The sequence below is a fragment of the Acanthochromis polyacanthus genome, chromosome 14 (genome assembly GCF_021347895.1).
Source record: "Acanthochromis polyacanthus isolate Apoly-LR-REF ecotype Palm Island chromosome 14, KAUST_Apoly_ChrSc, whole genome shotgun sequence".
NCBI lineage: Eukaryota > Metazoa > Chordata > Actinopteri > Pomacentridae > Acanthochromis > Acanthochromis polyacanthus.
Window position 1 is genome coordinate 18135931 of NC_067126.1, and position 64360 is coordinate 18200290.

A 64360-nucleotide genomic window follows, 5' to 3' on the forward strand; every position below is an offset into this window, starting at 1 on the left:
CATTTGGTTTTCCAATTTTCAAAGTCACTCTAATTTCATCACCTTTTCTACCAACTTTCACCTAGGCGAAATCAAAATTCTAATTCTGCCTAGGCGGATTTAAAATCTGCCTGAATTCTAATTTGGCCTGTGACATATATGTATATATCTATTTTTGGTTTCACCATATGAGACTAATTTCTGCAACAGTTTTTTGCTACATATCTTTTGTGGTTTCCATGCAAGACATTTTCTACACTTTCCACTACACTACTTTAACTTAGAAATCAAAGCACATTTTCTTGAGTAAGCTCCGAACTATAGCAGCCTCATTTAATAAAACCCATATTTCCATTTGCTCAGTTGCTGTAAAGTGGCAAATGCATTACAGTTGACTTCATAGAAGCCTATTGGCTTTAGGTTTAACAGTCTCCGACTGCTCTGTGAGCTCCAACTTTGAACTTGTGTATCTCTCTGTAGGTTTTTCTGGTGAACAACATTTAATTCAAAACAAGAAAGAAATGAATCAGTTGCTCATGTTTATTAGAAAGTCTAATTCATTTTTATTTCCGTTACCCAGATGAAACAGAAATTTCAGCAAATCCAAATAAAACAAAAAATAACAACTTGACAAGTACATTCCCTTTTAATAGCTGGAAATCATGTGTTCGAGGCAATGGATCCAAAAGTGCACTTAACATTACATTAATGTTTGCTTCTGAGCAGTTGGTCGCTGTCATTTAAATACACACACTGCCTTACATGACCTGTGTAAACATTGCTGTGGATTCTGTGACTGTGAAATAGTGACGTGATGATTCCACAGGGATCAAGTGAGTTTAAAACATGATAAACCAATGTTACTATGTGAATGTGGAATGTAAAAAATACAAAAAAAAAAAGTTAAAAAACAACAACAACAACAACAACTGATTACTGCATTGTGTAATGCCAGTCCTGCATGTACTGATTTATAACTGATCTCTGTCCAAGATATTCATATATGTTTCTTGTTTATTTAGAAAAAAAATGCATTTTAAGAATTATGAAAACTCATATGATGTCATTGTTCCAGAAAAGTTGACTTACAAAACTGAATGCACTTGACAGGTCCATCTATAAAACAAACTTACTATGTAGCACCAGTAGGTTAAAACAAATCATGCAGCAAATCGTGTTGCCTTCTTTCTTGTTGTTAAAAAGACTACTTCAAGAACGTTGGGGATAAAGTTCATGTTTGTGGAATCCAGTGCAGCCACCGTTGCTTTGGTATTGCATCTTTACAGTATGGCCATTTTGGATGGTTCTCCTCAGTATCCCCCACACAGAGGTCAAAGCTGGCCATGTCTGTCACCTTTGTTCTATGTTCTTATTGAAGCAATGACGCCTTGGTTGACAGGTGCTGGGGATGAATATGGGGAGAAAAAAAACATGGTTAGCTCTTTGTTAGTTTATACAATAAAAGTAACTTTAGTAGTGCATACTTAGATACTGTCTCATGCATAATGTCAAAAGGCCATTTTGTAGTTGTATTTCTTGAAGCCGATTGCAATCGTACTGAGCAGAGCTAAGCAATTGATGTGGCAAAGTGTCCCCTCAAAACAATCAGAGAGGGAATTGTTTGGAGGAACATCTGCATATAGACAGGTCAGTGTTGTCATTCAAAACTGATAATTTACTGAAAAACTAGCAGTGCAGCCATTTTGAACTTCATTGGAAGGGAAAAGGGCACATTTTACACTGTTCATTTCTTTTTGTTGATCATACTTGATCGAAAAATATACTTGATTGAAAAATGTGTTAATATAACATCTTTTTGCTTGCTACTTTGTAATTATGATATGTAAGTTGAAGAATGACGACGCACACATTTTTACCATATGATCTGAAAACTGTATGGAACTGCACTGTATTCAATGACAGATACATTATTTTTTTCAAAATTACTGTCTTACAGTTGCCACTTTTATTCTTTCGCAATTATTCCTATTATTACTACATACTATCCTAATTTTTACAAAACCTATATTATCTAATAGTGAAGCCACAGAAGCGACAGTACTCTTGCAGGATTTTGTGGCGGTCTTATCAGTTAAGACAAGGTACATTACAAGTCTACTGCATAGGGATGGGTACCAGGCCTGGTATTAAATGAGCCTAGAGTGAAATTTTTTTAAACTGGAGGATCAATAAGCTCTGACGTTAACGGTTCTGCTAACGGTACTTTGGGAAATCAGAAAATTGCTGTGTTGCACATTTCATTTCATCACCGTAAGACGTGTCTGATGTATATACACTACTGTTCAAAAGTTTGGGGTCACTTAGAAATGTCCTGATGTTTGAAAGAAAAGCAGATTTTTTTCAATGAAGTTAACATTGAATTAATCAGAAATACAGTCTATACATTGTTAATGTAGTAAATGACTATTCCAGCTGGAAACGGCTGATTTTTAATGGAATATCTCCATAGGGGTACAGAGGAGCATTTCCAGCAACCATCACTCCTGTGTTCTAATGCCACATTGTCTTACCTAGTCGTGTTGAAAGGCTAATTGATGATTCGAAATTATGTTAGCACATGAATAAAAGTGTGCGTTTTCATAGAAAGCATGAAATCATCTGGGTGATCCCAAACTTTTGAACAGTAGTGTATGTCTATAACTGGCTGCAAACAAGTTGCAGAAGATCCTTTGAGAGGTTCGTAAATCAAAGACTCTCCACAATTAATTTCCAGCTGCAGTTACTGGAACTCTTGCAGCAACATCCACAGGGTGGATTTCATTCAGCTGTTTACCTTCATTTGGCAGTTTCCTATGCTTTAAAAATAAGAATAGGAACAAGACATGTACCTGGTTTTCCACAAGCTTTCACACATTTCTCATGTGTGTCGAAGCGATTCTGGTTTCCACCGCAGCCTCCATACCAGAAGCGAGTGCAGCTCTTGCTGAGGGTGTCATAGTGCCACTTGAGGACAAATTTGGCACAGGTACCTTCTTCTTTAGGAAGCTGGCAAATATCCACAGCTGTAGAGGCCGCTGTTAAGGAAGTAACAAAGAATCCTAATCAATAAAAGCATGAAAACATGCGACTAGAGAGCACCCAAAATGTGCTAAATTTGAATTTCTTTGTGTGCATTACTGAGTGGTGTGATCAGCAGTCAATCCATTATTACCATTATAAATAATGACTAGTAATGAAGAAATAATGATGTTGCCATTGAACTGTTTGTGTAGTGGAACTTTGGGGAAAATCATTTTAGTGGAATTAAATAATTCAAGGATAAACCAAATCACTTCCAGCTCAACAGACTTTTCTACAATCATGAGATGCAGTACATTTGGCTTAAAGTAGATTTTGTATAGCTATGAGTATCATGAGACAGTTTACGCCAACATTGACGAGGTACTGACAAACTGAACTTGCTCTGTATGAGGACCGCTGCCAAAAAAACAATGAAGCAGTAAACAAGGATTTCCATTCATTTTCTTCGTGGTTATGACTTGGCTCGCTACTGCGACAAAAGCATAACCTTTTCATTTTTCCATCCTTTGCTTTTAACTTGTTCCGTCAGTCATTTAGATGATCTGAGGGAGAACAGAAGAGGAGGAGGGCGCATTTGCAGCTGAATACAAAGGGATTGTTGTTTTCAAAAATGCACTGTTTGTGGAAATTGAATTATGCAACTAAAAATATGCAAGACCAGTGACGTGATGTCCGCCTGTATGCCCACAATTAATGGTGGTCAAAACAGTTTAATTGAAATCATGTTTTGATGTGAATCTGGATTTGCTCTGATGGTTAGCATTTTCATACCAAACACATGCACCCACATCAAAGCCAGTTATATCCTCATATATAACTTACTTTGATGCTAGTTACAGTTCCTTCCCTTCCTGTAGAAGGGACAGACTTGTAGGACAGTTTGTTTAGAGAAAAAATATTCATGCTATTTAAAGGGGAACCAGGGTTTTTTTCAACCTGGGGTCTGTTTTCATATGTCATTTCATACATGTGAGTGATGGAGAAATTAATTTTCGACATAGCTCCAGTATTTAGCCAGGCAGGCAGCTTCACAGCTCAGCTAGCGAAAAGTATGGGGCAACTGGCCCCCCCGCGTCAAAGTCCACCCTAACGATACAGACCACAACAAATAGTGATCGCCAAGTAATGTGGAGGTTTTTGTTCACTTCTCATCTCTAGTATGTTGTGGGACACTTATTGAGACTATCCGAGTCGGTCAGTGTGGGAAAAAAAGCACGTTAGGGCGGACTTTGACGCGGGGGTGCAAGTTGCCCCATACTTTTCGCTAGCTGAGCTGCGAAGCTGCATGCCTGGCTAAATACTGGAACTATGTCGAAAATTAATTTCTCCATCACTCACATGTATGAAATGACATATGAAAACAGACCCCAGGTTGAAAAAAACCGAAGTTCCCCTTTAAGGCTTCATATAATCAGTGAGTGTATATTGGATCTTACCGGGAGCTGGGAGGATCTCCTTCTGTTCAACCAGTTCAACCTTTGGCTGAGGCTCTGGCACTGTGGAAACAAAATATACATGTTTTTCACCTTAAAGGAACTGATCTGTCATTGTTAAAAAAGGATGTTTTTTCTGTCAAATTGATTTTCCTTTACTACTTATCATATATGCATTTAATCCACATATAATCACAGCCTCATTAGAGACAGAATTTGAATCAATTTAATTATTAGTCTTAGTAAAATTCATTGTCCAAATGATGCATCTTTAACTTTGCCCCACACTTATTACTAGCTCCGTAACTGTAATCATATCGGAAGCATATTTATGAAATTTCACTGCAATTATTGACACAATGTGCTCTTTATTTTCACACACAAATAACAAGGCATGTGTCTCATTTCAACTGTATTTGTCAGTTGAAATTATGGCTGTGGCTGGTTTCAGTTGGTTACAACTAGCAGGTTACAGATGAAACTTAGTGAATTAGTCAAAAACTCAATTTTCATCTATTTTTTTAATGTTTCTAGCTAATTTGTTTTAAAACAACAATATAATTTTTAAACATTTACATATATGCTTATTGACTACATACATGATGTTTACTTTAAAAACCAAAGGAGAAAAGCTGTGATTTTTTTGAAAACCAGTTTTCACTTAATATGGTTGATTTGCTCTTATTAGTTGGAATGAAATATGTGAATCTTGCATGTTTCATTGTTGAACAGAAAGCCACATTTGATAGTGGATAGTTGTATGATGTTTTTTTTTTTTTGTCATAATTTCATTGTGTGTGAGAAACAATGTTTAAATTACCAGCAACCTCATTTGCTAAATGGTCAGCTTCAGTGGCGTCTGGATGCCGACAGAAACATTGATGTAAGCATTGTTTACCTGTGGTGTTCTCACAGCCTTAGTCCTTGATCACACTCTGGTGCAGTCGCACACACATACAAGTTTTGGCTGTTTTGACATGTTGGGGAGTTCAAAGGTAGGCTTGTCTTGCCTGGATATAATTACTAATAATGATTGGACAATCACTGAGGGCAGAGTTTAGCAAAGAGTCGATTTGTATCTTGAGTTGAAGCGTGTAATACGTTGCATTATACGAGACGCTGGCAAATCCCCACAGAAATCCTGGCAGCAACACCACTTACCTGACCTCATGCAGTTTTTCAAGCAGAGGGTCTCAGTGTCGAACCTATTCTCATTGCCTCCACAACCTCCATACCAGAACTGTGTACAGAACCCGTTCTTTCTGTCAAAGAACCACTTAGCCTGATAGTCTTTGCATGGTATTCCAGGGTCATAGTCAAGTGAGCATGGGTCTGCAAATTCATTAACTAGAACATGCAAAAAACAAACAACAAACAAAAAAAACAAAACAACAGCAGTGATGGAGGACAGACAGGGAGAAAGGGTCTGTGTTAAGTTTAAATGTACAACTGCAGGAGACAAAGCAGATAGTGTGCTGTTAAAAGGTGCAGGTAATAAAATCATATTAGAAGCTTAGGGGTGTTTATGTGATCAAATGAGTCTTTCTACTGACAGAGGAAAAGAAAAGGCATTCATCATGACACTACATTCTATAAACAGTAATTGCATTATTAGGATTTGTTTGCATTTGAATTGAAAGTTGTCAGTAAAATAAAAGAAGATTAATTCCAAGTTTTTACAGTGAAAAGTTAGTTAAAATTACGATAACTGTTAAATGTTAGTTAATTTCAATAAACTACAATGTGCATGACTGTTTGGTCCAGGTTCGCTTCATGTTACCAATGCCCAGAAATATTTTGTAGCTATCTATGACAAAAATCAACTGCGCTTTTGCTTGTATTTTTGGATAATTTCTTTCTGGAACAACACTGTAAACTGCAGAGCCCTAGCAAAAAATTGCATTCTGGCTTATACTAAAATTTAAAAGTACATCACTTATTACCTTCTTTTAAAATTAGGACAGTGCTGTTATTTTAAAAATTACAACAGCGTTAGTTAGCTAGTACGGCAGTAGGAGAAGTCTGAGTCTTAAAAGACCCTGGTGAAATTATAACAAGTAAAGACGTTCTCATGTTTAAATTATGCGTTACAATATGAAAATATGAACCAGCAGCTGTAAGACGTCATCATCTTCAATGATTCTATTTTCTTACTAAATAAAATGTTCTCTAAGTCCTGCATATTTCAGTCCCAACTGCCATGTTTGTCAAAACACGCTAAGGAAAATATTTAATCTACAAACCAAGACACCTAGAGAGTTTGAGCTGTAGATTTTGGAAGTTTTCCTGAATGACCAACAGCCTATTTTGGCATGCATTCATGAATTAATAAATTGCACATTTGTGTAGTGGTCCTGTACAGCATAGCATGTTAGATTATTTGAGTTGAAGCTTAGGGTTTAATTTATGTGACTAACATACTGCCTAGTCAAACACGATATTATACAAACTAGTTCAAGGACAATACATTGTTAGACCTATTTGGTTTGTCCAGTGTATTGCTTTTCCAATACGTGGATGCTGAAATGGTCAAAATAAACTTTTATAAAGATAAATGATGTTCCCTAACACAAAACACAGACAGGCATGCACATGCACAGTCACTTACCAGTTTCTGGTTTGTCCAGTGGTGTGGTATTTACAGGACTGCCACCTTGGCTGACAGGCTTGTGCTCTGCTACTTCTGTGAAGTGAAACAAGGAGTCAAGGATTGACCAAAACAATCAAGAGAAAATAGTGAGCCACTTAAAGCCAGACAACTGCCTGAGGTCTGATATTTATATGAAAATTTTCTTTAAAAGGGCCTATAGAGACCTGTCACAAAAAATAAATTATATTAAATTTCAATGGATCTAATAGTGTTATGGCCTATTCTAATTTTTTTTTTTACATTTTTACAATTTTTTATACATTTATTAAAAATCTGAATCCTTAACTCTCTCAGTTAAAAAAATAGTCAGATCCTTTACTGTGGCACTCCCAGTAGTGGTCAGGTCCGTCCTATTTGCTTTAATTGTCAATGACATGTCTACACCTTGACTGGAGTCCACCTGTGATAGATTGAGCCAATCTGGGTAAAGTTTAGAGAGGCACATACCTGTGTATATCATGTCTGACATTTTACCTTGCATGGCGGGGCAAAAACAGGGAACTCTGTCTAGACAACCATAATCAAACTGTGATGAAGCATAGATCAGGGCAAGAGTATAAAACTATTTCTAAAGCTTTGACTGTTTCCATTGGCATGGTGACTTCAGTAACTATGGCATGGAAAAAAAAATGGAACCACCAGGGCTCTTAAAACACAAATGGCAGCCTGCTTGGAGTTTGTAACACTGCATTTAACAAATTCTAAGAGAAGCATCATGTCTGGTAAACACCAGGCACTGCTAATACAATCCCTACAGTGAAGCATGGCAGAGGCAGCATCATACTATGGTAATTCTAAACAATAGGGTCAAAACTGAGGAAAAGATGAAAGCAGACACATACAGAGAAGTCCTTTCAGAAAACCTGCTGGGGCAACAGTGCCCCTTTCCACAGCCTGCAGAGACCTAATCAAGAAGCCTCAAAGTTGTAAGAGTTGCCAAACTGGCTTCTGCGAAATAATGAAATAAAGATCTGAAAATTGTGCGAAGGAGATGCTTCAGTTCTTTAATTTTATGTTTTCTATTTGTCATTATAGGTTATTAAATGTCAACTAATGGGCAATTTTTTAAAATCAGTTTATAATACAATCTACTGCACTAAGTTAGCAAAAAAGGAAGGGGTCTAAAAAATTCAAGAGCAACTGTAGGTGTCTAGAAACTTACTGGTAGTGATGATGCCTTTGCGGGTGGAGACAATTTGACCCTCTGCTGTATAAGCAGTCACCACAGCATGATATGTTTGAGCGCTTTCCAAGTTGTCCACAGAAAGATCTGTGCCTGACACATTGGTCTTCAGCACCAACACATGGTCGTGCAAGCGTGTCACAGCTACCTCAAAGTAGACAAAGAGTTTGGGGTCTGGGCTGCTCCAGCGCAATTTCAAGCTGTTGGAGGTGACATTTGAGACATGTAGCTCCTCGGTATCTGAGGGATGAAGACATACAGTAGAGGTATCAAAAAGTGCAGTAAAATCACCAAAACAAGAGTTGTGTTAATTGAATCTAAGTGTAAGAAATAATGTTGCATTGCATGTCAAATATATTTTGCGTTTGTATATCTTTTGTGAAGAGTTCAATGAATCTGAAAGAAGTGTTAACAATGCATACTAGTCACTAATTCTTGTGTCACCGGTGTTAGTAGTAGATTATACTATGCATGGCTCACAGTAAGCAAAGTGGCAATAACCAGTCCAAACAGCACTTTCGGCTGAAATTTCCTGCCGAAGACACTAAAGTTTACCTTAGTACTCACACAATCTTACCTTTATGCTTTCTTTGATGAACTGCTTGGTGAAGTTCATGATGCTTCTGATTCTTCCTATAAATGTACGAATAGATTGTGTATTAAACCACTACTGTGCTTAAGAAATTGATAGTAAAATAGTGTAAAGGAAAATCCGCCCACTTACTCATGTTGCTGTGATGATGTGAAGGGGGTTTTTAGTGGCTGGTCACTCTGAAACCACTTGCAGTTTTTGGAGACTTCAGGAGACATGTAGAAAGCATTTTCAACTGAAAAACAAAGTAACACAAAACAAACCAACAAAAGACGTTATTAGATAGATAGAATTATTTGCATTGATTCTAAAATATTACATATAGAAGAACAAAAATAGATTGAAAATTGATGACTGGAATTTATATCTATCATGAACTTACTGCTAATATACTTGGGCAGCAATTGGCCAAAGGTCTGGATGTGTCTGTCATAAAAGTGTGAGATGCTGTCCAGCCGCTTCAAGAAGACATCTGAAGGCTCACTGACCATTCGTGACAAGACGCGGGCATCTGTGGCACTCAGAGTTTCACCCACAGCAAAAATGATCAGGAAGTAGCCTCTGCACTTAACCTCAGTGGCAATACGCACCAGTTGCTCCTCCTCTTCTTCCACACTTCCTGTAACAAAGAGCATGAGGACCTTCTTGTCACGTTGCAGAGGTGCTTTCTCAAACACATGCTCCACCGTTGATTCGATCGCTGCTCCGAGTGCACGGCCACCCTCTAATTGTGGCGTCTTCTCCAGCAGGAATTTGACAATATCTTGAGATGAGTGGTGCTCAGTCAGGCCAATGTCCACGTGGATAGGAGAGCCGGTCTTGTTGTACAGGAACTCATAAGGTGCTTGTTGAATCACAGATACTCTAGCATGGTGAACAGAAGATGTGGGATTTGAAGACACATGAAGCCGCTCCACTATGTGAGCTATGTAGTGTTTAATCTCAGCAAAGACTGTTGGGTAGGTAGACTCAGAGCTGTCCATGACAAAAGCCATGTCGATGTCCACGTCTGAGGTGGAAGACCTTCTATCTCGGGTGCCCGATGGGGGGACATAGTCACACATTTGGTCTGGAGCACATATATCTAAAAAAAAAAAAAGAAAAACACCAAATAAAATAATGTCACATCAGCGAAAGATTCACTGAGATGCATCAGCTTGTTTGCTGTTCAAACTTATGATTAAATCCCATTTTAATTATGTTTTCACCAAAAATTAAAAGTCTGACAGTGCATATGAAGCCATGCTTAAGAAATGCATAAAGAATAAATAACATAAAAGTCCCCACGTTCTCAATTTGCAGAATTTTCTTAACAGAAGCCAAATCATGTCACAAAAGGAAATAAATAACTTTGGGGTCTTTGAGACAACAAATCTGGATAAAACTCAAAAAAGGAAAAACAATAATTTTTACATATGACTTCAAAATGACTGTAAACAAACTGATCTCTTACCTAGGCAGACATGGCAGTTCATAACTTTTTGGATGACTGAATTGTACTGTGAATTTCCAGGGCTGGGAATGACAATTACTTGGGCCAGTGCTGTGTTGTTGACCTGGTGCAAAAGCGCAAGCGAAAAATTGTTGGAAATACATTATATGTTTTTGACTGAAGGATCGAACTATGCCTGTGCGATCAAGATGAAGTTTCATTTTTGGATGTCTATTTTGTATTGTTTTACCTGCACTGCTCTGGTGAGTGCTCTGTCCTCACGGGTGACCAGCAATAGAGTGGCGATTCCAGCATCATGGAGGCGGAGAGCTGCATTAGTAATTCCTTGTGCTTGACCAACTTGACCGCCAACAAAGAAGATGGCCACCTTCCTCATGAGGAAACCACTCCGCACTCTTTTGAAGGTGTTCTGGGCCACAAAGCTCATGGCTGTTTCCAAGTTGCGTTGCTTTGTTGTCTGTGGGATCTGCAGTCCTTCAATGCGATCGACCAGGGCACGTTTCTTCATTGCATCTGCAAAGCGGACCTCTGTGGTCACTTCACTGTTGTATAAGGTCAAAGCAACACGAGCTCCTCTTGGACAGTTACTTTCTGCAATGGTAATGTCTTTGACTAGGCGCAGGACGGTGTCACGCATGTTGTTGAAGGCTTGACGGTTAACCCCCTGAGAGGCGTCCAAGGCAAAGGCCAACTCAGTGGGGTAAAGCGGGCATTCCTGCTGACCTAATGGTGTGCACATAGAAGATTTATTTTCTATACAGTAGTAGATATCGTACATATACAGTCGTTCAAGAGGTATTATTCAATGCAAACTAATTTGGTACTTACCATAACAGCAAGCTGGCAAAGAAAATTAAACAAAACATGGTAAGACATTTTCGTAGCACACAATACATGAACATCATCACTTATAAAAATTATTAACTGACATTAAAAGACATGAGCGTTATTAATTATACTTACGGCAGTTGTCTCTGATCTTCTTGACCAGGTCACATTGCTGAGGGGACAAAGAGACATTGACATTTTTTTCACCCACTTAACATGTCCATATGATGTATTTTTATGCTAAACATTTCCACATAGAGTACATAGATTGATGACAATCTTAAAAACATAGATGCAGGCAGCCAGGGTTTCATACATAACAAATCTAAGGAACCAAACCTGCCAAATTGCTGGTTGTATCTTTATGCTTCCTTAAAATGTGTTTCTTGTTTTCAGTGTTGTACCCGAACGCGTTCAAAGAACGTTCGTTCATGAACTAACTCATATTTTGGGTGAACGAGAACGGGACGTTCATGCTTGCTTGATGAACGCTAAATTGTGAACGCACTCATTCTGTTGTTTCTCGAACGGAGCTCGGATTTCGTTCAGATTACGTTCGTGCCAGATTGCATGAGCCTTCCAGGCGAAAAACACAGCTACAACAGTAAAAGCACATGGTAAACGATCATTAAAATGTCGCGGATATCCACCCGATCTGGCAACCGCAAGTCCTGCCTGTTGCTCTACCAACGTCATCAGCGGTCGCCAGTCTTGTCACAATTTACATGTGTGCAAGGAAGGGGGATGCATTTACTATCACACAAACAAACAGTCAGACAGCATGGACGAGGAAGCCAGCACGAGCAGCAACTCGGACCACTCGCGCTCAGATCCATTTGACCATTTGAAGGACTTCTACATAAAAGTCAGTACTGACACTGATGCTAAAAATCTTACCTACCATTGTAAACTCTGTCCGCCCGGATTAAAAAAACAAGTCCGTACATCATCGACGTCGGCAGCCAATCTTAAACGGCACATAGCAATAAAGCACGCGAGTAGCTTTGCACGGTATGAACGAGTAGTTTGTACATATAAAAAGGACACAACGTCAACAACGGTGAGCCAAACAAACAGCTCGTCTACCATCCAGACCCAAGTAACATCATACCGGAGTGCCCTCGGTCTCTCCATCTCCCAACCACAGGTAGAAAACCTGGTTTGGAATTACATCATTGCACACCTGCAGCCTTTAAGTAAAGTTGAAAGGCCAGCGTTTATAAACCTAATTAAGGGGTTGCAGCCATCCAAAAAGGTGCCATCAAGAAAAAAAGTACAGTCACTGCTAAACAAGAAGTTTAAGGAAAACACATGTGAACTTAAGACTGCACTCTCTGAGGTGGATGCTGTGTGCACAACAGCAGATTGCTGGTCAGCTGTGAATAAGTCATTTATAGGCATCACTATCCACTGGCTAAACAAAAATGATGTTTCTGAGAGACACTGCAGTACTGGCATGCAGGCGGATTAAAGGAGCACATACACATGATGTATTAGCAAAAGTATTGTCTGATATTAACAAAGAACTCAAAATCCACAACAAGGTTGTGTGCACAGTAACAGACAACGCTTCAAACTTTATCAAGGAGCAACATAAAAAAAGGACTAAAAAAGAACAAAAAGTTGATTTTGGGGAAGCATGAACTTTAGTTCAAAATATTGAATTGTGAATGATGAACTGAACTAGTTCATTTTAAAAGGTTTGAACTGAACTTTGAACTAGTTCATATAGAAAGTGAACTTTCCCAACACTGCTTGTTTTAACATACATGGCTGAATTACTCAAATGTTACGCATTGCCTTGTGCGGTGCTGAGACGTTTTACAGTGTTTGAGCAGAGTTGTGGGTGAGCAGCTATGCCTGGACTACAGCAAGAGAGGAGGGGTGGGTGAAGATTGAGGCAGGGCACCAATTTGCATATTTGATGACTGGCCCATAGTAAGGTGTCAAACTTGAGTAGTTAGACATAATCCATGTTGAGGTATGAAGGAAATATTTTGATGGAAGAAACTTGTAAATGTGTACTTTTGATTATCACAGTTGAGCTTTTAGGGGTTTAAACAGTGGCAGGAGAGGGACCTTAAAAATGTAGTGTTGTTACACTGAGACATCATTCAGTACAATTTATTCTCGTAAAGGAACACATACCACGACACCTGGTCCCCTTGGTCCTTTGACACCCTATGGCAGCAAAAACAGTTCCATTAACAGCTATAAACAGATGGAGGAACATCTTTCTGTACAAAACACTTTATTTTGTACTGCTTATCTTATACAGCATACGTATTTTCTTAGATCATGTGACAAATTTAAAAATAATCCAGTTTGCAGTCTCAAAACTTTCAAATTATCACAAGACACAATCAATCAGACCAGTCAAGACACTATATATTATGAATCATAAAGAGATTTTTTTTTTCTGTTGTGGTGTCTTTGGGATGAGGTTTAAAGAACTTGTAAGCCAAGTTTTGAATTTTGTGCTTACATATTGTCCAGGATATCCAACTTCTCCCTTCTGTCCGGGTGTACCGATAGTCCCAGAGACACCCTGGAAAGAATTAGGAGTGAGCTAAAAGAATTCACTTTGAAAGCAATTCAGCTATCAGTAGTTTGAAACAGAGCTCTCTCTTCAAAGACAGAAATGACACTAATGTGCATGAAACTCATTCACTGCCAAGAATGCAAGCTATATATTAGAACCAAAACTTCAAAACCAGTCTTCTAGTGTATCATACCAAACATATGTGTGCAACAATGTTCTGGAACAAGCTTTGTTTTCTATTTTTGTGTAGCATATTATGTGTGTATAGCAATTTTACTCAATCTGACTGCAGACTTAAAACTTACTCTCTGTCCACGATTTCCTCTGGGTCCAGGTCCACCCTGGGTGCCACGATCCCCAGCTGCTCCCTGAAATGATGGATCATGAAATGATCATCATCAAAAAGTAGGCCTAATCAGTTGAGCATTTAACACAATCCTTTATATTGCAACCCTAGGGTAAAACTTTAATAGTGTGTTCTGTTACCTTGGGTCCCGGGAATCCTGGGAATCCCTCGTCACCCTGTAAAGAAAAATTTACGCACACTTTAAGTATTATTAGATTCATAACTATCCCAATGTAAAATGGGTTTACCGATATTCCTATCATGAAATGCACAGGAACCATGACCCTCTTTATAGCTTTACTCAGTATTACACATGGAGTGTGTGTAATAAAGGACTTTGATGTCTTTAATTAAGGCACACTTTTAGTTTACCATATACAAGGCATCAAAAATAACTTGCTTTTCTTCCTTGAGGCCCTGGAACACCAAACCCATCTCTGCCATCTTCACCCTAAAAGGAAGACACACAAAAAAAGATTTTTGCCTTTTCCCCAATATAACATTATATGCACTGTTATGTGGTACTATACAATGTTATAATACCATTCAAACATAAAATAAGAAAATCGTCAGCAGAACTGTCAGTACTCTAATTGAAACCACACCACATATTTTCTTAGATGTAAAAGCCACAGTGACATAAATCATAACAGTGAAGGAAAGAAATTGCTTTTCAGATTTGCAGCCCAGTCTTAGTAGCAAGTCTTAAGTTCTGCTGCCAAAACAGTACCTCCCAGTTATTTAATAGTCATCAAAGCAGTCTGACTAAAGTGTGTCAGTCTGATATTTTCACTTGTGGAAAAAGTCTTTATGTTGTTCATTTTCCACAATCTTATATTTAGTGATGATACAAATACGATAATAAAAACACGTCATTTCATTCTTACTGGCTCTCCACGGGGTCCAAGGGGTCCAACGACACCCTTAGGTCCTGGGTCTCCTGGCTCTCCCTACAACAGCACAGAAGTAAAACAGATATAGAGAACGAGACATGGATAGAACTTTTAGAGAATTTGAAAGCTTTAAAATAAGTGTGAAATATGCCCTTATGCTACTAGGTCAGTCTCTATAGATTTAGTCTCATATGTCTTTTTTACAGCAGGGACCTTATGTTTTCTTCCAGTACTTTCCTGTTTGCTCATATAGATTACACATGTCCAGTAATGTGAGAGGGCTTGGCTAAAGCCATTGCGTTTTGAAATGAAACAAGCCTGTGATGGAAGCCACACCAAATTATACTCGATTCAATACCTTACGACCAAGAGCTCCTCTTCTACCCTTCTCTCCACTGGGGCCTGGGCTTCCTCCAGGACCCTGGACAATAAAATGTCAACACATGAGAGTTATTTTTAGAATGTAATCAAGATAGAAAACTTCCCCTATTAGCTTTACTCACCCTCGGTCCAGGGTTCCCATCTTCTCCTCTGGGTCCTGGTGCACTATTTGGTCCAGCTGCACCCTTGAAAAACACAAACCAGACATTCATTTTGTACCATTTTTTTTCACATATGAGATGAAGTCACATTAATGGATATAAAAATACAACAGTGACAATCTAGTAAAAAATATATTCGTCATGTAATTACTGCAGCCAAGTGAACTATTAAAAGTCCTATGACAGCATTTGCTATGAGACATGTTTGGCAGGTGTACTTGTGGAGTAAATGATTTGCCAAATATTGTGAAAAGACTGACAAACTTACTCGAGATCCTCCAATACCAGGCTCTCCCTGCACACCATTAGCTCCTGGCCTTCCAGGATTTCCCTTTAATGTCATGCAAGCAACACAATGTTAATGCAATTGCCATTTTGAAAGTTACTGCAGTAAGTATTAAACACTGTAAGTTAACTCCAGAAAGGTAAAACTTATTGCAGTAAGTATTAAACACTAAGTAACTCCGGAAAGGGACGTACAGCCTGTCCAGGGGCACCTCTTCTGCCATTGGCTCCCTAAAGAAATAAGAGTTGGAATAAGAGTTGGTTAACAAAAAGCAGTGGCAAGTAAATATTTGGATGAGGATCATATGGCATTATTGTTTACCCTTCTTCCGACTTCACCAGGGCCTCCCTTATTTCCATCCTCTCCGGGCTCTCCCTATAATTTTACAAAAGATACACCAATGACACCAAGCTAAACAAACACATAAGAAAAGAAACTACAACATCCAATTTGTAAATGAATAATGTGTGTGTAGCAGTAGATTTATTTTCTCTCTGGCAACAGAATGAGTTTAGGACATTACCACTGGTCCGGCATCACCGGGGTCTCCTTTAGGCCCTGCACGATTGTTATCTTGTCCACTTGTTCCCTATTAAACAAATAGCACTTTTTCAATTTCTGCTGAATCGAAACACATCAAAACACAACTGCCTAAGAAAATTTAACTAAAAGTCTTCCTATTTTTACCCTCATTCCCTGAGAGAATGTCAAGCTGAGGGAGAGACAAACAACCACATAATAAATAATCAGACCCAAAAAAATTTTGTGCTGACCACTGCTGATAGATTAGCTTAAGGGTTTTAGAACAATGACCCTTTAGAAACAAATGAACGTAACTTAATGACTTAGTGTGATCTGGTTTGAAAATTCAATTAATTTAATTAATAGCACTCTCTTCGCTGACTTTCACTACAACATCGTCAAAGCATATTGACAAACATAATTTCAGTCTATAAATATGCAGTGAATTATGACAAATGATATTATGGCCAGTTTACATAATACTAACAGGGTCTCCTCTGATTCCCATCTCTCCAATGTCTCCTGCTTGCCCTTTGACACCTTTAGGACCCTAAAAGCAAACAACAGCAATTAAAAACATTATGAGTAGTAATCATTTACGAGTTTAAAAAAATGGCAACAAAATACCAAAATAGCATTCAGTCACTCACTCTTCTTCCAGGGTTTCCTCTGTCTCCTGGAGGACCAGCCACTCCACTTTTGCCCTAAAACATATCAAAGATACCAGTAAACCCACAAATAGCAGAAAACAAAGGAGACTAACATTGGTAGGACTCATTTATCAGACAGCTAAAGGCATGTAGTGATCATTATGATTCTGTGTGATAATAAATGAAGACACACTTACCTCCTCTCCATTGATGCCATCAAGCCCGATTTCTCCAAATTCACCCTACAACAAGGTAGCATTTGGTTAGGTTATCGTTGGTCAGTCTTTTTTCCAACACCTTTATCTACTTTGAAAAAGAAAAACTCTCACCTTTTCTCCTGAGTACCCTCGAGAGCCCTGAACAGAAGGAGAACGTTACACCATTATACTGTATAAGTACAAAACAATATTATCATTTTACAACAGCAAGTTGAATGACAAAGTTTATATCGAAGTCTTTACCTTGACACCTCTCTGTCCAGGACATCCCTGGAAACCCTGAGTTCCATTAACACCAGGAGGACCTCTCTCTCCCTGTAATTGCAGAATAGAGATTATAAAATACATTTACAAAATAGAAAAGGGATGAAATTGGACTGGAGAACAACAAAACATGGGAAACTAAAAACATTTGATATACAATTCAACATCAAGACAGTTTACAGCAAGGTCCACACTGTAAACACAGACATAACAAGATAGTAGAACTTACAGGTCCACCCTCTTCTCCAGGATGTCCTTGGCTTCCTGGTAATCCTGGACCACCCTGAAAGTTAAAACAACAAAATGTTAGCTTGTACTATTTTTTTTTTAAATTAACAGGAAAAGTGCTTTTTTTTAATTTTTACCTTAGACCCTGGATGTCCAACTGCTCCCCTGTCTCCTCTGGTGCCGGTACATTTGCATGGCACTTTACAACACTCCCTTTCTGCAATATTGTCCTATGCAACAAAATCAAACATAGTTCAAGTAATTTGTGGAAAAGATCATTTAAGGATTTATGTTTTCGATATGACTCATTAGCACTCACCAGTTCTTCCAAAAGCTCATAGTCCAAGTCCATGATATTGAGTCGTAAGGGTCTGGTGTACCTGAAGCCACGACCAAATTCTAGCAGCGAAGCCTCTTCAAATTTGGGAACCCGCTCCAGCCCAACAAGGATGAAAGCATTCACTCCTGTTGTGCAAAAGTGACCCTCATTAATTACTTCAGAACATTATATTGTTTTAATTTGTGATGCTCAGATGTTTGAGCATCACATTATATAATCTTTTTACCTGACAGCCGAAGTTCCTCAACTCGCCTTTTCATTTCAGCATATGGGGCATCAAGACCATCAGTCAAATGAATGACAACCTTCATTGGTCAAGGGGAAAAAACACAATTCAGTTTCACATTTTCTTCCATTTTACTGGGTTCCATTGTTAAGTTTAAACTAGGGATGTCTCAGTCAAGTTTGTCAGGCCCCTGTCCTCGTGACCATTTAAAATTGGATATGTGCCAATACTAGTTTTGATTCAGTCCATATTTTTAACTAAATGCTGATTAAAATACACATCTGACACAAAAACCTATAGATGATCCGATTTGCTATGTTTTGTTTCAAGAGCTACATGCTCCTAATACTGAGGATTTGCAAGTAAAGAGATAGCAATATTTACATGAAATATTAATCAAATAACGCAACTGCTGAAATTGACATGACAAGCTGTAGAGAAGTATCACTCTGGTGGAACTGCAGAATCATATCAATCAGGCCAAATTTAGATTAACATAGCAGATTCTAAAACATGCCTATAACTGTCGTTACTTCTTAGGTTTGGCTTGGGACATCTCTAGTTTTAACAGTTTCAGTAACCAACCTTGACCGTGCTGTCCTGTGTTTTGAATTTGTTGGTGTAAGCTGAGATGGTCTTGCCATTAAGGAAAAAGGGGCCTCGACTCCGCAGAGCTCTAAAAGCCTCAAACAGCTCATCAGCATTGTCTGTGAAGTCTAGCAGGACAGGCTCAGAGGCAGAATCCATTGCCAGCATGCCCACTTGGATAGAAGGAATCTGTCCAGCTGAGCAACTGATAGGTGTCATTTTGGAAATCCTGCGCAGAATGGCACCCATCTTGCTCTGGAGGTTGGTTTGAGCACTGAAGATGTTCTGGGCAGACACATCAAAGCCTACCAACACCTCTATGTTGCAGACTGTAAAATGTAAAATTGAGCATCTCTTTATTTAAAGAACAGAAGGCATCTTACAGCTTTAGAATTTGATTTCTAGTAGCAAATAAAATGTAAAATGGGTTAGCTATAAAATCTATTAACAAGAAAAGAATAATATTATTGTTCTTACTTTTAGGCACTTCTTGCACACCAACACATAGCTTCCCCTTAACTTCATCATCCAAAGTCTCTAGGATTTGTTCATTGAGCTCTGAAAGTCCCTGAAAAGTGCTTGCTCGAGCCACAGTGGTGGACTCACTTGCCAGGTTTTCCAACTCATCCTGAATGTTCCCCACTCCCACAGCAAAGATTCTCACACCTTTATTCTTCAAACCAAGGGCAGCTGTTTTACTGTCATCAGATGAGCGTCCTCCAGTTATAGCAATAAGGACCTGAGGAGTGCCCTCATCAATCCTACTGCCTTTATCTCTGGTGAAGTGAACATCCTGAACATGCCGAATGGCTGAACCAGTATTGAGTGTACGTCCACCCTTGAACTCAACTCGACCAATGGCACTTAATATGTCTTCCCTGTTCTTGTAAGTGTTGAGGAAAAATGCATCAGTCACATCTGCAGCATAATGTGCCAGGCCGATCCGTAGGTCATCTCTCTCAGTGAAGAACAGATCAATCAGGTTGGTGATAAATGACATCACTTCATTGAAGTTGTCTCGTCCCAGATTAATGGTACCATCCACCAAAAACACTATGTCAGCCTTTTTAGGTGGAGGCAGGCCCGCAGCTACAGGAGGGAAAAATAATTTTATTGAAATAGTTATCTATTGTTCAAAAAGACAGATTAAAATCAAAACATAGGCTAATTATCTGCAGTATGTTTAAATGTTTGCTTAACTTACTAGGAGGATCATAATCTGGAGTTGTAGTGATGGACCCTCTCAACCTGGCAATAAACCTTTCCTTTATAGTTTGGAGGCCAGGGAATGTAGGAACCTGAAGGACATCCTCTTGGGTGGTAGTTATTTGCCTCAGCTGTTTTGTGTCAGCCCCACCTGCTCCAATGCCAATGCAGTTCACCCGAGAGCCCTTCAGCAGAGGTCCATAGATGGAGACATCTTGAGGAGAACGTCCACCTGTGAGCACCACAAGATGCTGGGAGGCCTCTGTTGGACGAACTCCAGCAGAAGGTTTTAACTCATTCTGTATGACGTACTCGATGGCATTAGCCAGTTCTGATGACCGTCCACCCATCTGACGAAGTCTTTTGATTGCAGAGATAACAGCTGGCTTGTTGTTGTGTGAGTTCAGTGAGAACTCTGTTTTGACTCTATCAGCATACTGGACAACAGCCACACGCACTTGATCAGGCTGTACATCAAGTTGTTGAATGATGTTAAGGATGAAATCACGAATATGAGCAATCCCAGCAGGACCTGTATTGTCTGAGCCGTCAATAAGAAAGATAATGTCCTTTCTCCCAAGATCCACATTTCCTGAAAAGTAAGCACAACAAAGAGTAAGAGACTCGATTCATTTTGAAATATATTGTCAAAATAATATAGCTAAAAGCATTTTTATTGTATTTCTAGAACAGCATCAGCCGCAAAAAGTAAATGATGAAAAAGCACATAATGAAAATTATTTTTTTTATTATATAGCATGTCTTACCTCGGTCAGGAGGAACATAGCTGATATCAGCCGTCGAAATTGTTTTGACTGATTCAATGATTTGTGACTCCACTCTTGGAAGCTGTTGGAAACTGTCAACTGTATATGCAAGCTCTGGCTTTAGAGAAATCTGTTTCAATTCATCTGGGTCTGCATTCCGTGAACCAATGGCAAGAGGTGCAACCTGGTTTCTCTTAAGTTGTTCAGCTGGCGCAGATACATCATCTGCAGACTTGCCACCTGTAACTAGAATGAGGAATTGAGGCACACCGTCCTCAATGCGGCTTCCTGCTGCCCTCTGGTAGATGTTTCTGCCCACAAACTCAATCGCCTGACCAGTGTTTAGACGATTACCACCTTTGCTTCGAAGCCTCATCACAGCCTGGCGTACCTCGTTTTTGCTGGACAGTTCATTCAGGAGAAATTCTGTCTTTGGTTCATCACTGTACTGCACCACTGAAACCCGGACCTTGTCCAATCCTATATCCAAATTCTCCACAACTCTTCTTATCATGTCACGAATGGAAGGGAACTCACTACGCACCGCGCTTGTGCCATCGATAAGAAATACGACATCCCTCTTTTCTCCTCCTGCAGGCACTGGTGTGATTACTGTTGAAAAACAATACAAGCACAGTAACAAGGTGGGATTATTACTCGACATAAAGTTCCTAATAGATATACAAGACACCAATCAATACTGTAAATATTTTTAGAGAAAATTAATTAAGTCAATTTACCATCATAAGTTGGGAATTCTGGACGCATCCTGGCAATGTCATCATCTGACAGCTCAGTGAGAGTGTTGATTAAGCTTTCTTGAACTGTGTACAGGCCAGGTAGATCATCTACAGTGAAGGCAAAATTGGGCACATATGACACCACCCGCAGCTCTGTGGGGTTAACATCTCTTGTCCCAATGCTGAAAGGAAGAACTCTAGATTGTTTGAGGGAAGATGCTGCACGACTGACATCATCTGTAGAAGGGCCACTGGACACGGCAATCACAAACTGCGGTACGCCCTCTTGCTTTCTGCTACCCCGTGTTGCTGTCAATACATCCTGACTGACAAATTGCAAAGCTTGGCCCAGGTTACGTCGTCTTCCTCCTCGCTGACTCATTTCCCTGATCCCATTCAAAACTCCTTCTTTAGTTGTATGCGTGTTCAGGTACATGTCAGCCTGAGCAAAGTCACCATACTGGACCACACCAATCCGGATCTTATTCTCGCCCACATTGAGACTCTCAACCACTCGGCGGATAAACTCCTGGATGATAGCAAATTCCCGTCCAACACCATCAGATCCATCAACGAGGAAAACAACATCCTTCCGGGGGCCTTGTGACTCTGCTGCAGAAGAAAGAGAAAACACAATATTATTATTGAATTACTGTACATTTGTGTTTTTATTTCCCTGGACCAAAGCTATTTTGACTATGAATGCTTGTCATTTAGTGCAGTTATTTAAAGTTATTTTGTGGCCCTTTTGGCTCTTATTTGATAGGTCAGTGAAGAGGCAGACAGGAAAGTAGGGAGAAGAGATGGAGTCAAGGGCTGTGATCGGGAATCGACCCCAGGCCGCTGCGTTGGGAACGACAGCCCCTGTTCATGTGTTACCCGAACAACCAGTTGAGCTGTCTGTGTGCCCTATTTAGTACATTGTCTAGACATGAAATTTCAGTAAATTAATTAAAAGATTTAATGCAGAAAAGCTGACATTGTGATGATAGTGAGCATGGCATCATCAGACAAATATGCAAAATGGTTTGCAGCAGTCTGAAATTAGTGTGGAAAATGAATCTCTTCTGTACGAACATAACAGAAATTTCTGACAAAAGAGAGAATATGATTAGGATGAAAAACAACATCAGTAGAATGAATGAATGAAACGCAAAAGAAAGATTAGTCGCTTTGCAGTGGAAAGAATGCGGTTCAAGATATCCTTATGTCCTTTTGTGAGATGAGCAATGATGTTTCCTTTGTTTCAACAAAATTCATGACCATTCTTAGAATCAAGAATGTTGTTGTTTGAAGAGCCTTGATATGCAAAAGAAATTTAACTTGTCTTCTGTGAGTTTGCACTTGAAAAATTTCAAGCAGCAAAACATTTACAATACATTTCAAATGTAAAATGAAGAAAGTGGCAAAGTCATGCACAAATGTTATGATACAAGTACTGTAAGTATCATCGTCTGTTTCAGAGATTCAAAATAAAATATGACATTCGGGTTAAAAGGGACGACATCGCAAAAAAAATTACATCAAGTACCCCCAAGAGTTGTTGTTACTGTCGCTAGTGTGATGTGCCTGCCTTCCTTGCAGTGAACTGTTCCTGTTTTCTGGGCTTCAGAGAAAGAGCAATCTTGCAATTGCAGAGTGTTGTTGTTCAGAAAAAAATAATTAAATGAAATAACAAAAGGAAGTGAAGTGATGTGATAGGAAATATTAAGGAACACAAATATATAGTTGAAGTAAAAGAAAAAAGGTTTAGCTGAAACTGATAATTTGAACACCACTGTGGAAAAACAAGAATTAATCGAAACCATTTCATGATTGAAAAAATTTTTGTCACAATGTAACCAAAATTAAGATTATCCAAAAAACTCTGTTTTGGATGATATGCAAAAATGAATTGTGAAATTTCATTGGAAATGTAGTTTCCAAGACGATTATGACTGATGATGACATTTACAAAATACATGATGTAAAGAAACAAGAGCACCTGATTTTGATTGCTGTATAAAAACGTCTGTTGTCTATCACAAAAACGACTTCAAAGACACAGCAGACATTGGTCAAAATTGGTCAATTAAATGCAAGCAGTGGTTGAAAACATACCAGGAACAGCTGGTGATTCAGTTAAGATTTTAAAAACCACGGCCTCCAAAGAGGACAGAAGTTGCTGTTGGACACTGGGAAGGTCAGTGAATTGAGAGACAGACAGAGCACTACTGGGGTCGTGGGATATCGTCTGCAATTCTCTGCTGTCAGAGCCTCTGGTTCCAATTGCAAAGGTCAAGACACCCAGCTGTTTGAGAGCAGAGGCGGGTGCATCAACACTGTCAAAGGATTTCCCAGCAGTTAGCAGCACTAGGACCTGTGGCACCCCTTCCCGGCGCCTGCTTCCGGCAGAGGCCGTGAAGATGTTATCCCTCAAGTGCTGGAGAGCTGCTCCAGTGTTGAGGGGCCTTCCGCCTTTGTGCCTCAAGCCTCTGACACTGTCAAGGATCTGGCCTTTTGTCATGTACGTGTTCAGGTAGAACTGGACCTGTGCGTCTCTGCTGTACTGAACCACTGAGATACGGTCTTTGTTGTCATCCACACTGAGCGTCTCTACCACTCTTTGGACAAAGTCTCGCATGGCTGGGAATCCACTTCGGGTACCATCAGATCCATCCAGCAAGAACACCACATCCTTTCCTGCTGGCTGTCTCACCACTAGGGAGCACAAGATTTGGGACATGTTTAGGCTCGTGAATCAAAGATATCTCCTGTGAAAGTCACGTGATCAAAGCTAACCTCAACATTTGCAACTTGCTGTCCTAATGCTGGCGCCATTCTTGCCACTGACTGACCCGGACTGTGTACAATACTCTCTGATTCAGTTTAAAAACAAACACAAAGAAAAAGAAAAACTGCGCCCTGCCATGATGTTTAAAGGTGAAGAAAAAAAAGGGTCACTTTCTTACCAGTCACTGTGGGTGTCATGGGCGTGGCCCTCACAAGCACTGTGCTCATTACAGAGGAAAGCTGTTCTTGGACATTGGGGAGGTCGGTGAACTCAGACACAGATAGAGCGTAACTGGGCTCATGTGATATCTTTTGCAGCTCTCTACTGTCAGAGGTCCTAGTTCCAATGCCAATCACAAAGACGCCCTGCTGTTTGAGAGCAGAGGCTGGGGCATCTACACTGTCAGCAGACCTTCCCCCAGTTAGCAGCACCAGCATCTGCGGAACACCTTGCAGGCGTCTACTCCCGGAGGAGTTTGTAAAGACGTTGTCCCTGACGTATTGGAGGGCTGCCCCGGTGTTCAGGGGTCTTCCTCCTCTGTGTCTAAGCCCTCTGACCGAATCCACAACATCCTCTCTCTTGTTATATGTGTTGAGATAGAACTGGACCTCTGCGTCTCTGCTGTACTGGACCACAGAGACACGGTCTCGGTTTTCTCCCACACTCAGTTTTTCCACCACTCTCTCAACAAAGTCACGCATGGCAGGGAAGCCATTCCTTGTGCCATCAGAGCCATCCAGAAGGAATACGATATCCTTTTTGGCAGTGTCAACTGGGAAAAGACAGGAAGACAGCAGATCAAAACCTTGCCTTCAAACTACGCTCGCGGGCTAATTATCAACTGCTGGGCTATTTTTGCTACAGGCACCTATCCCTGCCATCTTGCACTTTGCGCAGCGGACGAGCACGCTGCCGGCCTCTCTTGAATTAATGGCACGCAGGGAGCTAAAGGATCAAGGCACAGCATTTCTTTCCCTCAGTCTAGGTGAAACAAGCCAAGTAGGGCCAGCAGGAGCCCCTGCTTGATGACGTACCAAGTACAGTTGGTGATTCTGGAGTGACGTCAATCACCACAGTCTCCACCGAGGACAGAAGTTGCTGCTGGACATTGGGAAGGTCAGTGAATTCAGACACAGACAGAGCACTACTGGGGTCGTGGGATATCGTCTGCAATTCTCTGCTGTCAGAGCCTCTGGTTCCAATTGCAAAGGTCAAGACACCCAGCTGTTTGAGAGCAGAGGCGGGTGCATCAACACTGTCAAAGGATTTCCCACCAGCTAGCAGCACTAGCACCTGTGGCACCCCTTCCAGGCGCCTGCTTCCGGCAGAGGCCGTGAAGATGTTATCCCTCAAGTGCTGGAGAGCTGCTCCAGTGTTGAGGGGCCTTCCGCCTTTGTGCCTCAAGCCTCTGACACTGTCAAGGATCTGGCCCTTTGTCATGTACGTGTTCAGGTAGAACTGGACCTGTGCGTCTCTGCTGTACTGAACCACTGAGACACGGTCTTTGTTGTCATCCACACTGAGCGTCTCTACCACTCTTTGGACAAAGTCTCGCATGGCTGGGAATCCACTTCGGGTACCATCAGATCCATCCAGCAAGAACACCACATCCTTTCCTGCTGGCTGTCTCACCACTAGGGAGCACAAGATTTGGGACATGTTTAGGCTCGTGAATCAAAGATATCTCCTGTGAAAGTCACGTGATCAAAGCTAACCTCAACATTTGCAACTTGCTGTCCTAATGCTGGCGCCATTCTTGCCACTGACTGACCCGGACTGTGTACAATACTCTCTGATTCAGTTTAAAAACAAACACAAAGAAAAAGAAAAACTGCGCCCTGCCATGATGTTTAAAGGTGAAGAAAAAAAAGGGTCACTTTCTTACCAGTCACTGTGGGTGTCATGGGCGTGGCCCTCACAAGCACTGTGCTCATTACAGAGGAAAGCTGTTCTTGGACATTGGGGAGGTCGGTGAACTCAGACACAGATAGAGCGTAACTGGGCTCATGTGATATCTTTTGCAGCTCTCTACTGTCAGAGGTCCTAGTTCCAATGCCAATCACAAAGACGCCCTGCTGTTTGAGAGCAGAGGCTGGGGCATCTACACTGTCAGCAGACCTTCCCCCAGTTAGCAGCACCAGCATCTGCGGAACACCTTGCAGGCGTCTACTCCCGGAGGAGTTTGTAAAGACGTTGTCCCTGACGTATTGGAGGGCTGCCCCGGTGTTCAGGGGTCTTCCTCCTCTGTGTCTAAGCCCTCTGACCGAATCCACAACATCCTCTCTCTTGTTATATGTGTTGAGATAGAACTGGACCTCTGCGTCTCTGCTGTACTGGACCACAGAGACACGGTCTCGGTTTTCTCCCACACTCAGTTTTTCCACCACTCTCTCAACAAAGTCACGCATGGCAGGGAAGCCATTCCTTGTGCCATCAGAGCCATCCAGAAGGAATACGATATCCTTTTTGGCAGTGTCAACTGGGAAAAGACAGGAAGACAGCAGATCAAAACCTTGCCTTCAAACTACGCTCGCGGGCTAATTATCAACTGCTGGGCTATTTTTGCTACAGGCACCTATCCCTGCCATCTTGCACTTTGCGCAGCGGACGAGCACGCTGCCGGCCTCTCTTGAATTAATGGCACGCAGGGAGCTAAAGGATCAAGGCACAGCATTTCTTTCCCTCAGTCTAGGTGAAACAAGCCAAGTAGGGCCAGCAGGAGCCCCTGCTTGATGACGTACCAAGTACAGTTGGTGATTCTGGAGTGACGTCAATCACCACAGTCTCCACCGAGGACAGAAGTTGCTGCTGGACATTGGGAAGGTCAGTGAATTCAGACACAGACAGAGCACTACTGGGGTCGTGGGATATCGTCTGCAATTCTCTGCTGTCAGAGCCTCTGGTTCCAATTGCAAAGGTCAAGACACCCAGCTGTTTGAGAGCAGAGGCGGGTGCATCAACACTGTCAAAGGATTTCCCACCAGCTAGCAGCACTAGCACCTGTGGCACCCCTTCCAGGCGCCTGCTTCCGGCAGAGGCCGTGAAGATGTTATCCCTCAAGTGCTGGAGAGCTGCTCCAGTGTTGAGGGGCCTTCCGCCTTTGTGCCTCAAGCCTCTGACACTGTCAAGGATCTGGCCCTTTGTCATGTACGTGTTCAGGTAGAACTGGACCTGTGCGTCTCTGCTGTACTGAACCACTGAGACACGGTCTTTGTTGTCATCCACACTGAGCGTCTCTACCACTCTTTGGACAAAGTCTCGCATGGCTGGGAATCCACTTCGGGTACCATCAGATCCATCCAGCAAGAACACCACATCCTTTCCTGCTGGCTGTCTCACCACTAGGGAGCACAAGATTTGGGACATGTTTAGGCTCGTGAATCAAAGATATCTCCTGTGAAAGTCACGTGATCAAAGCTAACCTCAACATTTGCAACTTGCTGTCCTAATGCTGGCGCCATTCTTGCCACTGACTGACCCGGACTGTGTACAATACTCTCTGATTCAGTTTAAAAACAAACACAAAGAAAAAGAAAAACTGCGCCCTGCCATGATGTTTAAAGGTGAAGAAAAAAAAGGGTCACTTTCTTACCAGTCACTGTGGGTGTCATGGGCGTGGCCCTCACAAGCACTGTGCTCATTACAGAGGAAAGCTGTTCTTGGACATTGGGGAGGTCGGTGAACTCAGACACAGATAGAGCGTAACTGGGCTCATGTGATATCTTTTGCAGCTCTCTACTGTCAGAGGTCCTAGTTCCAATGCCAATCACAAAGACGCCCTGCTGTTTGAGAGCAGAGGCTGGGGCATCTACACTGTCAGCAGACCTTCCCCCAGTTAGCAGCACCAGCATCTGCGGAACACCTTGCAGGCGTCTACTCCCGGAGGAGTTTGTAAAGACGTTGTCCCTGACGTATTGGAGGGCTGCCCCGGTGTTCAGGGGTCTTCCTCCTCTGTGTCTAAGCCCTCTGACCGAATCCACAACATCCTCTCTCTTGTTATATGTGTTGAGATAGAACTGGACCTCTGCGTCTCTGCTGTACTGGACCACAGAGACACGGTCTCGGTTTTCTCCCACACTCAGTTTTTCCACCACTCTCTCAACAAAGTCACGCATGGCAGGGAAGCCATTCCTTGTGCCATCAGAGCCATCCAGAAGGAATACGATATCCTTTTTGGCAGTGTCAACTGGGAAAAGACAGGAAGACAGCAGATCAAAACCTTGCCTTCAAACTACGCTCGCGGGCTAATTATCAACTGCTGGGCTATTTTTGCTACAGGCACCTATCCCTGCCATCTTGCACTTTGCGCAGCGGACGAGCACGCTGCCGGCCTCTCTTGAATTAATGGCACGCAGGGAGCTAAAGGATCAAGGCACAGCATTTCTTTCCCTCAGTCTAGGTGAAACAAGCCAAGTAGGGCCAGCAGGAGCCCCTGCTTGATGACGTACCAAGTACAGTTGGTGATTCTGGAGTGACGTCAATCACCACAGTCTCCACCGAGGACAGAAGTTGCTGCTGGACATTGGGAAGGTCAGTGAATTCAGACACAGACAGAGCACTACTGGGGTCGTGGGATATCGTCTGCAATTCTCTGCTGTCAGAGCCTCTGGTTCCAATTGCAAAGGTCAAGACACCCAGCTGTTTGAGAGCAGAGGCGGGTGCATCAACACTGTCAAAGGATTTCCCACCAGCTAGCAGCACTAGCACCTGTGGCACCCCTTCCAGGCGCCTGCTTCCGGCAGAGGCCGTGAAGATGTTATCCCTCAAGTGCTGGAGAGCTGCTCCAGTGTTGAGGGGCCTTCCGCCTTTGTGCCTCAAGCCTCTGACACTGTCAAGGATCTGGCCCTTTGTCATGTACGTGTTCAGGTAGAACTGGACCTGTGCGTCTCTGCTGTACTGAACCACTGAGACACGGTCTTTGTTGTCATCCACACTGAGCGTCTCTACCACTCTTTGGACAAAGTCTCGCATGGCTGGGAATCCACTTCGGGTACCATCAGATCCATCCAGCAAGAACACCACATCCTTTCCTGCTGGCTGTCTCACCACTAGGGAGCACAAGATTTGGGACATGTTTAGGCTCGTGAATCAAAGATATCTCCTGTGAAAGTCACGTGATCAAAGCTAACCTCAACATTTGCAACTTGCTGTCCTAATGCTGGCGCCATTCTTGCCACTGACTGACCCGGACTGTGTACAATACTCTCTGATTCAGTTTAAAAACAAACACAAAGAAAAAGAAAAACTGCGCCCTGCCATGATGTTTAAAGGTGAAGAAAAAAAAGGGTCACTTTCTTACCAGTCACTGTGGGTGTCATGGGCGTGGCCCTCACAAGCACTGTGCTCATTACAGAGGAAAGCTGTTCTTGGACATTGGGGAGGTCGGTGAACTCAGACACAGATAGAGCGTAACTGGGCTCATGTGATATCTTTTGCAGCTCTCTACTGTCAGAGGTCCTAGTTCCAATGCCAATCACAAAGACGCCCTGCTGTTTGAGAGCAGAGGCTGGGGCATCTACACTGTCAGCAGACCTTCCCCCAGTTAGCAGCACCAGCATCTGCGGAACACCTTGCAGGCGTCTACTCCCGGAGGAGTTTGTAAAGACGTTGTCCCTGACGTATTGGAGGGCTGCCCCGGTGTTCAGGGGTCTTCCTCCTCTGTGTCTAAGCCCTCTGACCGAATCCACAACATCCTCTCTCTTGTTATATGTGTTGAGATAGAACTGGACCTCTGCGTCTCTGCTGTACTGGACCACAGAGACACGGTCTCGGTTTTCTCCCACACTCAGTTTTTCCACCACTCTCTCAACAAAGTCACGCATGGCAGGGAAGCCATTCCTTGTGCCATCAGAGCCATCCAGCAAGAAAACCACATCTTTTCCTTCAGATTTTTTCAACACTAGGAAACATAAACATGTAGACACACTTATTTTTGTGAACATTCCATTCTCTAATGTTTTTGTCACAATATGTACAGTTTTGCACCATGCGGTTTGCAAAATGATAATCTTTCATTTTTCAGCTCCGGCTATGACAGTAACCACACGGTCTGTATAATACATTCTCAATTGTTGGACACAGATTCTTTTTTGTGTGTGTACCTACGTCTTTCTCTTTTGTCACATTTTTTTTTGCGCTGCTGTCTTCCTTGTTGATAGTTCTTTTTAAAAAGTGTTTTTACCCAATTATATCAAAAAAAAGCATACTGAAAGTAAAAATTTTGTGTCTATTAATAAAATGTACAATTTATTTTCTTACCTCCTGAACTTTCCACCTCAACTGCCATTTCAGTGAGATGACTCATTAAACTTTGTTCAATTCTAGGAAGATTCACAAAATCAGCGACTGAGTAAGTGTATTCTGGATTAGAAGAAATAAGTTCCAGCTCCGCTGAATTTGACATCCTTGATCCAATTGCAATTGCAACAACTCCTGCTGCTTTGAGCGCATTTCCTGGCCCTCGTGGAGAATCTCTCGATCTGCCACCAGCCAGTACGATAAGTATCTGTTTGGTGTCTTCATTACGTCGACCTCCAGCTTTTTCAACAAACACATTGTCCTTCACAAACTGGAGTGCTGCTCCAATATACTGAGGTCTTCCACCTTTTGGTTTAAGGCTTGCAATGTGCTTGAGAACATCATCTTTTGTAATGTACGTATCCAGGCTAAAACTGAGTTCAGGATTGTTGCTATACTGTACAACAGCAACTTTATCTTTTCTTTGATCCAGGTCAAACCTGCCAGCCACTTTTGCAACAAATTCACGGACAGCACTGAATCTACTCCTCACATCATCAGATCCATCAATGAGAAATACAATATCTCTGTTCATGCTAGAGCTTGACCCTAAAGAAGTGTCACATACATTTAATTAGTTACTTTTTCAACAAAATCAGAATACTGTCAAAGTAGCCAAATGCATGCAATTTAGATAATTGCATATATACATATATTCAGTATTAAATGAAAATTGCAATATTAATGTGAAGTTGTATTAATTAGAATGTGTTTTCACTCACCAACACCAGGGCTGATTGTGCTTTTGAGAGAGGTAATGGATGAGAGCAACTGTTCTCTCACAAGAGGAAAGTCTGAAATCTCCTTGATAAAGTACTCTGCTCTCGGAGCCAACCGCTCCATCTCCGATCTGTCTGCATTATTTACTCCAACACCAAAAAGAACAATTCCAGCATTTCTCAGTCTCTCCACTGGATCTAAGATATCATCGTCAGACTTTCTCCCACTTAAGAGGATGAGTATCTGTGGGACTCCCTGCAGGGCTCTGCTGCCAGATGAAGCAGTGAAGACAGCATTTCTTACATAATCAAGGGCTGCACCAGTGTTCAGTGTATGCCCTCCTTTCAGTTTTACATTGCTGAAATGACTCAAGACGTCATCTTTCAGTGAATACTTGTTCAGGAGAAAATCAGTAGTGGCCTCTGTGCTGTACTGGATTAAAGCAACTTGTGCTTTTCTCGGCCCAATTTCTATTTGTTTAAAAAACTCTCTGACAAATTCCAAGATTTGTTTTTCATTCGCTAGCATATCAGTAGATCCATCAAGGAGAAAAACAATATCAGCACTCTGGACATCTGCAATTGGGGGATTGTCTGAAATGGACACAAACGAACATGGTATAAAACCAACACACTTATACACACTATCAAAAGTTTGGACACACTTTCTTATTCAATTAAGCTTTTATGCCCATAAGGGTGCCATCTTAAAAAGCTGTTGTTTTCTACTTCTTACCAGTGATAATTGGAAATTCGCTTGTTTCTTGGGTGCCCTTCAATGTGGCTTCCAGAGATGGATTCATGTTTTGCAGATTTTTATAGTTTGCGACATAAAAATAATGTGCTGGTGTGTAAGCAATGGTTTGCATCTCCAAAGTATCAGCATTCATTGTTCCAATACTAAAAATCTTTATTCCATTGTCTTTGAGAGATTGTGCTGGTCCTCTGACATCATCCTCAGATCTCCCACCACTAAACACATACAGATACTGAGGGACCGAGTCTTCCCGTCTGCCTCCAACTGACGCTGCAAAGACATTGTCTCTCACAAACTCCAGTGCTTTTCCAGTATTAAGGGGTCGTCCCAATTTATGGCTCATTGTTCTAATGGAATTGAGCACATCATTCTTGGATGAATAGGAATTCAAGTAAAAATTGACTGTGGCTTCACGGCTGTATTGAACAACTGCCACTTGGTCTCTCTTACTACCCAGGCTTAAAGTTTCAACAATTTTTTCAACATAGCCTCGTATCTCTTCAAAGCCATTCCGAGAGTCATATGATCCATCAATAAGAAATACAACATCATTTTTCTTAGAATCTGTAACAAAAACAAGAAACATATAAACAAAGGCAATGTGTTTTTCTTCAGGTCACTAATAAGATTCTTCTTGTAAATAATCATTCTCTATGCTAAGCAGTATTTTAGTTAAAAGGGAAAAACGTGACATCTTACCAAAGCTTGCTGTGGGAGGAGTTTGCTCTGCATGGTGGAAAGCCTCTCGCAACAATGACAACACATCCTGTTTGACACTAGGAAGTTCTTCATAATCAGTAATTGAGAGTGCATAACTGGGTTCCTGAGATACTGTCTGTAGCTCTAGGGTGTCAGCATCAGTAGTTCCAATGGCAACAGAAATAACACCAATTTCCCTCAGATTTTTGACTGGGGTTCTAATGTCATCCCCAGATCGTCCACCACTTAGTAGTATGAGTATTTGTGGAACTCCCTCCAGAAGTCTGCTTCCAGACTCAACAGTAAATGCATGTTGGCTTACATACTTGAGAGCAGCTCCAATGTTGAGAGGATAACCTCCTTTGTGATTTAGACCTCTTATGGCTTCAAGAACATCATTTTCTGTTGAGTAACGTCTCAAGTTAAAATTAATCTCTGCTGTGTCGCTGTACTGGACTATAGCGACGTGATCTTTGTTTGCACCAATGTTTAGCTCTTCCACTATTCTCTGTACAAAGTCTTGAATATCTGTAAATCTTCGCTGAGAATCATCAGAACCATCAAGCAAAAAAACAATGTCTCTTCTGTTGGGATCTGTAATCACACAGAAATTAAAACAAATTGGTTGATGATGAAATTGTAATGAAAATTATTATTCCTGCAAATGTTCATGAACTCTGCATACACAACTTGCACTGCTATGATAAGTACCTATTTGTTAGCATAATCCACAGCCAGGCTTGCTTGATGTACAGCACTGCCAAAGTAGGGAATCCTACAAATGCTATGACCAAAATGCAAAAACTTGGTTCTTGTAGCTTGATTCTGATCATTTGTATAATGTCCACTTGTGCCAAATGGTGTAAATGAGTGGTAAATGACATTACAATTGAATAAATATCAAATTTCAATCTCAATTATCAGAATTCAACTTATCTGAGAAAAAGTGTCCCAAATGAAACCAAATTTGTTGTTCATAACATGTCTTCTCTTGTTAACATCTTATAAGCCAGTGGTGGCTTCACATTCTCCGGTTTCTTAACTTTGGGAAATCCAACATATTTATGGACTACCATCAATCATTCAACCTGATTTTAATGAGCAATTTCTGATCTACAACAATTTGACAATGCATTAAGTTCTGCTTGCAGTGTAAAACTCACAGTCATTACTGTCTTACCATATGATGCTGGTGTAATGATAGGGTTTTCAGTCTTCTTTAGCATAGAAATTATTTGTTGTTCAATGTCAGACAGATCACTGGAATCTGCTGCATAGAAAGCATGATTGGCTTCCTGTGAAATAGACTGAATCTCAGGGCGGTCTGCATTCTTCATTCCCACCACAAAGGCCATCACACCAATTTCTTTCAAATTTTCAGCAGCAGTTCTGACATCATCACTGGACTGTCCACCAGTTACGAGAACCAAACTCTGAGGGACACCCTTATGCCGTCTACTTCCAGAAGAGGCTGTTAAAACATTATCCTTGACATACTGGAGTGCCGCACCAGTATTGAGGGGTCTACCTCCTTTATGCCTCAGATTTCGTACATTGTTCACAACATTTTGCTGTGTTTTGAATGTGTTCAGAAAGAATTCAGCGGACGGCTCTCTGCTGTACTGCACCACCGAAACACGATCTTTGTCATCATCTACATTAAGTTTTTCCACAATCCTCTCAGCAAAGCTAAGCACTGCTGGAAAGTCAGTCTGCATTTCATCGGAGGAATCCAGTAAAAACACAATATCACTTTGAATGGATTCACTTTGACCTGAGGAGCCTTGATGAAAGAGATGAAGTTTAGGTTAGAGTTAATTCAGTTATCTGAGAGATAGATAGTCGTGAACAAAAGTTTACATACAAGACCATGTATATCATAACACCCTTGAGTTTCAAATGACTCCCACAAATATTTTTCCATTGTGTATTTTTGACCAAGCAGATTTTGTCATAATTCTGGAAGACCTATCATATAATATACACACGTGGACAAAATTGTTGGTACCCCTCAGTTAAAGAAGGAAAAACCCACAATTCTCACTGAAATCACTTGAAACTCACAAAAGTAACAATAAATAAAAATTTATTGAAAATTAAATAATCAAAATCAGCCATCACTTTTGAATTGTTGATTAACATAATTATTTAAAAAAACAAACTAATGAAATACGGCTGGACAAAAATGATGGTACCCATAACTTAATATTTTGTTGCACAACCTTTTGAGGCAATCACTGCAATTAAACGATTTCTGTATTTGTCAATGAGCGTTCTGCAGCTGTCAACAGGTATTTTGGCCCACTCCTCATGAGCAAACAGCTCCAGTTGTCTCAGGTTTGATGGGTGTCTTCTCCAAATGGCATGTTTCAGCTCCTTCCACATATGTTCAATGGGATTCAGATCTGGGCTCATAGAAGGCCACTTTAGAATAGTCCAACGCTTTTCTCTCAGCCATTCTTGGGTGTTTTTGGCTGTGTGTTTTGGATCGTTGTCCTGTTGGAAGACCCATGACCTGCGACTGAGACCAAGCTTTCTGACACTAGGCAGCACATTTCTCTCCAGAATGCCTTGATAGTCTTCAGATTTCATCGTACCTTGCACACTTTCAAGACACCCTGTGCCAGATGCAGCAAAGCAGCCCCAAAACATTACTGAGCCTCCTCCATGTTTCACCGTAGGGACAATGTTCTTTTCTTCGTATGCTTGGTTTTTGAGTCTATGAACATAGAGTTGATGTGCCTTACCAAAAAGCTCCAGTTTGGTCTCATCTGTCCAAAGGACATTCTCCCAGAAGCTTTGTGGCTTGTCAACATGCATTTTTGCAAATTCCAGTCTGGCTTTTTTATGAGTTTTTTTCAGCAGTGGTGTCCTCCTTGGTCGTCTCCCATGAAGTCCACTTTGGCTCAAACAACGACGAATGGTGCGATCTGACACTGATGTACCTTGGCCTTGGAGTTCACCTTTAATTTCTTTGGAGGTTGCTCTGGGCTCTTTGGATACAATTCCAACGATCCGTCTCTTCAATTTGTCATCAATTTTCCTCTTGCGGCCACGTCCAGGGAGGTTGGCTACTGTCCCGTGGGTCTTGAACTTCTGAATAATATGAGCCACTGTTGTCACAGGAACTTCAAGCTGTTTAGAGATGGTCTTATAGCCTTTACCTTTAAGATGTTTGTCTATAATTTTTTTTCGGATGTCCTGGGACAATTCTCTCCTTCGCTTTCTGTTGTCCATGTTCAGTGTGGTACACACCTTTTCACCAAACAGCAGGGTGACTACTTGTCTCCCTTTAAATAGGCAGACTGACTGATTATGAGTTTGGAAACACCTGTGATGTCAATTAAATGACACACCTGAGTTAATCATGTCACTCTGGTCAAATAGTTTTCAATCTTTTATAGAGGTACCATCATTTTTGTCCAGGCCTGTTTCATTAGTTTGTTTTTTTAAATAATTATGTTAATCAACAATTCAAAAGTAATGGCTGTTTTTGATGATTTAATTTTCAATAAATTTTTATTTACTGTTACTTTTGTGAGTTTCAAGTGATTTCAGTGAGAATTGTGGGTTTTTCCTTCTTTAACTGAGGGGTACCAACAATTTTGTCCACGTGTGTATAATAATATGAAGGAATCAAAATGTATGATTATTTATGACAAAGATGCATGTGTTCCAGTCATTTCAGTATTTAAAAAAAAGAATTGTAAGAGTCATTGAAACTGGAGATGGCCATGATGTCACGACTGCAGATATAGATAGATAGGTAGGTAGGTAGGTAGGTAGGTAGATAGCTAGATAGATAGATAGATAGATAGATAGATAGATAGATAGCCTTACCTAAAGCATTTTGTGGTTTTTGTCTTTGCTGCTGTCGAGGCACCCTTTTCACAAATGACACAAGTTGTTGCTGGATGCTCCCAATATCATCAAACCGAAGCACGGAGAAGGCATAGGAAGGGATATGTGCAATCATTTGAAGCTCAAGTATGTCAGCATTTCTTGTACCTACACAAAATGGAACAACTTTTTCCCGTTTTAGGGCAGCAGCAGCACTTGCTACATCATCTTGAGATCTTCCCCCAGTCAACAGCATTAATATCTGAGGAACACCCTCTTGACGCCGACTTCCTGAAGATTCGCCAAAAGCATTGTTGGTCACATAGTTAAGAGCTGCGCCAGTATTGAGGGGTCTTCCCCCTTTATGGTTCAACTGTTGAATTGCATTCAGAACTTCTTGTTTTTCCATGTAAGTGTTCAAACTGAAATGTGTCTGTGGATCTTTGCTGTACTGAACCACAGAAACACGATCTTTGTTCTGAGCAACATTGAGTGTTTCTACCACTTGTTGGACAAAAGTTTTCATTGCTGGGAAGCCACTCCGTGCATCATCTGACCCATCCAAAAGAAACACAATGTCTCTTTGAGGGGATTCTAATTCAACTAGAAGAGAATATGAAAAGTTTGTTTAAAAATCAGAGATATGATACACATACTGAAATGTACTGTGGTGTGATAATTACAGAATATGCAGTTAGCCAAACTATAGGAGATGGTGGTGAAACTCTTAACTAGTAATTGCAATAAACAAAGTGAGATGCTAGAACATTTAGGAAAACTGGTGGATGAAAAAGAATACTGAGACACTACAACGGGCATATTCCTCTTTCACAAATGGAGGATGGAGAAAAGCAAATTGAAGTTTCTGTTTAACCCTAAATATTCAGTCAATGATGTGATAATCATTGGCTCAAGAAAGAGCTTAAAAATAGAACAAAACGCTCTCTGGGGTACAAGAAGAAAAAGGATGAGAGCCAAACAAGAAACAACATAACCAGGGGTTAGCCAATGGAGAGAGGTAAAGGAACAAGAAATTGTTTGACTGTCATTCTTACGAAGACGAAGCCGTTTCATCAAAATTCAAATGATGAAAGATCAAATGCACAAGACCATAAGCAAGAAGACAGTTTACTTCTCAACTATGAATCAGTGACACTTCTTACCAACATAAGTAGGAGGCTCTGTTTGTATTTCCACCTGGACAAATGCCGCTATCTCTGGCTGAATGGATAAAAGTTCACCAAAGACAGGCAAGTTAAAAAGAAATTTGGAGGAGAAGGCAATTTTTTGAAGTTCCTCCTGGTCAGCGTTTTTCATTCCAATGGCGAAAGACAGAACACCGCTTTGCTTTAAGTCATATGCAGCTCTGGAAACATCATCATTGGATTTGCCTCCGGTCAGTAAAAACAGAATCTGAGGGACTCCTTCCTGGCGTCTACTACCAGATGAAGCAGTGAAAACATAATCTTTCACAAACTGTAGAGCAGCTCCAGTGTTCCGAGATCTTCCTCCTTTATGTCGAAGACTTCTTACAGCATAGATGATAGCCTTTTTGGATCTGTGACTCATTAGATTGAAGTAAACCTTAGCGTTATCACTATACAGCACAACAGACACTCGGACCTTATCTTCTTCAATGTCCAGCTCTTCTGCCATTCTTCTGACAAACTCTCGAATAGCTGGGAGCCCATTTCTGGAGTCATCCGACCCATCAAGTAGAAACACTATATCCCGCTTATTGCTCCGTGTGTCAACTGGTAGATACATGGATAGACAGAAAGAGGATTCACGAACTGCGTGTTTGAGACTATACTGTGCAAATGGCCATTTATGAACATAAGCAAGTGAGAAGCTCAGTGATAAAAGCTGAGCTCAAAGACATATGAGCTATTGCTCTGAAGCAAAATTGCAAAAGAACCATCTTTTTACAAAAAAGATGTTTGCGCAAATTTGTTGATTGATCTTCAAAGTAGCATGTAAGAGAACATGTTGAAAGAAAAGGAAACCTAAGAAATACAGAACAGCTTTTTTCAGAAAAGATATTCTATTGAGAGTAATTCTAAATGCCATGCAACAGAAATGAGCCAATTTTTTTTTTCATCTTGTCATAAATTACTACATTCTATGAATTAGGAGAGTTTAGAGAAAGAGTATTAGTGCTAGGGAGCAGGTAAATAAGACAATACTATACTCCAAACAGTGCAAATGTCAAGTTCTTACCTACTAAATCAGAGATTCCATTCATGCTTTCCCCAGTGTCTTTGTGTATATTCAGTGTGGCACCAAGTTGTGATTGGATTGAGGGTAACTTGGAGAAGTCAGTGACCTTGTATGTGAAACCAGGTTTGAAGGAAATTGTTTCCAACTCTGAAATATTGGCATCTCCCACTCCAATCCCCAGGGATACAATTTCATGCTCTTTAAGAGAAAAGGCTGGGCCTCTCACATTATCAGTGGATGGCTTGCTACTTAAAATAATTAAAATCTGGGGCACTCCTTCCAGTCTTCTGCTACCCGTGGAAGCAGTGAAAACTCTATGCCTCACAAACTGAAGGGCTGCACCGATATTATGGCGCTTTCCACCCTTGTGCCGTAAATTATTTATGGCATTTATGTTGTCATTCTTTGTCTTGTGAGAACTCAGGTAGAAATTCACCTCAGGACTATCAGCAAATTGAACCACAGACACTCTGTCTTGGCTTTCATCGACATTGAGGCTCTGCACTATGTTCTTAACAAAGAGCTTTATGTCTGGGAATCCATCTCTGGTGTTTTCAGAGCCATCCAATAGGAACACAATATCTCTTTTTACAGCATCGCTTTGAGCTAAGACACAACAAATAAGGTTTGGTTATTCTCATAAAGCACCAGAAACATCAACAAAAGTGTTAGTACGCCAGTAAGAAAATATTTTTTTCTTACCTTCCTGTAGGACAACGGCTAGTTCTTCCCTTGGAAGGCTCACATAGTTATTGAGCCTTTGTGGTATAGTGCTCAGTTCACTGAATTCCCTCACTTTGAAGGCAAATGAGGGGTTGTGTGAAATTTCCTCAATCTGCTTTGGGTCTGCATCCTTGACACCAACACCAAATGGCACGACTCCCTCTGTCTTCAGTGCACCAGCAGGTTCTTTCACGTTATCCGTGGAGCGGCTTCCAGCCAAGACTATCAGGAACTGAGGGACATTTTGTGCAGCCCGACTGCCATAGCTTTCAGACAGGATGGTGTCCTTCATGAATCTCAGAGCAGAGCCTGTGTTTAAACTGCGTCCACCAGCCAATGTCATGCCATTGACAGCTCTTATCACCTCATCTTTGGTTTGATAAGTGTTAAGGTAGAAATTTGGAGTTGGCCGCTCACTGTGTTGAACCACTGAAATTCGTACCTTGTCAATACCAATGTCAAGTGGTTCAATTACTTTAATGATAAAATCCCGGATGTAGGCAAAATCTGCTCGAACACGGTCTGTCCCATCAATAAGGAAGGCAACATCTCTTTCACCTCCAGAGATAACTGAGGGAAACAAAGAAAGCCAAATTAATTGTTACCAGAGTAGCTTTTCATTACAGTTGAATCATCTGACATTGCATTTATTTAATTTAACATAAACATTGTAGAAACAGAAAAAACACAAAACTAACCAGTTTCCTCTGGGAATGTTGTAACATCGGTATCGCCAACCACTGTTATCAGCTTTGGCATGATCACTTCAGCCATTGCTGGTAAACTGGAGAAACTTATTTCGTGGTAAGCCAAATCTTCAACAAAGGCAACTGTCTTCAGAAGAGACTCATCTGCTTGTCCAGAACTGACAGTGAAAGTCAAAACACCAGCTAAAGCCAATTTATCGGCCACGGCCTTAACCTCATCCTGGTGGGGACCACCTGTGATCAGAACCAAAACCTGCTGGACTCCCTGCTTCCTCCGTGACCCAGTTGATGCTTGGAACATATTGGCCAGCGCATAATTCATGGCAGCTCCTGTATTCAGAACTGACCCTCCAGTCAGCCTGAGCTGAGAGATTTTATTCACAACATCTTGCCTGTTGCCATAGCTGTTCAGGTAAAATTCTATTTTTGGACGGGCAGCAAACTGCAGAAGACCAATCTGAACCCTGTCTGGACGTACATCCAGTTGGTTGACCACGTTGATCATGAAGTCTCTCACATAGGGGAAATTACCACTACCAATGTAGCTCGAGCCATCCACAAGGAAAACAATGTCTCGGACCACTTTTTGTGTCTGCACTGTTGTTATCTCCACCCCTGAGGAAAAGCACAAAAACAAAAATAACTACTTTTGGTGGAATACCACATTAAAGACATTTTTGGTTACACATTAATGATGAATGGTCACTCATTGAACTGCAGGAAGACTTTGTCACCTACAGCTCTTCATCTACTCAGTATTTTCTGGTTCTTTCTCTTTTTTTACCATTATTTTCTCGATTATTTAAATGTGATCCTCAGACAAAACTCAAGGTTCTTATTTTGGTAGGTAAGCCGTACAACAAAAGTCTTCCAGCAATCTGCTGTTGAAAAGCTTTAAAACTAATGCAGAAGAAAATTCTCTCAGGAAAATTCTCTGTAGTCACCAACACAACCACATGTATTAAACTAATTGTACAAGCCAAATATATCACATTTTCATTGGGTTGAGATTTGATTATATGTTTAGAAATCACATAGCATATAGGACTTCACTAGCTTTGTTTAGTTCTGCATCACTCTGTATCAGACATGTCATTCGTTGTTTTTTATCTATTTATTCATTAGTTAGTCCTTTAATTTGCACATTGAATCAAACATCAGTTATTTAGTTCATATCATTGCTTTTTACAATGTATTGAATATGTTCAGAAGACAAAGAATTACCTGGCTCAGTGGGTACTTCAGTCACCACCACCCCAGCTAGAGTAGAGAGTGCAGCGACAATTTCCCTTGGGTTGCGAAACAGTGTGCGGAAGTCCTTAGTCATGAACACTACTTTGTCAGCAAAGGCAATCTGCTTCAGCTCCTGCTCATCAGCAGACCTTGAGCCTGCAGCCAGAGTCAATACACCCATTCGCTGAAGGGCCAAAGCAGGCTGTTCCACACTGTCACTAGACCTCTTACTAGTCAACAACAGCAAAAGTTGGGGTACTCCCTGCTGAAGACGACTGCCTTTCTCAGACTGCAGCATATTCACTCGCACAAAGTCCAAGGCTGCTCCAATGTTGACTGTCTGTCCTGGTCTTGCTTTGATAGTACCCAAAGCAGCTGTTATTGCCTCCTTGGTTCCATGAGTGTTCAAATCCATCTCGAGTCTTGGGACAGTGCTGAACTGGGCAATACCCACTTGAACTCCATCTGGACCGATTGGCATTCTGTCAACAAATCTCTTGATGAATTCGCGTAAACTATTGATGGCTGCTGTGCCCATTGTATTGTCGATCAGGAAAATGATGTCTCGTTTCCCAACCACCAAAACTGAAAAGAGAAAAAAAATATTACAATTCGAATAATAAACCTATGGGTTTTAAGAGGTTCCTTGCACCATTGGTGCTCGGACCCTAATGAAAGTAGATTTTTTTAAAATAAATGTTATAGTAATGAAGCTATAAACACTGATGGCTAAGAAATTATTTGGGATGTGCATTAGGCAATAGTGACATAAAAACAAATGGAGACACATTGCTTTTTCCTCAACAATGTTTTCTTATACATATGAATTACTGTTACAATCAAAATCATGTATGTAGTTTGTAGAATTACTTAATTTCATTTAATTTGCAACCTACCTGGTGATGAGGATTTTACAACTTCATACAATAAAAAACTATTCAAAAGTAAACTGCACACATTTTCATACACATTTTTTTAATGCTAGAACTTATAACTGCAGTGTACTTTAAGTTCTGTTAAGGAATATTTTGGGGAATATTTGATGTAGTAATGGTATGGCCAGCATGTCCCGTGTTTTCAGCTAATACCAGATAGGTGTACTCTACCTGCCAGAATTTACAAGTGACTGGTTAAAAGAGTGAAACACCCACTCAGAATGAGCAAGTACTGTTAAACCTTTTCCCTTTGAGTTTGTTTTGAAATTTTGCCACAGAGCCAGTGAATTTGAAACTTTCAAGCTAACACTCTGAACTTCAAAACCCATAGACAGGTTTAAAAAGCATGCGTTCTTAAAGAAACTCGGCCAAATAAAACCATTCATTATTGAAAAAAGCTATGTAAAAACATCAGATTTACAACTTTCCAATGGTCCATGAATGTGTCATGTGTGACATATGGTAGCTTGTTTGCAGTGGTTGTAATAAAGCAAATAGGCCCAGCCAAATAGTCTACTTACAGCATACAAAGGTAATAATAGGTAAGATCTGTGGGAATTTAAATTGCAGCCTACATAATGATTCCAGATTTTCTTTTTAATTTTTGTAAAACAAACAAATAGATTAATCTTTTGTTTTTGTTTTTATGATCTATAGCACATAGTAAGGTACAGGGCTACCTCCTAATGTCTTTATCTTAGTAGAATATCTGTTAACAATTATACTCTTTACCACTGCAAAGTTTTATGTAAGACAGTCACATTCCAACTAATTGCTGTGCACTAACTTTACACTTTTGTTGGAGTATTATCACTTTTTTAGAAATCCTATTAGGATCGAGAATATAGCAAGTTCAAGTTAAGCACAAGAATGTCTTACATTGCACACTATGTTTCTTGTACTTATTGTGAGCTCTCGCAGGCTTTTCATTTACGAAGTCCCCTTCCACAACCATAATGCCCCACCAACATTTACAGAGAAGTTACATACCTTCTGTGAACTCATTCTGAACTATAATGTTGCGCTGGACCACCCCGTTAATGTATGGGAGCAGTTGGTCACCCATGTTTTCAACTGCTCTGAAATCAGGGGCTGACAGGACAAACGATTTGTCCGTAGCAACTGCTTCCAGATCTGCAGTGGCAGTGTCACCGATCACCACACCAAATGTGATGACGCTGGCCCTCTTAAGGGCCCGGTCACCGGCGCCAGTATCATCAGTGGATGGCCCAGCACTGATAACCACCAACATCTGAGGCACACCCTCATCTGCCCTGCCCCCAGCTGTTTCACTCAAAAGGCTCTCAGCCACTTCCTCCAAGGCAGCCCCCAGGTTAGATTCATCACCCCCTGAGTAGGTGAGGCCTTTCACAGCATCCAGGAGCGATGATTTGCTGTCATAGCTATTTAGATAGAACTTTATTTCTGGATCGGTGTTGTACTGGACCAAGGCCACCCGAATAGTGTCCCTGCCCACATCGAGGCGCTCAATGATTTTCAAAACCAAATCACGAACATAGGGGAAGTTTGCTGCTCCAACGTTCTGTGATCCGTCAATTAAGAGTACTAGGTCAGCTGAATCTTGCGCTTTAAAGAGAGAGAGAGAAAACAAAACAAAATGGAACTTGTAAAAGCGTTAACATAGTGAGACAGGGACAAAGAGTCAAATATGAGAACTCGTGCTAGCATATCATTGCATGTGTCAAGTAACATTCAAGGTAAACAAATCAACAACATGGCAAAACACATAATACTACATGTAGGCTGAACCAGGGAGATCTCCTAAAGCGATGTAATTTGTTGATTTTTTTTCCGTCATCATATCTTAATCAAATGGATTAGTGTTTTTCCATCATGACAGATGGCTCTACCACAGAATACAATGAATGAACTGTGACATTATTTGGATTGTTATAGAAAAACAACTGTGATGAATAGAAAAAACGTTTCAGATTGTTACACTAAGCTATAAAATGGGAAAACTTTGAAAGTATGCATAAAAACATAAAGCAAGAACAAGGACGGAAAATACTAAGATGGCAAAGATGGATAAAAAGACTGATGCTAATACTAAATGTTTACTCATTATAGAATCAATTTATTCAGAATAAATAAACAAAATCAGCAGGACTAGTAGATAGATAGATAGATAGATATTTTTAAATCTAGTCAAAATAAAAACATATGTTATCTAAAGTTTGTGTATCATTTGTGAGCTCCACTGAGTTCAGCCATCCCATGCAGACTCTTGTTACAGACCTCAGGTGAAGTGACCAGTCATGACCCTGTGGACCATCCTTAGTGCCTACACGTTGATAGTACTTGAGAATAGAGCAAATGTGATTCTATACAAAAAGAGCAACATTTTGTAAATTGGGGATATTTCCAAATAATTTTGAATCATCTATGCTTGCACTTGACTTTTTTAAGTTTAATGCCCTTAATTTAGTTTTATCTTTCTCATCTCTGTGACTTACTGTATCTTACTGCGCACCACTAAAGGGTATCTACTTATAAAAACATTCTCAGAGTACTTCTGTGGGTTATAGATGGGTCCAGACAGGTTCATCACTGTTTCAAATACAGAATATTGTACATATCTTCCACAGATAGACATTGTGACTGATAAAGACAAACATACATGTGCAGGACACATAAGCAGTGGAGCGTGGTTAGCTGTTGTTAAAAGCTCATTGATTGACTTTGGGATGGGATGTTTAAATTGGGTACAACATCTTGGTGGTTGCGTTCTTGTCTATTTTCTGATGAAACGTTGGTCGTCTGAAATGTCATTACGTGGACTTCATCCACTCTACTACAAAGAGTCGTCATCTAAAACTGTACCCAGTATGCCTTATTGAAAAGCATCTTTGACAAAACGTATCTGTGCTATTAAAACAAACTGAGCACCCTAATCTAAAATGTAGCAGATGTCTCAGTCACATGCAAATCTTATGGTGATTTTTAAAGCATTAGGGGCATATTAAGTGTGGTAAGACAAAAAGAGTGATGTTAATTTTGCAAGTGGGCAGTGAAAGGTTATTGTGGTTAAAAAAACTTGACTGTGTTAATAATGAAGTCCAGTCACGTCGTCATATGCAGCAGTTTCTTCCTGCACATGTAGACACATTAGTATGGTAGTGACACTGGTCCCATTTCATTACCTGTCCCTCCTCCAGCCACAGGGGCCTCATTTGCCACTGGAGCACCCCCTGACTGGGACACTGCACCGCAAATCCCCACTACTATTTCTTGGATTATATCCCGCAAGGCCAGGAAGGAGTCTACACTGAACACATGAGTGGCATGAGGCTGGCTAGCCATCTCCCTGAGCTCGGAGTCCACTGCATCCTGAACTCCAACTGCAAACATCTCCACGCCTGCCAGTTGCAGCGCCAGAGCTGGCTCGGTCACGTCATCCTGAGAGCGCCCATCTGTTAGCACCAACACCACCTGGACCGTTCCGTCAACAGCACGACTGCCCGCAGCAGTGGTCAAGTGTGTACGTATCAGGAAATCCAGACCGAGCCCAGTGCGGGTGCCCCCACCACGGTAAGACATAGACTTGATGTGTGCCAGGACTCCCTGTGTTGTTGGGTAGCTGTTGAGGTGGAACTCAGTTTCGGGCCTGCTATTGTACTGGACAAGGGCGAACTTAAACCTTTCTCCTCCAACCTGGTGTAGTGATTGTATCAAGGTGTACAGAAAATGTCTGACATGCTCAAAGTTCTCCTCTCCCATACTCCAGGATGAATCCACTAGAAAGTACATATCAGCTGCCAACCCTTGTGCACAATCTTCAGAGAATTGTTTGGAGGACAAAAGTGAAGACCAATGAAAAGTTGCTTGAGGCATGGTACCAGAATAATATTACTCTAGTGTATACTGTTGCACAATATTATTATTGTACTATTTACATCATTTTAAGTTTGACAGCATCAGTCTAGTTAGATTCTAAAAAGTACCTGACTTAACTTAGTGCTCTAATGTTTCCTGAGGCTTCTATTCAGATTTTGTCCCATATTGAGACTGATAGTTTGAATTCACATGCTAAATGCTTAAACAAGCCAGTACAGCAACAATGCTTACCAGAGTGGGAAACAAAAACCTTTCTTACATATTTATGTCTTTCTTTTTTATAAAAAATCATGAGAAATTTTATAATCTCCAAATTACTTTTAGTTATTTGAAAAGGTGCAGGTGTAGATTATACATTTTCATTAGAGAAAAACAAAGTCTTACATCCTGATAAGTGTTGCTGAAAAGTAAAGAAAAAATTAAATAAAATTCAAGCAGACAGCTCATTTGCAAAATGAGTACTCTCTGCAGACTGACACTGAGATGAATTCTGTTCAACTTACCATCCTGAGCATCAAGTTTAGGGAGGAGTCCCGCAAACAGGACGCCCAGAAGAGTACACAACGGTAACAACCGGTGCCTCTTCATCTTGAGAAGAAACAAAGAGAACACCTGTGAAAGCAGAAACAAACAAATATGAGTCAGAAAGCACAAACATCAACCACCTTAAAACATGCCATTTAAGAAGCAATGATGGAATTTTCATTTTTTAAAAATTACTTTGTGTAGATGGCGTCCTCCTGTACGAATGCATTCTTGAAATCTGCTGTTGAGATTCCTCATTGACCGTTGCAACATCTCAGCCGGGATACTATGAATTTCATCCTGAATTCTCTGTTTTAACTCATCCAGAGTTCTTGGTTGAGTCGTGTACACTTTACTCTTGAGATAGCCCCACAAGAAAAAATCTAAATTTTTACTGCATTCATACAGGAGGACGCCATCTACAGGAAGTAATTTTTAAAAAATGAAAATTCCATCATTGTTTCTTAAATGGCATGTTTTAAGGTTTCAATTACTATGAATAAAATATTTTTCTTCCATCACTCTTTTTATTGGATTGTTAAAAAGTTCCCATTTTTTGTGTCACCCTGTATTTCTGGAATGTATTTCTCTTCAAGGATGTTCTGTTTTACATATTTTGACATTTCCTACACTTACAGCTTTGCTTCTCTAAATATAACACATGCCATTACAAGGGTGCAACGTAAAGTTTTTTTGACAGGATACAAAAGATAAAAATGTTGTGACAAACTCTTTGGCAGTGTATGCAAAAATATGATATCCTACTGTGTAAACCAGAGCGGTGTTGGCACACCCCATTTGGACAACACCACGACAAGCTTTTTTAATCACAGTATCATAATGTTTTTGTGGATGCAACCTCAGTGTAAGTGAGGAACTTCCAGTAGTAGAGATTGGTAATGATGAAAACCGCATGTTAAAAATACCAGCCAATGTACTTTGGTAATTAACTCAGCCTGGCAACAACTGAATTTTCCAAATCACAAAAGAATGTCCTCTTAAAAGGGGTGTTGGACTGGAAAGTCCGGTTTCACAACAGGGGTTTGCATTTTTATTTCACCAACCCACAATCCTTTAACAAAAAAAAACTTCAAGAAGTGCGGACAGTTCACTTTCATCATTCTCAGGGCATAAAACATACATCAGTCCTCATGAGGAGTCAAATCCACGGGCACTCCCTTGCACACACGTCAAACCTATACAACTTCAGACAACCCTGTGATGATAATGATCCAGAAACACCAGAGCAAAAAGCAATTATATTTTAATACTGTGAAACTTAAAACCGCAAAAATGAAAAGACGAAACACCCCCAAATAACCCCAAACTTCTGACTGTGATCTGACAGACTCAACGCTTTGGAAATCAACAAATAATTTGGCAAAATTACATAAACACAAAGTCAAAATGGGATCCTGAAGAGTGAAAAGGCACACGTGGCCTGTTACCAATGAAGTCTTCTCCATTAAGTTAGTGATGGGGAGTAAATGTAGACCCAGTGGAGTCACTTTAACAGCCAATGCTTCTGCTGGCAGACACACCGTAAAAGCTCAGCACTAAAGGCACCTCTTAGGTGAACTGTAAGAAAAATGGTGTTTTAGATCATTAGAGGTTTACTGTCAATTTCTTCACTAATGAAAACAGGAGTGCTATTTCTAGAATGTACAAGACGTTTGTATATTCCGGTACAAAAAATGTGGTTACATCACTATATAATAACTATTGCCCTCTAGTGGAAAACGCAGATACAGCATCTTATGATAGGTCCTGATTGTTCTTGAACAAAGAAATACATAAAACCTCTGCACAGTTTATCTGACTCTCATCATGCTGATGTTCTCTCAATGAGAAAATTTGACTTGGAAGACTTTAAAATGGCATCAAGTCAAAACTTCCTTTGCAGAGTTACGTGGTAGCTCATACTGCAACAGTGATGATCTGTTTTCATCTGCGTACAGGCCAAAATGCTTGTGATTTTATGTCAGGGTATTAGAATGGCTCATTTTTACTGTTTTTGTACTAAATTAATACACGCCAACATGTGTTTTTAGAGAATAATTAACAGAACAGGAAGCACCACTATTCTAAAGCCCTAAACCCGATTCTGTAAACTGAAGGTGATTCAGAGAAAACCCTGACAGTAATGTGAGTTCAGCTAAGTTGTTTTTGGCTTACAGTTTGCTACTATTTAAGGGGTTTCTGCAATTCCCAATAAGTTGAGTTTATCGTTGCAGCTATTCGGAATGAAAACTCCAAGCGTGAATATGCTGACAAGTAATATAAATTAAAACTCCAAACTACATCAACACTTAGAAGCAGATTTATAAAACAGCCAATGCAAAATGTGTTCTTCTAAACCTTGGCAACAATACATGCTCATAATGTCTGAGTTGGGGAAAGGTCATTATCTACAGTGGATTCAAGCAATAATGAATTATAAACACATGACTGCTGTACTCAGTATAGAGCTGCAGAAACTGAGTCAAGCTGTTTATACTGTGATGTGTTCACTGTTTACTCAGGCCACACTTTGCAGATAAGAGTAAAACACTGAAAATCAAAGCTGGTGAAAAAAGCACAGTAACACTGTACTTGTACTTTTTATACAAACCCATCCTAGTGATCATAAAAATGCATGAACCAAACAAAACATAACTTTCCAATGCTGGCTAGCAGTTGAATATTTTAGACATACACACGTGGACAAAATTGTTGGTACCCCTCAGTTAAAGAAGGAAAAACCCACAATTCTCACTGAAATCACTTGAAACTCACAAAAGTAACAATAAATACAAATTTATTGAAAATTAAATCATCAAAATCAGCCATCACTTTTGAATTGTTGATTAACATAATTATTTAAAAAAACAAACTAATGAAATAGGGCTGGACAAAAATGACGGTACCCATAACTTAACATTTTGTTGCACAACCTTTTGAGGCAATCACTGCAATTAAACGATTTCTGTATTTGTCAATGAGCGTTCTGCAGCTGTCAACAGGTATTTTGGCCCACTCCTCATGAGCAAACAGCTCCAGTTGTCTCAGGTTTGATGGGTGTCTTCTCCAAATGGCATGTTTCAGCTCCTTCCACATATGTTCAATGGGATTCAGATCTGGGCTCATAGAAGGCCACTTTAGAATAGTCCAACGCTTTTCTCTCAGCCATTCTTGGGTGTTTTTGGCTGTGTGTTTTGGATCGTTGTCCTGTTGGAAGACCCATGACCTGCGACTGAGACCAAGCTTTCTGACACTAGGCAGCACATTTCTCTCCAGAATGCCTTGATAGTCTTCAGATTCCATCGTACCTTGCACACTTTCAAGACACCCTGTGCCAGATGCAGCAAAGCAGCCCCAAAACATTACTGAGCCTCCTCCATGTTTCACCGTAGGGACAGTGTTCTTTTCTTCGTATGCTTGGTTTTTGAGTCTATGAACATAGAGTTGATGTGCCTTACCAAAAAGCTCCAGTTTGGTCTCATCTGTCCAAAGGACATTCTCCCAGAAGCTTTGTGGCTTGTCAACATGCATTTTTGCAAATTCCAGTCTGGCTTTTTTATGAGTTTTTTTCAGCAGTGGTGTCCTCCTTGGTCGTCTCCCATGAAGTCCACGTTGGCTCAAACAACGACGAATGGTGCGATCTGACACTGATGTACCTTGGCCTTGGAGTTCACCTTTAATTTCTTTGGAGGTTGCTCTGGGCTCTTTGGATACAATTCCAACGATCCGTCTCTTCAATTTGTCATCAATTTTCCTCTTGCGGCCACGTCCAGGGAGGTTGGCTACTGTCCCGTGGGTCTTGAACTTCTGAATAATATGAGCCACTGTTGTCACAGGAACTTCAAGCTGTTTAGAGATGGTCTTATAGCCTTTACCTTTAAGATGTTTGTCTATAATTTTTTTTCGGATGTCCTGGGACAATTCTCTCCTTCGCTTTCTGTTGTCCATGTTCAGTGTGGTACACACCTTTTCACCAAACAGCAGGGTGACTACTTGTCTCCCTTTAAATAGGCAGACTGACTGATTATGAGTTTGGAAACACCTGTGATGTCAATTAAATGACACACCTGAGTTAATCATGTCACTCTGGTCAAATAGTTTTCAATCTTTTATAGAGGTACCATCATTTTTGTCCAGGCCTGTTTCAGTAGTTTGTTTTTTTAAATAATTATGTTAATCAACAATTCAAAAGTAATGGCTGTTTTTGATTATTTAATTTTCAATAAATTTTTATTTATTGTTACTTTTGTGAGTTTCAAGTGATTTCAGTGAGAATTGTGGGTTTTTCCTTCTTTAACTGAGGGGTACCAACAATTTTGTCCACGTGTGTATGCTGAAGTGAAATTATTAAAAGGCAGCTGCAGAGCTGTCACACAAAATGTGATTGCCAGTTATTGGTTCACTCTATAGTGTATATAAAGATCAGACTGATTGCACATTTACTTTTTCTGTAGTCTTACAATCTTTGCTTTGTCAAATAAACATTTCACATACTTGGCTAGAACAGTATATTTCTATCCCGAAAATAATGTTTTTTACAAAGTCAGTGGAAAATGCGGTAACCCTGCAGTCCCCACATTCCGTCACGCTCCAGATATAAGGCCTAAATCACCAAGTCCCTTCATTTCAAGGAAACTTAAGCTGCCTTGGACACTACACCAGATGTTTGTGTTCCCCACTCATGCTCATGTGATTTCAGGTCACTCAAAAGCCACTTCTCTGCACAGTTTGCCAGACTTGGCCAATGTGTCAACACTATGGCTTCCCCTCAGCACCACAGAGGAAAACATAGTAGCACAGTGGAGTCTTGTTTTCTCTGATAGTGGCAGCCAAACAATGGCGGCATGGGTACTTATGTAAGAGGTAAAATTCAGAAAGAAATTCAGTAACCCAAAGCTGCATCATTTTATTTTCCACTTGGGAGCAGGACTTACCACACTCCCATTTGGCATATTATCACTTGAAGTTCATCATATCCAACAAATGACTTGGATAAAAGTAGCAAGATTTGGATCAATTTGGAAGACATTAAACCAGAACAGTGAGCTAACATGTGCAAAAACATTCCATTTATAAACCAGCTGCACAGCTGATTGATATGTGATTGATTGATTATCTGAATTTGTCAATGTGAGCAACCCATCATAGATTACACAGTATCAGTTTTTTTTAATTGTTTTCAAATTTATTGAGTGCAGCTTTAATATAAAGATTATTTAATATGTAGTTTAAAAGGTGAAAACAGCACTTTTAGCTCAAATCAAAGTTTTCTTATACACAGTGAATATCTCTTCTTTTCAGTTTACAGTGGCAGTGGGAGCAAGAAGGATATTAAATCTGAAATATGCTATCCAAAATATACTAACTACCTATTATGGACAATTTGTGTCCAGATTTGCAGACTGCACCTTTAAACTAAACCAATAACATGTCAGAGACAATGCAGTCCTATATCATGTAAGAGACAGCCCAAAATCTTTCTAGCATCCCAGGAGAGATCATTGTCAGGATGCACAATATAGTCCAGCTGCAAAAGTCACAGCTCCAGAACGACTATCCCTTCAAGTAGGCCTGGGCAAAAGAAAAAAAAACTCTTCATCAAAAACAATGAAAAAAATCATATAATGTTCAGTAGTTTCACTTTAATGCATCAGATGCAAACTTTTGTGTTGACATTAAAACCAGTTATTGTGTGTCGTTCTAAATAAGTTAAAGGGGTTAAATTAACGTTAAATTTGCTTTCTGTGGGCTTTTATTAAAAAATACGTTTTCAAAACTGATAAATAATAATCTATTTTAACTGAAATTAAACATTTTGTTTTATTTTCAACTGCATCGCTCAGGCCTTCCTCCAAGCTTTAATCCTCAGTGCTCGTCACATTTCTCTCAAACGTGATGAGCAGCTTTAAAATAATTCTTATACCTATGTTTGCAGAGGAATGAGGTAATTGTTGCCACAGCTAGATCAGACTGTGTGTTAGTTTGAGCCTATTAAATAGTGTATTCCTAGCTAATATAGAAGAGATAGTGTGTCTTATTCTCTGCCACCACGAGGAGTCATCAAAGTCCAAATTTTTTAAATCTTCCACACTCAGTTGGCCTTTCAAGAAGTTGGTGATGTTCATGGGCCATCCAACTACATCTATTATGTTGCACATTCCTGAGCCTAACTATTTATAACAAAGATGTGTCTGTGTGTGTGTGTGTCTGTGTGTGTGTGTGTGTGTGTGTGTGTGCACTGAAGTCACTGGTATAAAATGAAAGGCTACACAGAAGAGCATTTAAGTAGTGAATACCCTATCTGTACACTGTATGTATCATTACGGTTTGCTCAGTATTGTTAAAGCTGTCAGTGTGCATTCACAAAAACTGCTGATGCTGCATTGTGCCCATGAGCAGTCTGAGACACATTTGCAGGGGGACCTCACACACACACATTTATAGCAAAGACCACAAACACGTGGACTCATTAAAACACTCAGACAAGCTGTCAGGGCAGTGCAGCACACTAACCCAGCCTCAGTGACAGATAGCAATGCTAGTGCTTTTGCCCATTGAATCAGCAGATCACCTTGGGTTGGACAGTTCATTCACCTCACAGAACCAAACAGGTCTTCATGCACAAAGAGTTGTTGCAATGAGCATGTTTTCACACAAATCTCTTTCTTGAAGTTGTAAGAAAGAGATGCTTAGTTTTACACTCAAATTACAAAATATGTTGGACGCATGAAAGGTGTGAACAAAAGCCTGCAAAATATATCCAGCTTTATTTCCATTTCTTCAGTACATACAGTCACAACTCTAAAACCACCTGTCTAATACTCTACATGCCTCTCCTTGTGCTACCAAAACAGCTCTGACCCACTGGGGAATGGATACAGGAGCTCTGGGGTGTCCTGTGTTGTCTGGCAGAGGGAGGCTGGCAGGAGATCCTTTGGCCTTCATGTTTGGACTTGTTCCAGCACACTTCATAGATGTTCAATTAGATTGGGATCTGGGGAGTTTATAGACTGGGTCACACATACACTTTAGTATTCCTTTAGCTTTTCCTCAACACTTTATGTGCTGTGGTAGGATCCATGCTTGGGGAGACTGCTGTGATGTGAGGGTGTGAATGGCCTGCATCATTGTTTAGGTGACTGGCACATGTCAAAGTAATGTGAATGCCAGGAAACATGATTTCCCAGCAGAGCTTTGCATTGTAAGGAATTGATCAATTTTATTTACTTCACCTATCAGGGGTTTCAGTGTTGTGGCTGATTAGATGTGTGGAAAGTTTCAAAGTAACATCCACATTATTGTACACTAAACATTCTACTCTATATTCTACTTGTACAAGAATGTGCCCTGCCACAATGCAAAAACAGCTCAATAACAGGTTGAGGAACATGACAAACAGCACAGAATATTGACTTGACCTCCAAACTCATCAGATTTTAATCGGATCATGCCTCCACAAGGTGCAACGGAATAAGCCTGATCCAAAGAGGCCTCACCCTGCAACCCACAGGACCCAAAGGGCCCGCTGCCAGCATTTCAGTACGAGACAGGCACCACAGGACACCCCAGAGGTTCCATGTAAATGTCAGGGCTGTTTTAGTGGCACAAGACTGTATGTGTCCATGCAGTTTTGAAAGTTTTCAGCACATTGTTTTGATTCAGTCTTGCCATCAGCCTCTTTTTCAGGTCACATGAGGTAACTGTGTTCAGTAATAAATAAAAATTTCCAGCTCCAGATGGTAAGCTGACAAAGTTGGCTGCTAGCTGGTGAACACAGTAGAACATTGTGCAACTAGCAAGCTGGTGGAGACAAAAACAGAGCTAAAAGAGAGTGAACACTGAACTTATATAAACAAACCTCTACATGTGTGCCATGTCAACTCTAAAGGTTGAAAACATGTCAGGGCTGTATTTACAGCTTGATGATTGTGTGGCATTTGCACATTGCAGTTAACATTTTACCAATACAAACATGTGTTTGTAATCTCTTTTTGATATTTTGGAAAATAATAGAGAGTAATTGGTTGTGCAGTCTGCCACACTGGCACAGCAGCTTTTCTTTTGCCAGCTAACTCCTCAGCCACAGAGCAGTACAACTTATATCACATCTCTTATGTTATTACACATCTCTTACTTGCAAATGTTATTCATTAATTCACTTGAGTCATAGTTGTGTCATTAGTTCTAAAATGACACATACATACATGCAAAAGATAGGAAATTATCTATTTCTCTGTTTACATGAAGTAACTGAAATACATACAAGATAAGAATCTTTAGTGTGAAAACCATATATTATGTTCTGGACTTCATGAGTCATATTTAGAACTTTCCTCAACCTCAGCAGCTTCCTTGATACTTTACACACTGCAGACTGAAAACCTATACATTGCACTTATAATGTTAACAACTGTTACTGATGCCAGTGTGCATAAGTCACCTGGAAAGCCTGTTCTCTATCCACTTTTCTTTTAAAAAAAGTTTTACCACATTTGAAGCTAAATTGGAGCTCAAATAAATGAGATGAGAAGGAAAGCACTCAGTTGTCAGGCTGCCTCTGAGTGTAAGACAGCATGCGCCATGCAAAGAGATGCCACTTATATGGCAGTATGTGTGACTTTGTACTAGTTAACCTCTAAGGCTGAGAACATCCACCCACCTCTCAGCTGGAAGGATGTGACGTGACATGTGGGGCGCAGATGAGAGGAGGATCAATGATAAAGTTTAAAGTGAGGGGGGGGTGCAGGCTGGGCGGGCAGTTCTACACAGCTGGTGTGTGTTAGTCTGTCTGACACCTGGCAGATGTGTTCTAGTGTCATGGCCAATCAAAGTCTGTTCACATATTAAACTTGACACGCATGTATTGTGGATTAGAACATGGTGAAATAACTTGTAGAGGAGCCAAATTAATTTCTAAGGTCAGTTTTCCTCTGGAAAACCATTTTAGCTGATCTGTGATTTGGTGATTGCACTGTATTAAAAATGTCGAAACTGTTTAAGTCACTTACAAGACTGGTGCTCTCACCAACCAGTGCGTTCTTACAATTATTGATGATTACTTCCTTGAAAAAAAAAACATGAGCTTAGTAGTTCCCTGAGACCTTTCTGAAAATTCTTCCAGACATCTGTGCCACATCACGGAAAAAGAAGAAAAAAAGCTGGAAAGAGCGGAGTAGCCATAAAACAGATTAATGCTGATTTATGCTGTGGATCAAAAAAACCCTTTGTTAAGTATCCTCCTGATGCAGCACTGCCAATAATGGTTTAGATACAAGCTTCCAAAGGGAGCTGTGGCCCTGTCGTAATGCTGGTAGTAAATTACGTGAAAATACTTGAAACACATAAAACCAGATCTGGAGGGCACACAAAGTTTGCTTTTGCATTTTTAACAAAGACCAAGCTCTTCCTCGCTGTATCATAGGAACAGGTTACATCAAAAAGCAAAAGTACATGGAAACAGTAGCTCATGACCATTATGTTTGACTATTATCCAGTTGAAATTCATTATGCTGTGACTCAGTAGTATAAAACAACTCAATTCATCAAATCCCACATAGACACAGTGAAACGCTGAGATGAAGACAACTGAATTCCTCCGTCTCTGCTTGGACAGTCTTGCAGGAGAGGTGGGAGATTAATGGCTCACACCTGGTCAACCAACCACCACCACCCGCCCACCCACCTCCAATGCCCAATGGACCAAACCTCTTCTGGTTCTCCTGGTACATCTGGCCAGGAGTGTGGAAAACACTTTCTTTACACTTTTCCACTCCTGCACTCGTTTCAGCAAGGGTGTGGTTTTGGGCTACTGCTACAGTGGAAACATCTACCCATCCGACTACTCTTCATTAAAGCTCACATGTGGGTGGGGAGATTTTCAAAAATTTGGATGCGATTTTACCATTACCAACAGTTTCCTCAAACTCAAAACCGATGGAACAAATGATCACTCCAGAACACAAAAATTACACACCAAAAAGTAATCAGTGATTCTTAGCAGGTGTAGTTTTCCATTAAATACAGAACACTGCATCCTACCAGACAAAAGAGGCTTTCTATGACATTAGTGTAAAGTCGTGCCTTACAAGTTGCAGCTTTAACACAGATCTGGAAACTCAGCTCAAGACTTCAGATGCAGCATCTCAGGGATGCCACAGCAGTTCAATTATTTCATATATATAAATAAAACTGAGCAAGGGCAAGAATGTCAAAAATAAGAGATGTATTGTATAGGACTTGAAGAGAAAGAGAATACACGCCCCTCTTCACTCACATGCATCGTACACAACATTGCTGAGGTCTCCTTCTTTACCCTAACTACGGCTCACCTCTTGCCCTTGCAGCACTCTCACCACTAATTACAGGTTCCTGTCAAACTCCTAAACGCATGCTGTCTGATATTTATGAGGTATAAGCCAAAAATTCTGCACAAACCTAAGATTATCACACCCAACATGAGCTTACATGTTATGACTTGAAAGTGCTATGCAATGGTCAATGCACTATATATAGTACAGTGCAATCCAGGTCAATCTAAAAGCAGGAAAAGTTGTGAAATCAAGCAAGTGTGCAAGGTCTCTCTGCAGCAACACCACCAGCAGATTTAAAACTTACCCTGAGCTGAAGTAGCCGTACTCCAATGTATTGGTTTTTGAAGAAAAATTCTATATGTATCTGTTATGTAAAATGACTGCAAGCTGGACTTTTGGTCATTATCCTCCTGGTAAATTCCTTTCGCTGGCTTTTCCAGCACCTCCCGCAGGAAGGCGGTGGAGCAAAGCAGTGATAAGGTCACAGAAAGAGGGATCCTGAGTAAAGGGGGAAATGGTTGAGACAGAAAGAGACAGACACTCTCCCGGTCTTAAACCAGAGGAGCTGTGGTGCTGGGTTGAAGGCTGGGATGGGACAAACTTCCAAACTCCTGGAGTTCTGCCACCTCTCTCTTCCTCCTCCCACTTTCTCTAAAGAAAGAAGAAAAAGGAAAAGGAGGGAGAGGAAAGAAGAGGGTGAGTGCAGGGGGAGAAAAGAAGTAAATGAAAACCAGACACATGGCCCTGTTTGGTCTGGATGTGAGCAGTGGGGAGGATGATGTCACAAATCTGGAGCAGGCCTTTCTCTTCACCTTTTACTACATTTTACCATTTCTCCCTTTACCTCTGTGGGGCCTTTTTTCAAGATTCTGTCCGATGAAAGGTTTGCTTTGCTTTTTGGGTTTTCTATAATGAACAATGTACCTTTTAGAACCCTTTTGTTTATACATTAAAATGATTAAATGATTAAACTCATTAAACACCATAATGTTTTTTAACTAGCATCCACAGATCCATTAATTACCCAATAATGACTGATTACATGCTGCGTCAGTTTACATCCAACCGTCTGGACAGATGTTAAATATGCAGTCTGTAAGCGTGATGAACTTTTACCATTAAATTCACCATTAAACAAATGCTCCCACAAATCGTCTGCTCAGGAATGTGAAAGACAGTGTACTGGCAGTGATTTTAAAAAAATGTGAATGATGGTCAGGAAAAGCAGTGACATGGTGCCATGAATTACATTTTTTCCACAGCTACAAAATAAAAGGAGCTGCATGCTGACTGAGGACGTCGAGTTCATTCGTCATTTCACCCCCTCACAGACACTCAAGAACACATGAACCAGGTAAACGTAGATGAGGAAAGAACATGTATGCTGCAACATAAAAAATGCAACATGTATTTGAAGAACATTCCATTTTAATTGTCCTGTTGATATGTTGCTGTCGACATCGATGGCCATAGTACATTCTGTATTTCCATTTTAGCAATGGACAAAATTATTGTATATGATGTAAAAGGAATCATTGTTAGTTATAAACAAGCACACAGCCCTGTTTGGTCCTGTGTATGGCCACTGAGGGCAAAAATTGTGTTTGGTCAAAATTACACACTTGTTGTATAGATCCCTACCTTTTTTTATAGGTGGGACATGAATGGTTATAGCATGTTTCAGTTTTGGTTTTGTGTCATGGCTGAGACGTTTAATGTTATATTCATTTATCTTCAGCAACTGAGCTCTGATAAACCCAGTATCTTTGTTTCGCAGCACAACAGACAAAGATCGTAACAAGCTATAGTTAACGTCTCGCAGCATCTAGCAGCTAAAGAGACAAATTTTCCCCAGGTTTGGTGACGAATGAGGATTAAAAATAGAGTCACTATAACCATGAATAACATGAATGCTTTAGTTGCTTCATGTCATTTTGATCTAAGGCTGTATGCTAGTGCACTCACCAAAAATAAGAGACTCTTTTTTTTCTACAAATAAATAAAAAATAATAACAAAACATAAAAATCTGGGAAGTTTTCATCAGGTTCTCTGGTTTCTTCCCACAGTCCAAAAACATGCTGAGATTAACTGGTGCTTCTAAATAGTCTGTAGGTGTGAATGGAAGCGTGATTGATTGTCTCTATGAGCATCCCTGTGATAGAGACGCAGGGGACACCCTGTTCAGGGTCACCCTAAGTCAGCTGGGACAGACTCCCACCCCACATGACCCTAATGAGGATGAAGCTGTGTGTAGACAATGGATGGATATACCTGGAAATTATGTTTGGGTATCGGTTGCTTCATGTGTGCTTATGTTAATACCAGTACATTCACTAAATAAAGAATATAAAATAAAATGTATGAGGATTTTATCCTCTTCATTACTTTGGTTTAGCTGAATGACCATGTCCTTAATTAGGCATAAATTTAAGGCTTAATTCAACTTAAACGTGTGATTTATATAAAAATTCTCCCTCCAAACAGTTGTCATGAACATAGAAATTAACTAAAGGGACCAGATCTGGAAACAGCTTTATTTCCATTGTAAGGCTGGACAGTTTAGCACAAGAGTTGATGGGGACAGACCCGCTGTAGTCAGCCTGAAGTGGACAATCAGGGAATTGCTGCTATTAGTACCTTATATGTCACCTTTATTGATTCAGCCCTAGAGTTTAAACTTGATGGGAAACCTGATGCCAAGCACCAAGCTGCAGACACAGTTTGTGAATAGCTAGTAAATATATTATCACATTCACCAGCTAAAGAGACAGATATACACTACTGTTAAAAAGTTGGATTTCCCTTAGAAGTGTCCTTATGTTTGACCGGAAAGCAGTTTTTTTCAGTGAGGATAAGATTAAATTAGTCAGAAATACAGTGTAGACATTGTTCAGGACTTCAGGATTTTTGTGGGTAGATATGACATTATTCAGAAAATCTGTTGCTGCATTTCATCTCCCATTATGCATGTCAACTTTAAAAAAAAAAAAAAAAAACCCTGCTCAAGGAATCATAAAAATGTCTTTTACAGAACAAATATTTCAAAATTATGGAAACTTATGGAAAAAACTACCATTGCTGGGTGTATGACAAGTTTCTATTAAATATGCATATAAAAACATGATACATTTTTTTCCCCCATATTTATGTCTTAACAGGTAGATTGCTTGTTCCAACGCTTCTATGCGACCAAAAATCAATAAATGCAGCTTTACTTTTAAAAACTTTGCATGTTTTTACAATTTTCATTTTGACATTGGGAGCAATCCAAGCCCCATTTCAACCTCTGAGTTCATGTACACATCTTATGCATATAATATCCTCCGATGTCAACATTAGTACATTTGTGTATATGTTAAAGCATTAGTATATAGTATCAGTGATTTATAACATAGACAGTGGACTACACAATTCACTGAATGTCCACAGGCAACAACCCTCAGCAGCACTTTGCTGTTGAGCACTTAAAAATGCCTCCATCCAGGGAAATTAGAGTGAGGATTGCTGCAGAAGGATTTCTGTCAGTGAGCTAAAACAGACCTCAGACAGGTCAGTATGCTGTAAAATTAACTTTACTCCCTCGCATCTGTGTGAATAGAAGTTGAAAAGTTGAGCTCTAACAGCAGCTGATTATCTGGAAAGATAACCTTTTATCACAATGACTCATCTCTATAGTTACACTTTATACATGGGTTCATCCAATGCAAAAAAAAAGCACTCCAAAAAGCACCATATGGAAGCATTTACAATTGTGGCCTAATGCATTCATGTTCTGTTGTCTGACGGTCATTACTCACACCACTAAAATGTCCTGCAAAGCTCTGCAGTGTTATGATGGTGCTAGGCAACCACTGTTGTAGTATTCACTGAGGCACAAGCTGTTGTATGTCCTGAGAGAAAATGAAGATCGAAAAGCAGCTAAACTGTCCCAAAAGACACAATGCTGAATGAAAACTGGCAACAAAATCTTTCCTTTTGCAATAACAATTGTGATCTTATTCAGTTCATTGATGTATGTTGTGAGTTAACCCTTTGATGTGCAACATAGGTCAAAGTGACCCAAATGCAGTGGAAAATGGGTATCTCCTGACTGCACATTAAAGAGTTACCATCAAAGATGTGAACAGGTCAAATCCAAACATTCTTTGATCATTTAGGAAACATGTTTTACTTATATTCCCCTGTGAGTGTGCACTAGCCTCATGTAGACCCTTCAAAATCAAAATCTTTCATGGTCTCAGTGTGACAACAGCTAACAATTATATTGTTTGGTTGATGGAAATGTCACGCTCACAGCTTTTCACAATTGTCTGGAGAAGTCAAGGTGCTGACATGTGTGGTAAAAGGTTTCTTTGATTCGTTCCACCAACATGACATCATGTGGGTGGATGAAATTGCAGTATTATTTCCTGTGATGCTTTTCAAAGCTGCCCTGACTCTTGTTTCCGCCATTAATAAGTGCCAGCTCTCATAACACAGGTACAGATGAGAATTACTCTGCATTTTATCACATCAAATATAAAAAGTAGAACAAGTGATCATTTTGGTAAGCATTCAGATGATGTTTTGGGTGCGGCTGTAGGTTTCTACAGTATATGGAAATTGTGAAAAGCAAAGGCCTGTAAACTCTGTGAAACGGCCAGCACACATTCAAGTGTTTACTTTATTCTTAAATAAAAGCATGAGACTCCCCTTCACATAAGCGGAGTATTCAAACTGGTTGCTTTCATCCCATCCCTGTGAAGACATTACTGCTAGGAACAAACTGTTCACGGGCCTGTTTGAGGAAAATGCATGTGTTGAGTCCACCAACACACTTATTTCCATCTGAGCATAAGCAAATAAATGGGTGGAGTTGGATTGGCTCACTTCTACCGTTTTGGATGAGGAAAGTATTAATACGTGCAGTAACGGTAGATGGTGAAAAGGAGGTGGTGAAAATGGTCGTGAATGACACATTCAAATAAATGAGTTGTCATCTTGTAATCCAGTTTCCTGTTCTTCTCACTTCTGGTGACTGGGTGACCATGCTGAACTTTACTGGATCTTACAAGTATTTTTAAATTATCTGGTATCACAAAAGAAATAACAGGTCATGAGCATTATTAGTGGTAAGCAAGACTGCTCCTGGAACTCATTTTAAAGCTTTCAACAGAAATGAGTCCACCCCTGTGCAATGTGACTTCTATGTCAAATGACTCAAAGTTGCATCAGCTTTAAATAATGGCATTACAGTTGAAGAGAAGAGAATTTGTTCATATGTCAAAATTTTTAAAAAGCTGAAATAGAGCAAAAATGGTTGGGGAGAAGACAATTCAACTAAACCAGCAGCCATTTTTGCCCTGTATCATCCTATTCCCACTTCTGAGCTTCGCTGTCAGAGCTGTGCATTCACCATAGTGATACTTTACCCCATCTGAGCGAAATAAATTTACTTGGCCTCATCTTAAGCACCTGCTCATATAACTTCCAGCACTAGAGACTATATTTTGCTCTATGCCTCCTGAGTACTGCTGTAAATGTATTTTCACTGATTTTTATTTTTCGATCATTGTGAATCAGTCAGATTTTCAGGTCCTCTGGTAAATACTTTCTAGTTGATACAGACACGGTGATAGACACATCATACAGGTCCAAACTGAGACAGATTGTTTTCTATGTGCAATATAGCTAATTGGAAATCACAGGTTGACTCAATTTTGTTTCAGTGATTACAGGTGTATCCATTTGCCTGTATTTGTTGAGGTGTTATTAGTCTAGTTTTTGCTTAGTGACACAGATACACTCTATACTGTACCAGTGGTTCACCCTGGCTTTCTTTCAGACTTATCAGATGGTATGTTTAAGGCCTCACATTTATAATGCATCAAAATTCAGTTCAAAAAGAAAGGTCAGGTTGTTGTAAGACCCCTGTAATACAATATGTGCTTGACAGAATGACTGAATCTAAGTGAAAGATGTGTGCATACTGACCTCCAGAAGGGTTGAGTTAACATGGTTCAAGATAGAAGTCAGATGCCAAATACTGAGCTTTAGGTAAGATCAGGTTCAAAAGTACAGCAGAGGTCTGCAAAGACTTCAAATCAAAGCCAGCAGTATGCCTTGTGAAGTGATCTGCTTTTTTTTCTTCGGTGCTGGATCACATTAACGTGTTCTGTTAAGGTGACAGTGCAAACGCAAAGTAATAATTACCATAGTCAAAGTTCGGTTGGTCGTGGTTTTCATATTCCTGCAAATGGTGTAATTCTGACAAGCATTTGTGCTGTACTTTCCACTTTCTTCAGTAACTCTGAGTCATTACCACCAGTGACTCATGACAATATGCGACTTCTATAAAACAAGCATTTTTTAGTGATTTTACACAAGGATCTTTGATTTCTTCAAGCATGTAGCAGATCTAAAGAGCAACACACTTCTGAAGTTCACTGTTTCACTAGAAAACAATTCCGAGTGTCTTAGAGGTGACTTGATAATTGTATCATCAGTAGTGTTCCTTGTACCTCCCAAAGTCTGCAGTCTCAGCAGAGGAGGTGGGGCATTGAGTGACTTTTGTGTTTCCAGCAGGTGGCCATATTCAGAAACCATGCTACTGTTCATTTCCTGAAGTGGGATATAGCAATCACATCTGGACATACAAGCCGAGGCATCAGTCTAAATATGGAACTTATCTAAAGACAATTCTCTTGAGCTCAAGCTTGAATAAGTGGTTAAAATATAGGCTTCTTTTGTCCAGAGTAAAATGCTGAGTAATGGCCTTATGTTTGCTTGACAGGATGATGGAGGCCAGGCTAGCACTTAAAAGGCTTAGCGTTGTTTGAAGGGCAGTTTGAGTGCAAGGATTTGCCCTCAGTAGAGGTTATGTATGCTTTTTCTGCAAATATTAATGCACTAGAAATAACTATTTGTGAAAGGTCTTTTTTCACGTGTAGAATTGAGAATACCAATGAGAATAGAGCAACACTTAACACAAGGTGAAGGATGTTTAGAAGTATCTGACATGTTAAGATTAATGTAATAGCTCTTGAGCTGCACAGTGTCATAGTGGTTAGCACTTTCGCCTTGCAGCAAGAAGATCCCCGGTTCAAATCTTGGCCTGGGCCTGGGATCTTTCTGCATGGAATTTGCATGTTCTCCCTGTGCATGCATGGATTTTCTCCAGGCACTCCGGCTTCCTCCCACAGTCCAAAAATATGCTGAGGTTAATTGATTACTCTAAATTGCCCATAGGTGTGAATGTGAGTGTGA

At 40.4% G+C, this 64360-nt stretch overlaps 3 protein-coding genes across 4 annotated transcripts; all 3 read right to left on the minus strand.

Moving 5' to 3' along the window:
* Positions 1 to 505: 505 nt before the first annotated feature.
* Positions 506 to 11086, minus strand: LOC127537189 (collagen alpha-3(VI) chain-like). Its single transcript, XM_051959143.1, has 10 exons — positions 10562 to 11086; positions 10333 to 10435; positions 9262 to 9963; positions 9012 to 9114; positions 8865 to 8920; positions 8267 to 8527; positions 7063 to 7137; positions 4458 to 4517; positions 2829 to 3014; positions 506 to 1381 (listed from the first exon to the last, which is right to left on the minus strand). Exons 1-10 carry the CDS (start codon positions 11069 to 11071, stop codon positions 1341 to 1343), a joined length of 2097 nt encoding a protein of 698 aa, XP_051815103.1. The 5' UTR covers positions 11072 to 11086; the 3' UTR covers positions 506 to 1340.
* Positions 11087 to 11241: 155 nt separating this feature from the next.
* On the minus strand, positions 11242 to 57777 carry LOC110952768 (collagen alpha-3(VI) chain). 2 transcript variants are annotated; one of them, XM_051959140.1, is made up of 32 exons: positions 57419 to 57777; positions 46783 to 46891; positions 41478 to 42071; positions 40245 to 40868; positions 39526 to 40116; positions 21519 to 22130; positions 20779 to 21390; positions 20010 to 20603; positions 19283 to 19894; positions 18803 to 19134; positions 18218 to 18296; positions 17971 to 18116; positions 17789 to 17881; positions 17653 to 17706; positions 17403 to 17474; positions 17271 to 17297; positions 17139 to 17183; positions 16942 to 16995; positions 16779 to 16841; positions 16293 to 16358; positions 16091 to 16144; positions 15964 to 15999; positions 15752 to 15814; positions 15445 to 15507; positions 15300 to 15362; positions 14936 to 14998; positions 14449 to 14499; positions 14189 to 14224; positions 14008 to 14070; positions 13646 to 13708; positions 13309 to 13341; positions 11242 to 11332 (listed from the first exon to the last, which is right to left on the minus strand). In XM_051959140.1, the coding sequence occupies exons 2-32, from the start codon at positions 46865 to 46867 to the stop codon at positions 11282 to 11284; spliced, it is 5994 nt and encodes a 1997-aa protein (XP_051815100.1). In that variant the 5' UTR covers positions 46868 to 46891; positions 57419 to 57777; the 3' UTR covers positions 11242 to 11281. The 2 variants fall into 2 exon arrangements, with proteins under 2 accessions (XP_051815100.1, XP_051815101.1); XM_051959141.1 differs by lacking the exons at positions 18803 to 19134; positions 19283 to 19894; positions 20010 to 20603; ... (5 more) ...; positions 46783 to 46891; positions 57419 to 57777.
* Positions 23575 to 29572, minus strand: LOC127537188 (collagen alpha-3(VI) chain). Its single transcript, XM_051959142.1, has 7 exons — positions 28740 to 29572; positions 27884 to 28477; positions 27033 to 27632; positions 26177 to 26770; positions 25326 to 25925; positions 24470 to 25063; positions 23575 to 24218 (listed from the first exon to the last, which is right to left on the minus strand). Exons 1-7 carry the CDS (start codon positions 29362 to 29364, stop codon positions 23590 to 23592), a joined length of 4236 nt encoding a protein of 1411 aa, XP_051815102.1. The 5' UTR covers positions 29365 to 29572; the 3' UTR covers positions 23575 to 23589.
* Positions 57778 to 64360: the final 6583 nt, after the last annotated feature.

Bases quoted from the DNA above. Each gene is read 5' to 3' on its own strand.
- LOC127537188 (XM_051959142.1), bottom strand. From the start codon at position 29,364: ATGTCCCAAATCTTGTGCTCCCTAGTGGTGAGACAGCCAGCAGGAAAG. The intron at 25,926-26,176 runs GTAAGAAAGTGA...TGTGCTCCCTAG, and splicing joins CATGACACCCACAGTGACTG to TGGTGAGACAGCCAGCAGGA. The intron at 24,219-24,469 runs GTAAGAAAGTGA...TGTGCTCCCTAG, and splicing joins CATGACACCCACAGTGACTG to TGGTGAGACAGCCAGCAGGA.
- LOC127537189 (XM_051959143.1), bottom strand. From the start codon at position 11,071: ATGTGCACACCATTAGGTCAGCAGGAATGCCCGCTTTACCCCACTGAG. The intron at 4,518-7,062 runs GTAAGTGACTGT...TTGTTTCCACAG, and splicing joins ACTGGACAAACCAGAAACTG to TGCCAGAGCCTCAGCCAAAG. The intron at 1,382-2,828 runs GTACATGTCTTG...ATTCATCCCCAG, and splicing joins GAAAGCTTGTGGAAAACCAG to CACCTGTCAACCAAGGCGTC.
- LOC110952768 (XM_051959140.1), bottom strand. From the start codon at position 46,867: ATGAAGAGGCACCGGTTGTTACCGTTGTGTACTCTTCTGGGCGTCCTG. The intron at 22,131-39,525 runs GTAAGAAAAAAA...TTTCTTCTGCAG, and splicing joins AGCCGTTGTCCTACAGGAAG to CAGAGTCACAAGGCCCCCGG. The intron at 16,996-17,138 runs GTAAGTGTGTCT...GATATGTTTTAG, and splicing joins ATGGCATCAATGGAGAGGAG to GGCAAAAGTGGAGTGGCTGG.